Below are 55,781 nucleotides of genomic sequence, written 5' to 3'. Positions count from 1 at the left end.
TGCTGGTGACAGATGTGACAGACCCAGACCCTGCTGCAGCTCCACCAAAATTAATCTACAGTTTGCACCAAGAGAAATTACTGATGGGCTCGCAAAAAGGTTGGGCAGTGTAGAACTGGTGGGACATGGCAACATGGCACTGGAAGTGAATGGGTCTTATGGAATGAGATACATGAATACATCTCCTATATTCATACTGTCCCCCAAAAAGTATTCATACTTTTCCCCAAAAAACTGGAGAAACCTGAAGATCCCTTCTTGCACATCTCAAAGAGCAGATGTGCTTCCTGACTTACGGGGGATGCACCTCCCTGCCTCCCAACACCTGGAGGAGGCCAAAAGCAGAATGTCGAGAAGGAAAAGGACCCGAGAGATTTAGATCACCGTCACTATTTTCAGACATGAAAACAGCTACAGGGAAACACTGAAGCCCATGTACAACAAACCCTACAGATGCGCAGCAGGGACTGGAGTCCTTCATGGCTGAACAGCTCTGAGTAAATAAAAAATCAAATATCTAAGACAACATAGAAAACTTTCCTTCCTTTTTTATGAATTCCAGACTTGCGTAGGCTCCCTCTTCCCATAGACATCCCTTGAGAAGCAATTTGACTTTGCTGGAGTTGTCAGATTTCTAAAATAAGAAATTTCATTTTTACACCTCACTCAATATTTTTTATCAAATCTTCCTTCTTTTTAAAAAACATTTTCAAACCCCCCTCATGACTGATGGATTTTTTTCTTTTATTGTCGCAACTTCCTTAATGACATAAACCCCTAAATTTGAAGAGTAAGCAGGGATTTCTAAAAGGATAGGGTTTGTATTTACTGCAGTGGTGTCTAGGAGGCTGCTGCTAGACAATATTTCCTTGCATCTTAAAAATCTACATGTCAGCCACGAGGCATGAACCTCTACAGGAAACCAGCCAATGCATTGCCATTTTCAGATCTGGTACTGAAAAATACATTCTCTGTTTATTTGTTGTACCACTTAAAGAGAGTCACAGAAAGACTAAAACAAGCCCCCCACAATTAAAGAACAAACCACACGAGAAAACCCACACTGCCACCACGCAAAGGGCTCCAAGGCTTTCATGTCTGAGGTGTAGTAATGCAAAATATTGTTATAAATAATAAACTCCAACTTAGGCAGGATACAAAACTGCTCTTCAAGGAAATGTGGATCCTAATAACCTTTTCTGGTTCCCTGGAGCCTGACCTCCACCGTGTATTATTAAGCTTCCTCTCTGCAAGGCTCCTCTTTAATCCCAGGCATAGGAAGACCTGGGTCTCTTTAAAGACAGAGGTGGTTTTTATCTGAGTTAGGGATGTTTGTTATTGATTTTATTTATTCATGGGAAATCAGCAGCGCTGTGTTACCGCAATTTGCTGTGAGAAAGAAAAGGCAATGGATTAACAACTCAAGAGCAAGAAGGCCACCAAGCAGCCATCAATGCAGCGACTGTTTTTCCTCACAAAGTTGTCAAACAAAGGTGACAACATTTACACATGCAATTTTTGAGGGCCGATGCTGCTGCACCCAGGCACGTGACAAGCACCAAGCAGTCTCGTCCTAGCTGCGCTCAGCATCTCCACAGGGTCTCAGTTAAATGTGCTTTGCATCAGGCTCCTCTGACTCCCACCAAGATTCACCTCCCAGCTTGGCCACTGAGATGCTTTTCAGGGGGTTTGCCACGGCACCCCTGGGTCCCTCTCTTGCTCTGTACCCAACGAGGCAAGGCTAAGGATTTCAGTGCTCCTGTCTGGGAGCTGGGGCATGTGGCTGGGGTGGCTGCCCTGGGAGGGAAAGAGAGTGGGGGGCAGGACAGAACTACTCCTGTCATGAGCTGTAGAGGGCTCAGCGTGGGCAAGGTTGCTGGTTTTCACATTTCCTCAGCCACGATAAGCAGCAAATATTCCCTCTAGAGCCCCTTTGCCAAAGCAGAGCTTCCCAGGGTCATTTAAAGGGCCTGAAACATTAGGCCCTACAGTGGCTTTAACATTTTCAAAGCCATTATGCATCTCCAAGGATGGAAATCTCTATTTTATGAAACATGAAAGCTTTAGAGAGCTCTGTCCCTCCTCTCACACAGATCAAGTGAGACACTGGGGCCAGATTATCCTGGGAGAAGGATACATAGAGGCTGTCTTCTTTGGGGGATCAGGCTGGAAATTCTGGAAGCTGCCAGCCAGGTACACTTTCTGCTGAGATTCCACAAATTATGAAGCAGAACAATAAAGCTGAACCTCACCTTGGCTGGCAATGATGGGAGCTCTCCTGCCCAGCTCCTCTAGCACTCCACACTTAAGGGGTATGTGGAAAACCCAATGGGGCAATTCATCCCTTGACACAGACAGGACAGGTCTTTGATTGAAAAGATGCTGTATCACCCACGCAAACCAGCCTCTCCACCAAGTGCTGCCTTCCTGCCACATCCTGACCAAGCCCACCGTATATTTGCTGTGGTTGCTGGCTGGTAGCTCAAGGTGGGTTTGATGAGCTGAGAAAGACCATCAGTCCCATATAAAAGCTGGGGCTGCGTTAGATCTTCATTTGCTTTCAGAGGAAACAGCTGCTGCAAAACGGAGCTGTTTCCCATCAGGTAGACAAAGCTAAGGGTCTCTTCCGAGTTCGCCAGGAGTTTGTTTCATCTGCGAGTTTGTCTCTTTTCAGGGGAGGCAGAATAGCTCTTAATAGGATTTCAGGACCAGTTTATCTATCAAGGACAAAATCCCACAATGAGACAACATCACGGAGAGATTATCCTGTGTTCTCAGAAGAAGAGCTCACAAGATTATCCCAAAATGCTGCTTGTTTATGTTGAGCTAATGACAGATAATTGGTAACCCCCTTTGCATAGCTGGGTGACCCAGTGAGCGCTCAGAAAGTAGAAAAGCAGCAACATTTCCAAAGGGAAGGAATCCAAGGTCTGATATGGACTTGATCTGAAAGCAAAACTTCTGGAAAGGATCAGGGCAAGGCCATGAATTTATGAAGTAGTTGTTCGGCTGACTCTAATTTTTAAAGCATTATTATCCTTTTAGCGGGGCTGTCGGGTAGATGGAAGCCAGAGCTGGCGTGATGAAGAGCAGCTGAATAGCAATTCGCAGCAATTCCTGCCTTCCACATTTCTTTTTTGCAGAGTGGCAAGCCAAATTGCTTGTAAACAGCTTACTGCAGCCCAAAATGCTGCAAAAGGGAAATTTCTGGGCTCGTGGTGTCAGGAATGAAGAGGAGGAATGAAAAAGGAAGAGAAACACTAATGACAAGTCCTGAGATCCACTGATGTTTGAAAGCCCAAAGCTAGACAGGAACATTCAAATCTTCAAATCCTTGGAGATTCCTGCTAGATTGACCCAAACAGGGCAAAACCAAAGAGCCATTTCTGCAGATTTAAATGCACTCCATGTGCCCTTGCAGCAAATCCTCACCTTGCTCACAACATTGTGATCTGCATTTCTCCTGCACTACGTACGTGCAAAAGCATCTCTGCCAGATGCTGCATCTCTCTAACCTGCCAGGCGCTCATATGCCACCTTCCAAGTAATGCAATCAAAACAATCCAGCTAAAAGCATTTCATCTGGCCTAGACTGACATGAATTGTTTCTAATAAAACTAAAGCTCTGTGGGACAACTAATGGGTGCTTATTAGTACAGGCAATGGACTATTCAATCAACCATATAGGGAAAGTAATGGGGATTGATGGCCAAAATACAAGATGAGGACTTATCTCTTTAAATAAATAGCTGATGGGCTGGTGATTGAATTAATCTTAGGTTTCTATGGAGAAAGTTTATACCTAGCTAATAAAGAGAAAAACAAAACGTGTGGAAAGTAGCATCAATGGGTCCCTGGAGGTTTTAATATCATTGCTTTTGCAGCCATGGCAGCAGGTGGGTTTCCAGAGATGCCCATCTTTCCAACCAGCACTGGTTTGTGAGAGGGTTGGCAGGTGGTGTAACCCAGACGTTGCAAGAAAGCAGCTGGAAAACCTCTCCTAACTATTTTAGGACTCTGACTGTTCTTTTCGTTTTCACTTGCAACTGTCCTGGGAGTCACTACCACAACTTTTGCATGGGAATCATGAGCAGAAGGCTCTGGAGACTCGCTGGCACGCAGCGTGCTGCAAGGGCAGCCTGGGGAAGGCAAGCTTTAACTTTGCTTCATTTCAGAAGTCAAAGTCTGATATGTGCAGTCTGGGAGTGGGGCAATATGCCCTTCGCAGGCAGCACTTCTAACTTGCTTTCTGTGCTGCAGTGGTTTGCACAAGACTTCAGACCTTGGTCGATTCCCTTCAACTCAGATATCTCACATCTAACGTGGACCAGTCCCTGAGCACAACGGAGGCTGCAGAGCACACCAGGAACATTCTGCAAGCTTCTCTATTGATTTACTCTTCTCTGAGCATCACCATCATCTTCCTCTGGGGAGAGGGTTCAGGTCTGGATGAACCTTTGCACTCACTCAGCATGGCCCTTTTTTTTAACCACCTTGCAGACAATCTTACCTTTCCCTGCTTCATCTCCTCCTTTCAGCAAAAGCTTCCCAAGATTTTTCCAAAACCCAACAATTTTCTACCTTTGTCCTCAAGCTCATGGAAAAATGGAGTGATTTGCAGAGTTGAAGGAAGGGCACATGCACCTCCAGGGCTCCCAAGTCATTCTTCCCTGCAGCAAACTATTCCTTGATCTCCACCCTCCCATTTCCTTCCCTTTGAAAGGCCTCCGGCCGGATCACAGATGGCAATTCCTATGTGACAGATCCTAATGTCATTATTGATGACAGACCAGATGTCCAGGAAGGCATATTGCTCCTTTGAATCCAAAATTTATCAAGAGCCTCACCTTTGTAGTTTAGGGTGAGTGTAAAGATATCTTCATGGGAAGGGGAGGGTGGGACACATTTTTTTTCCCCTCTTGCCTTATTTTTTTCTTTTCCTTTGAGGAGGGGGAGAGCTTCACACAGCATGGCTGGGAGCAACTGAACCCAACACCAAACGGGTCCTGTTCTGAACCAGCAGCATCATTTAAATGCTACAAAAATCTCTCCTGAACTTTACAAGGACGTGGGAAAAGATGCGCTTTATGCGATAAGATATGTATGAGCCTCGAGCCGTTACAGCATGCTGCCCCTGCTCATTGCTACATCTTAGGTACCTAATTCCTAGTCAAGAAGAAGAAATAATTCCTATTTTGGGTTACAGAACAATTCTGACTCCTAATGTATCAGTCTGTCTCCCAGTACTTGACAATACCTGGCTGCTCTCAGTTGGATGTAAATCAGATCTAATACTCACTTGCAGACATTGATTATGCCAGTGCAAAGCTGCTCAGAGAGAGACTCAACCTACATAATCACCCAGCATCTTCTTTCTTCTTTAAATCACACATATGCAGTTGTTGTGAAGGTGCAGGCTACTGACCTGGCTCATTTTGTCTTTGCCTGTCAGCTAAATACAGCATATTTTTCCTATAGATTAAGTGCCATATAGCTCTCCTGCTATAGGGCATGGCAGTCAGATAAAAAGGAAACTACGTGGGATCAGCCATAAGTGGGAGATACGGTACAGACCGCAGCTAGTTAGCACCAGATAAAAAAAAACCACAGGTGACTTGTTTCCACTAACATTTTAAAGTGAGAGCTCTCATGCTCGTTATCTCTCTTGGAGACAGGGAAAAAAAATCCCAACAGCCTTTGTGGCAGTGAAGACAAAGCTTTGCTCGGTGGGAGATGTCCTATATGGCATAATGTATGCCGGGAGCAATCCTGTTGTTTTATGGGCCCGGTTAGTGTGAAGTGCAAAACAGGCTTGGGGCTGAAGCTGCATTATTCATAGGGGAGCTTATATATTTCAGTGTGAGGCTGAGGTAGGGAACAACATAACAATAGCGTACATCCCCTTTCTTCCCCTAAAATCATTGTTTGTGTTCAAGGCAGCAAGTGGGGAATATTCTTTTCCTTTAAATGTAGTGCCATGCACTGACAGATCCCAGGGAAAAGCAGGATTACAGCCAGGCAAACCCAACGGTCCCTCAGAGGGAGAGGGAATCGCCTCATCACCTCCCAGCTCCCAAGGAGATATCAGTCCTGTCTTCAGAAAAGGAACAACTCAGCACCTGGCATCTATTTTCAGAGGCAAGTCATCAGTTCTGTTGTGCTTGAAGAGGACAAATCAGCAGGTGGGCACACAGACAAGGAAAGTTTCTTGCAGTTTTTCCCCTCTGAAGCAGCAGACTTATTTCCACGCCACTCTCCAGTAACACTCCAGTGTATGACTGACTTGATGGCAGGCAACGGCCAGTTTGCAGCAGGGCAGTGGGAAGCTGCCTTACAACCCTAAGCTGCAATATCTGGGGCAATGCGGCCAGCGCAGCCAAGGGAAGAGGCAGGTGAGCAGGCAGAGCTGCCTGCCCCAGCCCTGCCCGCCTGGCCCAGCCGCCTGGTCCCTCTGTGCAGATGCACTGCTGCCATCAGCCGGCAACTGGAAACCAGCACAGGGCACGATCCGCTCCCTGGAACAGGGAGAGCTAAAACAGGCACAACACATGCCGCTTACGCCAAACCCTCCTTTTGCTGTTTTCACTCCACAGAGGCATCCTTCGGCGCAAAAAAGGGCAACGCAGCAGATGGGATGCTCAGACGCAGAGGAAGGCTGGACCTCTCCAAGCAAAACTTGCCTTTAAGTGCTACTTTATCCTCTCCAACACCATGGAGCCAAGCATCGCAGAAGCTTAGGTCAGGCCTCTCTGGGTCCCAGGCTGGTTATTTTGGAGCTCAGCAGAAGTGGGATTCCTCAGGCAGCTCCCTACATACTGTTCATGCGGTGCTGAAATTGCACACCCCATTCGATACACAGAGCACACAGTCCTGAGAAGCAAGAAGGCTCATCCATCATCACCAGTTCATGAATCTTTCTTTCAGACTTTTTTTGAGTCATTCACATTCTGATCTCCAGTTCCCCTCCTCTGCCACTTCCTGACAAGGCCCCCAGGACCCCGCTGCCCCCAGGAGCTGGTGGCACTGAGTTGCCTCTTGCACAGGTTGTGCCAAGTGAAATTGTGTCTGTGCAGCGGTTCCCTGACCTCCTGCTGGGCACATTGCCGCCAATCTCACAGCTCATTGCCTGCCCTCACCTCTAAAGCAAAAGGTGTCGTAGCCTTCCTGCAATACACATCTGTCATACCCTGGTTTGAATCATGAAAAAATGTATAAAAGAAGATGACAGGTGGTTTAAAAGGGAAGGAAAAACTGACTGCAAAAATGCTATGGGCAGAGCCTTAATGTTCCCCAAGTTAGAGCGCAGTCATTTCTAGGTAGCGGTGTGTGACTGGCTCCATCTCCAAATCCCACTCTGTCCCTGAAGGGGCTCTGGGCACATTCAGGTGGGAGGTGCAGAGGGGAGGACTGGGAGCTTCAGCCCATCTGCCCACTGTGCCAGCCCACTGCCCAGCGCAGGCTGGCACCTCCAGATGATGGTGCTCCCTGTGCTGACTGGCCGGCAGACGAGCACATGTCCCACCACTGACTGCACTGAGACCTTCAGCTCCGAATGGAGGCAGTCCAGACTGCCCTTCTGGGCTCAAGCCCCCATTTCTTAGGTGTGCGGTCCCCTAGCAGACAGCCTGGGTCTTGTGATTTCTCCCTACAGCTCTAGTCTGGTGTTGAGAGTCTCGTGCAGAGCAAGGTTTGGCCGAACTTCAGATAACCAGTTATTTTAAATAACATGAGTTCAGCCAGAGCTACGTGAGATTCCAGACCTTTCTCACTTCTGTTTCCCTTCCTGCAAAACACCCCACAAAGATAATCTTGGCAGATATCTCTTGTATGAGATAAAGCAGAACCAGCTCCCCAGAGCTGACACAGCTGAAGTGCAATAAAACCCCCATTTCTGCTCTTTTGGGAACCGTCAGAAAGAAACTCAAGTGACTTCCCCAGTAGTGAGAAACCACAAGTTTTTCAGTTCTCATGTTTAATTTCTGTTTCTCTCATGTTCCTTCTCAGCTCAGATCGAGGTTCGTATCCAGAAATTCAGATTTCATAGCCAGAAAACCTTATGATAGTCCACTGTAAGTGCTTGCTGTGAGCTCAGTTTATTTGCGACCCGTTATATGAGCTATGTCTCCTAACCGGAGTCACTTGCATTCAGCCACTTCCAAAACAAAGCTGTACTTTCCTTTGGAATCAGGCCTCTGAAGTAGGGGACACACAGGGCCTCAAATATTTCTGAGATAACAGCTCTTTCTGATTTGTGTCAGGGTCATTGAAAAACAATACTTGGATAAAAATACCCTGGGGTGGTCTGCAACACCCCCTGTTTGGGGCGCTGGGCAGCATCACACTTAGAGGACAGGCAGGGTGGCCGTAAGCCCCCTTTCCAACCCCCAGCCCTGGAGCTGCAAAGCTGTGTTTCCCATATGGGCACCTGCAGCACGCAGGGTCTCCTGGGCATAGACAAGTCCTTGCCACGTCTCTTTGCCTCGGTTGCAAGCAGGAGCAGGTGAAGGAACAGCATTTAGAGTTGTCCCCATGTTGCCAAGAGTAGGCTGGAGGGGCAAGTTAGGCAAGCTTCAAAAGCACCTTTGTGTCACTGTATACCACAAGCCATTTTTATGGGATGAGGAAATCTGGCCCATAACGCTGCCACCTCATGCCATAGTGTGACGATACTAAAGAGCGATGTATGGAGCTACCTGTCTCTGGCCAATGAAGCAGTCAGAACAGCACTTTACCAGGAGACATTGCTGCCTCCAGGACAATTGTTGCACATCCACAGGTCCCTTCCCACAGGATTGATACAACTACTGGAAGACCTTTTGTTTAGATTGCCTGCTAAGTAGCAGGCACAGCTCATCTTGCATTTCTGAAAGACGGAGAACGCACTACAGTGCAGGGCTGGGCACGAACTGCACGTGTCCCATCCCAGAGCACTCAGCTTCCTCCAGCAAGAGCATTCCCAAAAGCCACATTGTGATGCAGCCCCTGTGCTGCCCTGGGTATGCCAATACTGGCCAGCTAGCTACCAGATCATATTATTTATCTCCTTGGAAAAGTTGCAAAGCCCTCATTTGCGAACAAGAGAAGAAGCAATAGGTTCCTCCTTTGCTGCAGGGGTTTGGTGGTGGGTGACAGCAGCTGGGCAGCCCTGCAGACCCGCATTCTCCCTGTGCTCAGCACACAGGTGCAGCGCAGACATCAAGGTGCTGCCATCCCCAACTCCAGCCAAAGCTGACCCAGAGGCTTGCTCCTGACCTGGCTTGGATTGAAGCTTGTGACCTAGAGGTGAACTGCTCTACATCCCATATCCAGTCTCCCACTGAGTTTATTTTCTAGTGTGGCAGATCAAAGACTGCCGTAAGGAGCAAATCTATCAAAGGCTCAGCACCCTAAGATAGATCCAGCTTGCTTTCATGTTTACTTTTAACAAGCATATTCCTTCCTATTGTTCAGCAATTGCTTTAAAATGGATAATTACCAGATTTCCCTATTAATGGAAAAAAATCAGGCAATCCTAAATCTTAAAACTTGCTACTATCTGTGCACTGCATGTATCATATTGGGGAAAAAACTGTATGGAGCAAAGTTATTACACAGTGACCATGTCTCGGCTCAGCAGCTGGTTTTAATTTCAGCAGAAGATCCCCTCTGCTTCCCAGCAATGCCACCAGCCCTGCTCTTCCCACTTCTCTGTAAGCACTGCAAAGCTCCAGCATCAGCCTAACACATCACACTTGCTTTAGTGGAGTTGTTCCTGAATTCCACTTGAATAATTGAAAAGGGCTTTTCTGTCTGCTTGATCATAGATAGACACAAGCCATCAGAAACCTCTGGGAAATCTAGTAAGAATTAATTGACAGCACTTTGTATCCTCCAACATGTTTGGAAGTGAAAACTTCCTTCACTTCCCCTATATAGTGACCTGCACAAAGCTGAACATGGACTCAAATGACTGATGGACATGCCACTTTTCAAGTCCTGATACCTTCCTTGCTGCACAAAGAGCAATAGAATAAGGCAACATGGGCCAAAAGGTAAGACTCAGTCCTGTGGTTAAAGCAGCACTGGCACTCAGGAAATCTGGGGTGAGATTCTGGCCCTTTCCCCCAGAATGGGTTGGAATCAACCATAGCCTTGAGGACTAATCTGAGTTTTGTTACAGCCTATGAATGGCTCTGGGTAAATTGCTTAACCAACCTCATTTCCCACTCCCTATGCTAGCTCGGATACTCGTGCCCGTTTTTCTGGGTTGTTGCATGAATTATTTGGTATTTGGGAAGCTCTTACATCCATGTAACTGGCATGTAACAATTAAATGTGCTCCTGCTTTTGGATTAGAACTCCAACAATTCAGAGCTGAGCACATTTTGTTTTGATTTTCTTATGACTATATGAATTCACTGAGACAAGTGACAGAGAAATATGATTCATCGTATTCATATGACTTATTTCCAGAGCAGTTCTTACTTTTATCTGAGCAATTGGAAAAATGTTAAAGGCAAGACTATTTTAGCCACCTGACTTAAGAAGGTTGCTTTATTCCACATTTCTGTTTTCAATAAATATCTCACGACAAAAACATCCCCTGCAGCATATATACGCAAAGGACAAAAAGGCGTTAAATCCTAAGGGGGGGTGGCAGGAAGAGATAAATAGTTTACTTCTATTATCTTTACCATATGTTCTATTCCAACTGGATACACATAAACAGCATGTAATCTTCAAGCTCAGCTTTAGACTCTTTGAAGTGACCTGACCATACTACTGATTTATTTCAAACTAACCTTTCTCTTTGAACCCTAGGTCAAGGTTAATTCTATAATAAAACATACCTTATACAGCTGGCTTTTCCAGTAGGGCTAGCAAGTAACGAAGCCCTCAGTCACAAGCATTTGTTTCACTGAGTGTAGTATTGTATTTCTATTTTCCCTTCCCTGTATTAATTTCCTTCACAGACCCTAGTTAAGGGGGGAAAAAAAATCTCTTTTCCGGTCCATGAGATCAATTTTAAATACACTGGAATTAAATGAAGACATTTAAGCCACATTTCTTTGCTGAAATGCATTCACTAACACCATAAACTATTTTTATTACAGTCTATGTTAAATAGTCAGATCTTCAATTTCATAAGAAGTCGTATAGCTACGTTATTCAAACTCCTCCACCAGCAATGACCCTTTCAGAACCTTTTACAAAACCATCTTTGTATCAAATCGTAGCAAACCACCAAGGACAGCTTTTCTATCTAGGAAAATAAAATTGGAAAAAAGAAATACATTTGAAGGGCACTTCTCAAAAAAACAAGAGAGCTCTTTCTAAGTGCCCCCAGCCAGTCTTGCCTGCCTGTAGGTATCACAGAGTAGAAGCACTCCAAGCAGGAGTGCAAAAGTGTGCAAACTAGTTTGGCACTGTGGGATGCAGTCGTTAAGAGACCCTGAGGTGCACAACATATTGTTCAAAGACTGCTCATCGGGTCATTTTTAAGAGGACTGGAAAGCTGCTTTTGAATCTCAGCCTCCAGCCCACGGCACATACTCACAGCACTTAATTAAAAAGCAGCAATGCACAAGCTAAAACAGCAGCTGTTACATATTTCTTCTGGCTCCAAAGCCTTGCCAACATGGTGCCTGTTAGAGCTGTAGGGAGAGGGATGAGATGAGAACTTCTGGGTTTGGGGCTTCCACAAGGCACAGGCTGGAAGACCTTATCTGCTGTAGCTAACACCAGGGGGGAATTGTGCTTCCCCTCCAAATGAATGATGACTTTATCCTGGCTTATCCTCACACATTTTGCAGGACTGAGTCTACAGAGGGTTGGTGTTCAGCATCGCCAGCACAGAAAGGTGCAGCTCCCTTAAAACCGTCACCAAAAGCCCTCAGTACTTCATCTCTGGCTCAGGGGCCGCTTTGTAAAACAGGGCTTTAGTCTAGTGTCAGATGAGTTTGACCAGAGAGCACTCTCAGTCAGCCCTGATACAGCAAACTTGTTAGCTCATCAATATCTGTCATTGCCTAACGCAGCTGAGCTTGCCATAATGGGAGCACCATCCATTTGAAATCCCAACGGTAGGCATCATTTTTGGATCAATGCTTTTAGAATCTCCATTAACTATTATGATGCCAGCGATGTTTTAGACCTATTTTGGGTTAATTTCTTTATGCCAGGACAAGTCCACAAATGGTCCTCACTTCACTTGGAGAGACAGACTCTCCTACAGTAATATAAAAAGTGGCAGCACAGTGAGCCCAGCATCTCCAGGACTGACATGGTTCCAAGGAAACCCGTTTCCCTCCAGCTCTCCTGTCACATTTCACCATGCTGTCTTTCTCTTTTAGCTTCTCCTCAGAGAGTATTGCCTGTCCCCACTCCGTAAATCACATGCCAGGAAGCCCCACTCCCCACAGCGGAGCCCGCAGCTGGCAGTGCCGTACACGTCCTGCCCATACTCTGCCACAAAATCACAGCACCAGGCATGCTGTGAGAGAAACGATACAGCATGCTGCCTGTTACCTAACAGTCCTGAACAGGAGACCAACACACCTTTTGCTACACAAATTGTCTTTGCCCGTCCCAGGGACATCAGAGGTAATACTCTTCCTCTCTTTACCACAGTAAGTGGTACTTTAAATGAGGGCACTGAAATTAGAGCAATTCAGAAGCTCAACATAGCAATGTAAAATTCCACCCAAATGCATTGAAAGAGATATCTCTACCATTTTCTAATATTGTTCTTTAACAGATGCCAAAAATTATTACATCTAATGATTTATTAGTGAATGAAATCAGCCAATTAGCCAAGGACTGATTTTCAAAGGGATCGCACAGAACAATTTAATATAATGCAAGATAATAAACATGTCCTGAGCTGAATCACTGAATGATGTTGCTAACAGCCTGTCAGAGATATCAGATATTTACAGCTGAACAAGGCACCACATCAGATAAAGTAAAATACATCCTCTCAAGGATACAGAAATATGGAAAGGAATCTCTCCGGCTGCATTTCAAGTCTGGGTAATTTCCATAACTCCTGAGAAAAAGCTTTGTGTGATGTTAGACCTCTTCTTAAAAGTCACCCATCTATGCTGCTGGCATGCAGGAGACCCTCTGGACCACATGCAGCATGGCTCTTACCTGGTCTAAGAAAGCCAACAGCACAAAACACAGTGGGGAATTGGAACGTGCTGGTTGTGACACTCAGACAAATCTATCAGTATGCGAAGTTCCACAAAGAACTGACAAATCTAGATTTCAAGGTTTCATCCAAAACCTGCACAATAATAAAACACTACCAATATGTCAAAAAGGACCTCCCAGGCTGGATTACATTTTAAAGATAAAAACATGTATAGGTACCTAGTAAATTGGGTTACATAAACCAAAGGTACCTTCAAAATAGTTTTGTCTACATGTTGCCATTAAATCTGTCAGACCCAAGCAAGTGCTAGAATTGATGGCTTCATATTGCAGGCTTGTTCATGCAGCTGTTATTGAAAGATGCTTTTCTGATAAAACAGCAAGGAAACAAACCTACAACTCAATTTGATTTATGAACGTCATTGTGAAATCATTTTCAATTTCATGTAACTGCACAGCCTGGGATCTATCTGGTTCTATCCAGAATTAAAAAACCTCTTCATACTCCCAAGCCATTCAAGTGGGTGAATACGAATATGAACTCTGCACTTGGGAATGAAGTTCACATTTTGTTTGCTTTGGTACCAGTTTGCTCTTAGTATTTAATAAGGCTAGTGCTCCTGTTTGCTTAAGTAATGCTGCAGATTGCATCCCCAGCAGCATCTAGACATCCAGTTGCGAGATAAGAGCCCAGTAACAGGTATCCACAAGTGACCTTAACATTTTTCTGACCATCTGCAACAGTCTACATGTGCGGCACCCGCATCAGTTACTCCATGGATACATGCAATATCCCCCCAAACGAAGAAACCAAGAAAGGTGTTAGAAGACATCTAGTATGGCTATACATTTCCAAAACTGATCAGTCTAAGTAACTTGCACTCAGGAGACCAAGAGAGCTTGAGTTGAAGAGACCTCCACCCTGCCAATGGTGACATCTAACACATCTTGGAACTTGAGAGAGGCTTCAGAGCACTAATGCTGTGCCAGTATTGCAGAGATGAAGACTGAGCTCATTCTCAGGCAACATAGTGAATGCAACATGGTGAAACCACTGGTAAGAGGCTCAACTAAAAAGTAAACTCTCCCTTAGTTCTGCAACACCAGCCTGTGAGAGATGACTGAAACAAACCTGGATGCATTCTTCAAGGCTACCAGCTTGGATGATAAAGGGAACCGCTAAAGAGTAACGACACCTACATGCTTTTGACTTGCTATCGCGTAAGTCTGTTATAGTCAGAGCTACACAAAACCAGATTTTACACAAAAAGTAGGTGCCCTGAATGACTGTTTTGGCTAATCAGCATTGCTGTTTCACATGAATGCAATGACCAAGCCATGAGTTTGCATCTGCCATGCCCCAGCAGCTGAGGGGGCACAAGCCGTCTAACAGGACCACAGGGCAACTCACATTCCAGCACATTGCCACCGTCCTCGGCGCCGCTGTCCCCTGCCTCGGGGTCACATACGTTGTGGGCACGAAGAGCTGGGCTCCCCTTCCATGTTCTCCCTGCCTCATGGTTCCTGTTCTCCTGCTGAGGGGATGGCGCCATTTCCCTCCCCTGGACCCCTAATCTCCAGGTCTGCACCTGAGGGGGAAGGCACCATTTCCCCCCTGTACCCCTCTCCAGGTCTCCACCTGAGGGGAAGGCGCCATTTCCCTCCCCTGGACCCCTAATCTCCAGGTCTCCACCTGAGGGGGAAGGCACCATTTCCCCCCTGTACCCCTCTCCAGGTCTCCACCTGAGGGGAAGGCGCCATTTCCCTCCCCTGGACCCCTAATCTCCAGGTCTCCACCTGAGGGGGAAGGCACCACTTCCCCCCTGTACCCCTCTCCAGGTCTCTACCTGAGGGCAAGGCGCCATTTCCCCACTGTACCCCCCTCCCGGTTTCCACCCGAGGAGAAGGCGCCATTCTCCCCCAGCCTCCCACGTCCCCGAGGACCGGGCACCGCCGCTCGGCCCCGCCGTGCCGGGCAGGAGCGCGGCGGAGCAGAACGGCGCGGGGCGGGCGGAGGCGGCCGCCCGGCGGCGGGGCGGAGCGGCGGGGCCAGGCCGCGGCCCCGCCGGCGAGGCGGAAGGGACGACGCTGCCCGGGCGGCAGCTCTCGCCTTCTCAGAGCGGCCGCCGCTCGGCAGGCCCCGCCGGGCATGCCATCGCCCGGCCCCGGCGAGGCGGCCGCCCGCCTTAGGGAGACGGCGGGGAGGGACCCGCTGGCCGCCGACCTGCGGTGCAGCCTCTTCGCCGCCGCGCTGCAGAGCTACAAGCGCGACTCGGCGCTCAGGCCCTTCCCGGGCCGCTACGCGGGCGCCGACAGCAAGGACTTCGAGGGGCTGGTGAGTGCCGCTGCCCCGGCCCGGCGCGCACAGCCGAACCGGGAACACGCCGCTCTGGCTCCGGCGTGCCACAGCAGCCTGGCGAGAGGGCTAGTGAGCGGGGCGAGCGCAGGCCCAGCGCGCCCGGGCCGCGCCGCGGGGTCGGCAGGCGAGGCCGCCCGCTGAGGGGAGGGCAGCGGCCCCTCGGCGCGGCCAGTAAAGCAGGGCGGGTTGTATATCCAGTCCGCGAACCCGGGTTTTAAAGTACATGTGGGATTCAGACCTGACAAACCCCTGCTCAGAAACTTACAGATCCCGCGTTGGGGATGTGAAGCGTTGGAAATGCCTGCCTGATGTGAAACTCAAATTTTGAAGGGTTTGTACTTTACACGGCCTCTGTGTCTATTCCACTGCAGATACTGCACTGTGGTGGCCTGTTTTCCTTCAGAGATTTGATTATTCTTCTATGTACCTTACAGATATTATTGGTAAATAGAACTATTTTATAAGCGGTCTGGCATTTACTTTTAGAACAAGTGACAAACTTTCCTGCAAACCAGTTACAAACATTTATATTTTAGAACAGAAACTGATTTTCAGTTTACAACCTCTCAGGGTGAAATATTGTTTTGTTTTCACTAGAGGTCTCTGTTTAATCATAATGAAAAGAAGGACCTTGTACTAAATGCCTGTCTTGTTAGCTTGCAGATACCAATGCTCTGCCAAGCCTGAAAGAACTTCTGGAGTCTGTTCCAAACACAGAGAAGAGGACCTGGGATTTGTTTAGTTGGATTTTATCATCTAAGGTCTTCATGATACATAGTACTAAGAAACAGGAGGTGAGCTTTGAATTCTGAAAATCTTGATTAGAGTTTGACTTTTAAGTCAAACTTGCACTTCAGAGAGTATTTTCTCCTGCAAGAAGTTAGCTGGTTATCGTAAGAGCTTGACAGTTCAACGTGAATGCTTTTTTTCCCTGTATATAGAGAGGGTTGTTTGTTTTGGGTTTTAAATAAAATTTTCAGGAACACTGGCAGGAAGAAATAGTTATCACTGCCAGTAGTTGATGATGGGCAGCCCCTGTAATTGGTTACCTCCATTAATATAGCATGTACTTGCATGTTCTGGACCACAATAGTGCAACCTGGGTGTTGTGGAGCTAGGATGTGCTTCTCACCAAGAAAGACAACTTTGTACTTTTGCATACCACCCCAAAAATGGAAAGATTGAGAGCCACTGAGCTACTTCTGTAATAGGGATCAAAATAGTTGTAGAGATTAGTATCAAGATGAAAACAACTTCTGTTTTCACTTTTTTATCTCTTCTAAGATCAGCTGATGGATATATTGTCTTAGTGGCCAAAGTAGAATTGTGGTATTGTCCTTACATCATCAATTAATTCATTATCACAGTTCAGGGGTGGTATTTTTCCAGAAAGAATTAGGATTTAGCTTTGATAGCAAGAAACTGAGAATTTTTACTGTCCATTTACTCCTTCTGAATTGTGACAGTGTTGATTTCTAATGCAGAAAGCATAATCAAAATACATAAAGCAATATGAGAGACTAAGGGGCAGTAAGCAGGATTTCCAGTGGCTAATCTAACCCCATAAACTGACACATATTCCTTCCTGATTTTAAGTACGAGAAGATCCAAGAACTCACAGGGATGTCTGGGGCTGCGGTTCCTGCTCCGGACTACCTCTTTGAGATCGTGTATTGCGATCAGATGAATACCAAGTTTGCTGAGACCAAGGGAGAGCGGGACCTCATCTATGCCTTCCATGGGAGTCGCCTCGAAAACTTCCATTCCATACTGCACAACGGCCTGCACTGCCATTTGAACAGGGTGAGGCTCCTGGTATTGGCACCATCTTGTTCACTTGCAGCTAGTGACACTTTTTAAAAATAGGCCCAAATTCCTGTAGGGGTATGAAATGTGCCGATGATCTTATACTGCTGTTCTGACTTGTAGGCCTTTGTGGACGGTTATGTTGGATTTTCTAGTGCAGCCTGAGGGTAAAAACTGGAAGTGGCATGAAACCCTTTTCTCCAGTGTGACGAATTACAGCTATCCTTTGCTTCTTTGTAAGGAAGTGTAATGCCTCTGAAACTACTGGCCTGTCTGACAAGCACCTGTGCGCAGAGGAGGAAGATAGTGGACGTCCTGCTGAGATTCTTTCTGCCTGGCCTCAAGCTTAGATCAACTAAGTTTTAGGTGCTGCTTGCAAATGGAGCCTTCTTTAAATAGCCTGGTTAAGAGAGAGACATCCTGTAGGCTTGCATCTCTTCCAATTTCAATGGAAAAACAGGTGGAACTCCTGGCTTTGTGTGTCATCTGTAAAGCAGTTTTGACACAGCAGCAGCTTAACCATCCAGTCAACTTGAACTATGTTTTTCCATGTTCTTTACGAGTAACAGCTTATCGGGTACAGTGGACTTTCTGGATTAATAATTTTAGCCAGTGTGGCAAATCCTCTGATTCAGAGTTATTAAAAGTTACATTTGAAAGGAATTCACAATTGGAAAGTACTTCTTTTCTAGTAAAGCATGGATTTAAATGGAAGTAAAGCCTTGCCTTGTTTGTGGAGGTTGGATTTGAATGATGGCAGTCTTAAATCAGTGAAATGCCTCTAACAGCAGTGCAGTCATGTTGATATAAAATACTTAGGCTGGCAAACTAAATCCAAATCCGGGAAGGCATGAATCTGTCCACACCAAAGGCTGTGCCAAGCAGCTAATTTGAGGGATGGGAGAGGGCAGCTGCCCCACCCCAAGGAAGCTGTGCCAGGACAAAAACAGTGTGTGGACCAGGACCAACACAGGTCAGAAAAGCCTTTCATAGTTTACCTTCAGAAACAGAACTGCCAGTCTGAAAGTAAAGAACACTTGTATGTTGTTTATAGTTTGTTCTACAGGATTTTAAGATACATTTCTCTGTTTCAGACGTCCTTGTTTGGTGAAGGTACCTATCTTACCAGTGACCTGAGCCTGGCTCTCCTTTATAGCCCTCATGGTCTTGGTTGGCAGCGAAGTGCATTGGGCTCTATCCTTAGCTGTGTAGCTGTTTGTGAGATCATTGACCACCCAGATGTAAAGTGTCAGGTGAAAAAGAAAGGTGAGACTACTGCAATAATAATTACTACAGGCAGTTCATCTTCTACTTAGCACTTCTCATATTTGTACATATATGCTATTGTATAAGCAGTGCAGTGTATGGAGTGTGGATACCCTTCGGTAGAAACTGGTGGCAGTCTCCTTTTCTGATTGACCCCTCAACAAATTGTCTGTGAAGCTTCTCTCAAAATAGTCTATTTCAGAGGTAGAAAATATTTTGGTGGCATCAAGGCCATGTTGGATAGGCCTTTGAGCAACCTGGTGTAATGGAAGCTGTCCCTGCCCATGACAGAACAGGTCGTTCCAACCCAAACCATTCTATGATTTGTTTTTTCTGGTTTCAGTAATATGATCAAGTCGTGATCCATAATGCCTGATTGTTTCACCTGTGAGGGTGGAACAGAAGCATCACAAATGTATCAATAACAAGCTTTACTAGATGTCTAGGAAGCCTCTGCTCGGATTGTCCTTCTTTGACTGCTTCCTTCTGGCAGGGCTCAGTCAGTCCGTTGATGTTGTTTTTCTTTCCCTGTTAATATTAGCAGCTCCTGAAGCACTGCTGTGGGACACCAGCCTCCTTATCATCCTGGTCTGGGCCATAATGCCATCCATACCAAGGATGACTGGGAGTGGTATAGCCTCAAGCAAACTTTTCAGTCTATTCTTGGATGCTAAGGGATTCAGGGGAATACCAAGACTAGGTCTTTGGTTATCTTATTTCCACTCTTGGGGAGGGGTAGGGGGGGTGGGGTGAGGTGTTGGTTGTTTGCTTTTTTACAGTTACTTGAAGTTGTGCCTCTTTTCTTGCTTTTCTGTTTCCCCAAAGACCTCTTCTTTTCTTTTCCCGTTCAGATTCAGAAGAAATAGACAGAAAAAGAGCAAGAGTGAAAAACAGTGAAGGGGGTGATGTACCGCAGAAATACTTCGTTGTCACAAACAATCAGCTTTTACGAGTTAAATACTTGCTAGTATATTCACAGAAACAGCACAGGAGGTAAGAGTTCAGCTATCTAGAGCTATGAGCATGCTATAACAGCCAGATGAACACATCTCGTATTTGAAAAACAACAGAAAACAAGCAGGAAAGATACACTGAACTGCCAGAATTTGGTTTTAGCCAGTTTCCTGTGGAAATAAGGCTTACACCATCACGTTGCCTCTGTCTCACTCTTGCACATTCCCAGGCTCAGCTAAATGTGCTTTTTCACCAGACCTGTAAGCACTTACTGTCTTTGAGAGCTCTAGTAATCTGTGGCAGGAAACAAAGAGTAAAACTAGGGCAGTTTTAACTCTGCACTTATCTAACCCAAGTGGCAGCATTCACCCAGCTAATCAACACGTGCGTACAGGCCAGGCACTTATGGCTCCAAACCACAGAGAAAGGTGTGAACATGGGGAGAAAGCACAGGCTCAGCACAGAGACTTAGGGAAAAGGGATGGGGAATCAAGCTTTGGTAGTTACAGTAATCGCGGAACAACTTTCTGTTTTTAATAGATTAGCTTAACCGTTTAAAATAACAAAACCTAAGATACTCTTTGCCAAGGTGTTAGTGCGTCTCTGACAGAATACCTACACTTTTCCTTTTTCAGGCCTCCTAGTCAGTCTTCCTGGATTTATACCCACCGTTTTGCCGTAATGATGATGCTGTACCTACTGCTGCTAATAGTGATAGGGGCCAGCAACTCGCCAACCTTCGTCTACTACTGGCACAGAATGTTCAACTCGGAGAGATGAATTGCCCAAGGTGATAAACTGTTATTTTCACCACGTGCCTTAATAATAGCCAATCTGCAATGCACTGCATCTGTTCCAGAGCTCTGGAAATAAAGGTGTCTGGAGCTTTCCAATATATTATCCTCATGACATCTTTCCATTTATTCTTATTTCTGTGTTCCTGTGATTCATGAGGATGCCCAGTACAGGTGAAAAGGATCACAACGGTGCAGCTTAGCATGAACCAATTGTTAAGGATCCATGGGAAAAAGTTACTTAAAGTTAATGAAAACTAAGTGTGGAAACACTGAGCTGTAACTATTCTCTGCCAAACTGAGGTATGTTTGCATGAGTTGGAAAAGAGGATTTTTCTGTATGTCAGGCAAAGCAACCTGTAGGGGAGTCTTACTAGTTTGGTTTCAGAAACTGAATTTAGCGATGTTTAGCATGTATCGGTGCAGATGAGATCACTTTTAAACATTTAAAACTAACTTTGACTTTGGCCAGGAATTTTTATATTTGAGCATAATGGTTGTAAGAAAACAACAAGAAATAAAACATTCACCAAAATGGAAGAAGTTAAATGGTTTTAGTATGTTTCCACCCCCTGTAAAACATTATCGTGGTTTAACCCCAGCCAGCAACTAAGCACAAATCCAAAACATAGCCCCATACTAGCTACTGTGAATAAAATTACCTCTATTCCAGCCAAAACCGGCACAAACATCTGCAAGGCTTGTGCTCTCAGTCATGATCTATCTTGTCCTTGGTTAGTGTGCAGGTCAGAAAAACTGAAGCCTTTCAACACCAGTACTGAATAAGGATCATTCCTATCAAACAGCCTTCCGCTTGTCTTTTCTGCGCCAAGAAGAGGGAGGGTGAAGGGTTCCACTTACACTGCCACCTGACAGGCTTTGGGGGCTTGGGACTGCCTGGATTTTGGGATCTGGTTCAACATTTTTGCCTGTATTGAATTGTTTTCAGCCTTCCTTTACAAAGAAATGGACTAACTAGCAGTAACATGCCAACTATTTCCTGAGGCATTTGTAAGAAATTGAGTAAAATGGCAGCAGAGCTGGTAGGGTTGTACTTGTATGTCTGTGAACATCTGTAGTACAGGTAACTTCCTGTAGACTTCACTTAAACCTCCACGTGACAACTTGTACACGATACTGTATGTTCACAGGACTGTCCACGCTACGTTCTCACAGAGAGGTTGAGTCTTCTATGGTCAGAATTACAGCAGTTCAGCTGTTTGCAAAGCGCATCGGCTTAATGCTGGTGTGCAAAAACCTCAGTATCTCTCAGATCCATCTTTTCTGACCTTGAAGAAGGGCATTTTGGGGATTGCTTTGAAAACACACATACAGGTATGTGCAAGTTAATCGTGTGATGTAAACAGGGCAACCTTCTCCCTCTCCTGTCCAAGTCCTCTGTGTTTGCTGTTGTTACAAAGCAACCTACAACTACCTGAAACTGAAAAAGGAGCAAAGGACTGTCCTCTGACTAGGGACTGGGCACGAGATAAACCTGATGAAGAGCCCAGGGATTCTAGGCAAAGAAAAGCTAGACATGTGCCACAGTTCAAGTTTCAAGCAGTCTAGCTTTCAGTAGTAGACTTGATAAGCGCAGGTTTTTATTGCACAGCGAACCCGAATCACAAAAAAAAAAAATCTCATCACATATTTCCAGCAAATGAGTCCATGATTACTACTTTACTCATTAAATATTTCAAAGAAAAGCTCTTCTTTCTCTGATGTTGTTCTGGTACCTAATTGCCAGAAATAATGACCTGATAATCAGGTTTTCTAACTCGAGGCTGAGAACAAGTTCATTTACAGCAACCCCTCTTCTTGGTGGATGGAGCTAGAAGCATTTATTCCAGTTAATTTTGCTGCCAGAACAAATTTATTTATTCACCATACAGCTTGCAAAACAAGAACATTATAATCCAATTCCCCATTGCCTTTTACAGTCCGTTAATAATGCTCACTGTTAAAGCACATTGCATTGCCTCAGCCCAGGAAATGTGCTAATTATAGTGTTGATTTGCAATTAAAATATACATAAACTAACAATTTATTGCACAACAGATTCAACTACTTTGTAGTGGTTTACTCCTTGATATTTCAATGCAGAAATTCGGGGTTTGAGGCACGCATGGGGTTCCTGGAAATACTTGCCTATTTTTGGTCCACCTCAGCATGTTCTATATATAATGTTGTGCCACATATATGTCAGTCTAGGGCAGATAACGTGCCAGGCAGAAAACCCGGAGTATTTGATGCTATCTAAAGGTTACCGTGTTGTTAAAAGGCTTGTACATCTGCAAACGAAACACCTTTTGGAACAGACGGGCTATGGGAGGCCCTTTGGAAAGGGAGAAGGTTAGGCAGCAGTTGTGGGACGGCTAGATGCTTGTACTGCAGGGAAAGGCACAAACCTGGGAATTCACAAGTCAGACAAAAGGAACAGATGGGGAGGAGCACAGCAGGGTTTTGAGGCTCTCTTCTCAGGCTTGCTTTGCATAGGAAAGTTTCTGAAGAGTAAGCAAAAGGAATGAGTGCACAGCAGCCGTTCAGCACTATCTCCTAATGCCTGTCTGGCCTTTGATTTGGCTTTAAGCCAGTCAGCTGAGATCTCTTCCCAAGCGTGGGGCAATCGCATCCGTGTAGGGAGCTAGTTCCCAAGCTGATCTTCTGCACCAGCTGCTCCATACTATATCCCCAAAGAGAAAACTATTGCAAGGGCTCTCATGGCAGACACACACAGCCCAGCACTGCAATTAAATCAGCAGGTATCAAAGGAAAAAACCAGCTTTTTCTGCTTTGAACAGTTTGAATAGACCCAGAAGAAAGAGGTAGCTGCAGGTAGGGGCTGAGTCCTGATGGACGTGTCTCGAGTGCCTCTCGGAGGGCTCATAGCCCCGTCCCTCATGCTCCTAGGCCTGCAGGGGTGCTGAGCCCGGCCTCCTCAGTGCTTCAGCTCCACATCTGCTGAGCGAGGCAACTCGTGTCTTCAAAGGCAGTGGGAAAATAAATACATTTAAGGTGCCCAGATTCTACCTTAGCAGGCCAGCAAAATACTTAATATCCTACTCCCACGCTTGTTTTCTGTGCTCCCTGCTGATTTCAGCATGTGTTGCCCAACGTGGTGAGATGCAGTCAGCTGAATTAATGAGAGTATTGTGCCGAGTATCTAACAATATTATGAATTAACCCAAGGTTCGCATTAACCTCTTAAGCCACTTGCGTGGCTCTTTGAACATGCACAGTACTATAAAAATGCTAATGGGGAATGAATCAGAATTTTCTCCCGAACAAAGGACTGCTGTGTCTGAAGCAGGCAGCCCAGGGTGAGGTCGAGGAGTTGTAAAATATAGAGCTACCTGTGCTTATTAATATGTTCATTACATTACTGTGGTGAATATTAAGGAACTGTAACTGAGTCAGACAAGTCTGATCCTGGTGTGACTGCAAGGAAAAGCATGGCAGCTAGTGTTTTCCAGGGGAAACAGGAATATTTTGGGGAAGTGGGAGAATTTTCCTCCCATATGGGGAAATATATATCTACAAAAAAATAATTAAATCTATCTACTTATAATCTATGTATTCAGAGATCTCAGGAACCAGCTGAGGAGGAAGGCAGGTGCTGTTGGAGACCCAGGCTTTGAGGCAAGGTAGGGAGAGGGAACTACTGCAGAAAGCAAGACCACCCCTGGGTTGGGGAGCAGCAAGGCTCTGTGTTTCATGCTCCTGATGAGTGATGCAAAAATTTTTTGCTTTCTAAAATACAAACAGATTTAAGAAACACAGAATCAGAAATTCAGAGATGTTCAAACCAGGCCTGGGCTTTGGTCCGCCTCTGGCAGGACCCAGACCTGGGTCAATCCCCAGTGACTCAGAAAATACCCGCCCTGGCTCCCCTGGGGAGGTGCTGCCCACCTGCTCGCCCCCCCTTCCTGCATACGTTGGGCACACGGCTTGGCAGCATGTTCTTCTAGTGACATTTTCCTTCCATCGTGAAAGCTGTCACTTTGGGCACCTTGCCCACGCTCTGGGCTTCCCAAAATGCCAGCCTCGAGCACCAGCAGCAGGAGGGAAGGTACCTAGAGGCAGGCAGAAAGAGCAGCGCTGAGAGTGCCTGCGGGCATCCTGAGGGATGTGCCGTGCTTCCCCCAAGGACCAAGGTACATATCCTTGCCAGCATCTCAGTTTTCCTACTCTTCACCTAAAGCCAAAGCTGCTTCTGTCCTCTCACTGTACCTGTGGGGTGTAAAGGTGGTGGGTCCCTCCCACAAGGGAAAAAGTACTTCTTGCTCCTCAGAGAAGGTCTCCGAGCTCTCCCGCTGCTGTGCGAGGAAGGACAAATGGCCTTAAGCGTACAAGCAATGCCAGACCTGTTCTCTCTCACTCAGCAGAAAGCAGATGAAGAATGTTTTCAGGAGATTAAAGACACTTTCCTGCTTCTTTGAGGCTTGCCAGAAAACCAACACACCTTCAAGGTCTGCCCCCCATTAGCGATCATCAGTAATACAAACAGAGAAACCAAATGAGAGTCTGATGAATAAATTAGCTTCTCCTACCACAAGTCATTCCCATCACCTCACAAGAAACTCTTTTACACAGGTCAAGCCAAGCCAGCCTGGCAGCAGCAAGCCCTGCTGCCATTAGCATTGCGTAATTAACCTTGAGCAGAACAAGCCCAGGAAAGCCAAACGGTGATTACGCATCTCATTGGAGCTTGGATGCTTCCTAAAGGACTCATGCTAATCCCCACTAGCCTGCCTGGGCTCCTGCAGCTCTAATTGAATTTTTTTCTCCTTGGTCAGCGTGTTTAGCATAAATGATAGCTAGCGTGGGGAAAGGCATGTGCTCAATACCTGCCTACAGCTCTGCATCACCCTGAGCACCACGGCTTCCCATACCGTCATCATCCAGCCTCAGCCAACGTGCAAGGACTGCTCTCCCACCCCTCTAATTTGTTAGCTGGGGCACTGGGAGACCAGTGCAGATCCCTTCTGACCAGCAGGGATCCATTCCCTCTTAAAGACAGGGTTGAGAACGCCCCCTTGGCGACCAAAGGAAATTTGCTTGCTTGGGAGGAGACATCTCCCAGCTTCCCTACACATGCAACCACAGCAAGTCAAGATTTGTTTTTAAAACACAGCTCTTTCATCCTGATAAAGTCCAGATGCTCATTCAAAGCTGCAGTAGCCACAGAAATGCCCAGGGAGCCACCTCCTGCCAAGTCCACACTCCTGAGCTGCCCAAAGATTTCACAAAACCAAAAAAAAACCCACAACGCACCTGGCTCAAAACTAGATTTCTCTTCAAAAGCAAAAAACACATTTCATAACAATCAGCAGAGAACAAACAAAGAAACAGTTCACTATTTCTAGTCACACAGAAAGGAACAACACAGTTGAATAAACCCATCTCTTCAACCCACACCCAGAGAAGAGGCTTCCATCTTTACAAGCAACTTGTAACACACTAGTGAAAAGCAAAAAAAAAAAAAAAAAAAAAATTCATTCATCACAGCTCAGCTGATCCCTCCCACAGCCTCCCTTACCTCCACAGCGCAGCCAAAGACCACCAGCACCCTGCTGGCATTTATGAGTGCTGATGGGCCCCATCTACCTACAGGTGCTTCCCATCACCTTCCTCATTGGGACACCTCAGGCATCTCCTGTGGGGTGGCTGCACCCATCCTGCTGGGGACAGAGATGAGGTGCTGCTGTCGGGTCAAGCCCTTAGGGCAAAGCACATATGGGGAGCCCAGGACATGGTCTGCAACCTGCCAGCTCGTACCCTAGGACATGGGGCAGGGGCAGGCAGGGGGGGCTGGGCAGTGTTGGGTCTGGTTTTCACTCTCTGCTTACACCAAGTAGTCTCCTGGTCAGCCCTGCGTCCCAGAGAGCTACTGTGTAAGGATGTGTCCGTACCACCCCCTGCATGCCAGAACAATGCAGCAAGGACTCTCTTTCCTTATGGCTGTCTCCAGAAGGGAGAAGAAACCCCATTCCATCCCCATCCGATCCCATCCCGCTGTGGTTCTTTGAACCCCTCTTGCCTGAGCCCCTCCATCCCTGCAGCACTTCCTCCCTCCCCACCATGCCCATGGGGACTAATGCCCCTGCATCAGTCACTCCCCAAAGATTTAGATCCTCCCCAAGGCTTGACGCAGCTGTGGGAGGACCGAACAGGCTCTGTGCCTGGAGATCCAAAACTTCCAGAGAGCTTTTCCTAGAGTGGCTGGAGAAAAGGGAGTAAAAGCTTCTGATGGCACCTTTGCAGCTTCTCAGGGTGACACCACTTAGCAGCTCCGCACCCAGGTGTAGGTGCAAAGGGCCATCCCAGATGGACATGGCCCTGGACCACAGAGGAGACGGCATGTCTCCTCCAAAGGGTTGATGCTGGAAGTGTGGCAGATGCTTGATTCCAGAATCAGGGCTAGAGCATGCACAGGGCACAAAAAGGACAGCTTCCTTGTTGTCACAGGGCTGCAAGAACGGAAGAGTGACCGTGAATACCACCAGATGTTTTTCACCCTGAGTTCAGGCAGGAGATGCATTCCCAGTTTCTGGCCAGAGACCCTCACCCACCAAAGCTGAGTGACAAACTTCCTCATGACAGTCTCCAGAACGATCCTATGGGACAAAAGCAGCCCCCAAAGCTGTGTCTCCCGTGTCCTTGTGGATACATCTCTTCAGCAGATTGTGTTAACAGTCGTCCCATTGGAGCCCCCTGATGCCACCCCACCATTTACAGCACCATCTTTTATGTTCTTCTCTGAGACTGAGACAGGTTTGTGTCTCTTGTGCCTGGTAATGGCTGTTTCAACGCCCCTGAGACACAACTGCACGTCCTCCCGAAAGGAGGGGGTGTACAGTCCATAAATGACAGGGTCGGTGCAGGTGTGCAGCAGGCCAAAGAGAAAGAAGCTGTGGTTGACATATTCCGGCATCTTCTGGATCATGGCTGGCTGGAACCAGTACCACAAGCCCAGGAGGTAGTATGGGGTCCAGCAAATGATGAAGGTGGCAACAATGACTATGGTCATCTTGAGAGTCTTCATGCGTGCCTTGGAAATGTGGTCATTTTGACTTCTTACCAAACCTGCCAGGGAGAGTCAGAAGAATAGCTGGAAATGGGTGAAAAAGTGGAGAACATAACCATCCATGACTGTGCTTCTGCCAGAGAGGGGAGACCATCTCGTGTGGGTCCATGACCCACAGTAAGCAGAAGACAGCAAGGAAGGGGGGGTCAAGAAGTTTGTGTGAATATTCTTAGTTGGATTACCCTTCAAAGGGTGTTGGGACAGACCCAACAACACTCCAAGCTGGAGCAGGTTCTATCATAGAGCCATGGTGGACACTGAAGGGCTGGGACCTGCTTACCTTTATTGTTCTTTAGCTGCTTACTGATCTCCCAAATGATCCGGATGTAGCAAACGATCATGACGCTCAGGGGGGTGATGTAGAGGGTGGTGAAGGTGAACATGTTGTAGGCGGTTTCCTCCCAGTGTGCTCGGAAGCTCCCATGAGTGACGCACTGGGTGAAGTTCCCTCCTGGGATCGTGTGCAAGTGGAAGAGGAAAAGCTGAAAAGGAGAACCAAATGATAACTCAGAGAGGGTTTGGAAGAGGGTACCATGTCCTGCAGATGCTCCTGGCTGTGCATGGAGAGCACTTCTCTGCCGCTATTGGACTGGGAGAGGTGCTCTGGGCACCTAATTCATGGCTATGGCCAGGAGCAGGGGGATGTGACAGCTGCAAACCCCTTTTTTCTGGCCATACCGAATGTTATTTTGATCAGGAACTGCTCAGATTTTTCTTGGTCTGCTCCAACATGTTTTGCAGGGGTGCAGTGATGTATATTTTAGGAGAAGATAACCATGTGCATGAGGAATAAAAAACAGCAGACTCAATTTTTACCCAGCCCTTAGCATAACACCCCGATGGTGTTGGTGCTATAAGGAAGGTGCAGAGCAGTGCTGAGCACCCAACGCAGCGACCACACCGCTTTGCTCAGCAAAGCCAATCTGATGGTGGGGAAGCCTGTGGATGGGGATGAATTCGTTGGGGCTTCCAGGATGGGGAAGCCCTTCTCCAAAACCACCCCAGCCTGGGCAAACCACACAGGGAGGGCGCTGAGCCCTACCTGAGGTAAAGCCAGGAGCACGCTGCCGGCCCAGGCGGTGCGGAGCAGCAACCCGTTGCGGCGGCGAGCATGGGAGAAGGGATGGAGGATGGCCGCGTGTCGGTCCAGGCTGATGACCACCAGCACCAGGGCAGCTGCATACATGGCAAAGAGCTTGAGGAAGTTGAGGAGCTTGCAGGAGGTATCTCCTCCGTACCACTGCACCGTCACATTCCACACTGCATCCAGAGGCATCACTGTTAACGTCACCAGCAGGTCAGCCAGTGCCAGGCTGAGGATCAGCGGCCGCACGTGGGATTTCCTCCTCTTCCTCAGCAGGCTGCCAAGCACCGCCACGTTGCTGCCCACCGCCAGCAAGAAGAAGATGGCCGTGAAGATCACGCGGACCCTCGCTGCTTGCGTGAACCGGGGCTCAACCCAGTGCTCAGGGCAGCCAGAGACTGAGATGTTGGTATCCCTCTCCACGGCAGGGCAGCGGGGAGCTGTGGGGAGCTGCTCGTCACTCATCCCCTGCCAAAAAGTGAACCCCCTCTTAGCGGCTGTGTAGTGTGCTACAGCTTCAATATAAGGAGAAAAGGGGGGATAGTGGGATCTATACTGGAGGCACTGGCAGCAACCTGCCAGCCCCACCCTGTCCCTGCCTGCCCACTCTGTGTTGCCCGTTTTGCCAAGCCACCACAGCTCCCGGTTGTAGTGACACTGCCTAGCTGCCCTCCTTGGCTTACCCCTGCTGTAGCTATAGCGATTGCTCACATAGACATATATTTTTAGCTCTTTGCTAGGTGGTTGAGCAGCTGGGAAGTGGGAGAGGTGGCCAGGACCACAGGATGAGCTGCTGCCCACCAGTGCCTGGCTGGGAATGGGGCACACCGAAGCTGGCTGAGCCTGTACCAAGGCAGCTGTGCTCGGTTCAAGGACTCATCCTTCCAAAGGGGCTTTGCAAACAAAGCTAAGCTTTTTAGAAACCCCATGGTGCTTCCCATTAGAGTGTTAAACCTTAATGGTCCGCCTCCATCTCCAGCGCCAGATCTGGGGCCATACGCGAGAGCACCTTGGGGTGGCCAGAAGGGGAGAACGGGGATCCCACGCTGCCTGAGGACTGACAGCAGTTCTCAGGAGAGGATCATGGTGGTATTTAGGAGCCTTGCTGGGACCCAGGCAGCACCAGCTCAACACCTCTATCCCTTTGCCTTCAGGAGGCAAAGCAGGAAAGAGGAGGAGGTGAAGACGGGAACACACCCACGTGCAGGGTGACTAGGGGGTCATGAGCAGCGTGGTGGTCCCACATGGCTTGATTTAATTGCCCTTTTTGCCAGAGCACAACCAGCTTGGGGACAACTCACATTTCAAGGGCAAATACTTCCAACTCCTGGGGACATGAGCTGTTTACCAGTCCCAGCAGCAGGCAGGGAATGTCTTCTACCATTTCAAGCACTTCTGGTTTGCTGATACCAAAATAAAGCTTTCCCCACCTTTGCACAAAGAATATGAGCAGCTGAGATCAAATCTGCCTCCCCGGCTCTGCAGGATGGAAATGCTGACACCTTGCAGCAAGCTGTCCTCCTCCAGCCCCGCCACCTGCACCCCAAGCCCCTGAGAGCAAGCCCTCTTGCTGCCTTTGCCCTCTCCCTCCCCAAAGACCAACCCAGCAAGCAAGTAGCAAAAAGAAAAAGCAGTCAAAAAGTACCAAGCTTCTTGCTGACTGTCTGAAAGAAACAAGGGGAAACCCATGTCCAGGTCTCGATTTGTCCCTGGTGAGAACGTACCTGGCATACGTATGCCCTGATGCTGAGAGAAGATGCTCCTTGTCTTTCCCCACGGGTCTCCCACCACGGCGGTGACAAGTCAGGATGCTCCAGCGCGTCTTTGCATCACATCCCTGCAACAAACCCCTTGAAGCAGCAAAATTTCCCCTTGCCGGTGGCCGAGCTGGGAGTATGCTGTTTTTAGCACAGGCAGCAGGAGATGGCAACGCTGATGCAAACATCCCCTGCACTGGCAAACCAGGAGCGGGGCACGCGAAGGTGGGCGCCCACAGGCAGCTCGCCTAAGGCAGCTGCCAGTGTTTCACCCCCAGGTCGGGGCTGGCACCCCTTGCCCTTGCGGGCGTAACTAGCTGCCCGCTTTCAGGCTTAATGAGCAGGCAGCGGGGATGATGACAAAGCCACCGTATTGCAAGGAATGGCCAAAATTCAAGATGTTGTCGCCAAATGTGGCCCCATCAGGGCTAAGTGCCAACATTCCCTGCATCCGTTTTCTATAAATACAGAAAAATGAGTTAATTATCTCTGGAGTTAGTGATGAACATCCCGTTGCTCAGACAACCAGAAAACTCTCACCACACACAGACACACGCCCCAGCGATGCTCCTGGACCACACAGGTCCGTGGGAGCATCACAAATGAACACAGGTACATGCCTGGACTGGAAATGCTGTCAGGAGGGAATTAATAAAGAGAAACAGGTTATGTTGCTATTTTAATCAATATACATTTTTTTCTGCACTCTATCAGTTCCTGCCTTGTTCTTTTTGTATTTCTTTCAGCATAATGCAGTGAGAACTTGATGTGTGGTGTGAAACCTTGGGAAAGACAAAGAGCTCACAGGAGCCTAAAAAATATGATGTGCAATGCGAGGGCAAGGAGGGAAACCAAGGACACTCTGCTCCTCTGGCCTGCAAAAGTAAAAGAGCTGTGGGGATGCCAGAGGGCCAGCCCCAAGCCCTGCTGGGGCCAGCACAGGCAAACATGCTCCCGGGGACATCCCGGGGACTGTAATTACAGACCTTCACACCTCCTGGTCTATTAAATTAAGAAGTACCCAGTGTACAGCCAGACGGCAGGACCCAGGCTGGTGGCAGTGGCTCTGCATTATTCCCTGAAAGAAGGAAGTTCACCTCCTGGGATAGGAAGTTTTCCATCATTAAACCTATTCCCACTTATTTTCGGGAGTAAATGCCTGAGCTCTGAGGAGGGGTTGCACCATATCTGAGGCTGGAGTGCTCCCTGCCACAAGCAACAAAGGACTTCTCCCCTTTGTGGGTTTAAAAGTCAAATTCTGTGGTGGAGAGACCAGCTCCTGAGACCCAGGAGACGCTGTAGGCGCTGGACATCAGCCCTTGAGGCATCACCATCCGAGTTCCCTAAACCCTTCGTCACTTCTGCATTTAACCACCAAACGGGATCAGGCTGGAGATTCTGCTCAGGGCCACAGAGGGCAATTTATGCACTCAAAGTGCTTTACACTCGAGGGGAAAGAGACAAGCAGACCCAGCGGCGGCACTGCCAGCGGGCAGTGTGGGAGGGCAGGCACCCAGCAAGCACCAGCCACCCCTGCCCCATGGGAGGGGACTGTCCCCATCACCTTACCTGGCAGGGCCATCACCCACCAGCACCGCAGGAATGAGCCTAGTCCCTGGAGGGAAAAAGCACAAAACCCACCAAGAAGTTGGGTGAAAGCCTGTTTATTGCAGCAGCCACATCCTTCTGGTGCTGGACTCCTGCTTAAAGCTGAGATTGACTTGGCCCCACATGCTCATCCTTATTTTTCCTTTCATTTAGTTCTTTGCACCTGCACGAAAGCAATTAAATAGCGAGTCAGGAATGTATTCCCTGTTTGTCCTCCTTCCTGGCTGGCTGCCTTTTTGTCTAGAAATGTCCTCTCCATCCACGACTGTATGATGCAAGAGAGGGACAGGATTTTTCTTGGGAATCGTAAGTCTTGCTCATGCCGCAACAAAGCCTTTGGTCCCCATTCAGAGAGGATTTTTTTAGCATGCCATCACACAGAAATGTCCTGGGCATGTATTAGCAATAAGTCTTATTTTAAGGGTGGGGTCCGTTATTAATATGGCTATTTTTCTCTGGCGTTTGCACAGTAACCCCCTTGTGTTTTCTTTTTTTTTTGGCTCATCTCCTCAAAGGTCAGCTTGGATGTTGTCTGCTCAGCAGCCTTCAGCTGAGTCTCTGAACACTGGTTTAACAATCAGAGGTTTCTGGTCCCCAGGATTAGGAAACAGTGCTGGCAGGCAGGGCTTGTTTCCATACACCCCGGCTCAGCTTTTTCCGAAATCCCCTCCTTTTGGGATGCTGCCCCAGTACATCCCCAGAGCTGCAGCCCAGCACTGGGTCACGGGGAGCCAGAGCTTCTCCAGGCATCCCCAAATAGAACTTTCCTCCCTGAAGCCATACGGATCATTCTGGGATGCTGGAGAAAACAAAAATCAGAAAGCCACACCAGGTAATACGGCCCTAGTGGCAATTTTTGCATGAGCAGACCTCAAACAAAAATGCAAGTGCTGTGTTTTTCCATTGGACACTCCACATAAATCGGGATCTCATGCAGGCAAAGCAGCACAGGATATAATTTCCATTAACCTCATGCAAATAAGGGGCAGGGAACCTGCTGCTGTTCAACCTAATAAATCATCGTTGGCATCTTATCTATGCAAAAGAGAGAAAAATCACCTCTGAGGGAAACTCCTGCTGCTGGGCGTTATGGGGGGGTAACAATTGCTCTCCTTCAAGCAGAGCTATCCCATGGCAGCACCCATCACCTGCACCCTCACCCCAGGCAGGTGCTTCTGCTGGGGTGGCTGTTCAAAAATCGCCCTTTGCTCAGAAAAACCTCATGTTTTCAGAGTTTTTAATGCTGATTTTTTTTTTTTCTCTCCAATTCTTCTTCTCCTCCAAACCTTGAATTGTCTTAGGAGCAGCTCGTCCAAGGAAATTTTTGTCTCATACTGGACTCGAAACAGAAAGTCTAGTCAGGGACATCTGACATGCAATGTTTTTGTGAGTAAATACCAGCGTCCATGAAGTCATTTCCCGGGGTTAGAAATGAGCTCACCTCTGGAATGGCTTCTCTGGAATGGCTTCTCTTCTTACCCAAAGTTCACAAGTCAAGCAGTTGTGAAGCTCCCAGTTTTCACCCTTATTAAAAACCAGCACTGGGGCTGCGTGTGGTGCTGTGCTGCCTCCAGCTGTACGCTACGGATGGGTCTGTAGCAGGGCACCACCCTGCACTCCCCGAAACCTTTGCAACAAAAGGCAGAGGACCAAAGCTCAGTGGTTACTGGGGATAAACCAGCATCTCATTCTGCCTGCTCACCCGGCCCTGGCCGCTCTGCTGAGCCTGCCAAGAGGGACAATAATTGCCATCCCTCATGGGGATAATCTGGGTCATCCCATCCCCCTCCTAAAAGCCCTTGTTTAAAACAGAGGGAGGGATCTCTTCTGCCCACAGGCTCAGTGTCTTGCTAAACTGTGCCTTTGGAGCATTTCTTGGTGAAATAGCATGCTGTTTCTGATTTGGTGTCGTATATCGAAGCCTCACTGGAGACCTTACCAGTAAAAGCCCTTCTCCAGGGGGTATCATGGCATTGGACAGCAGCACTGAGAAAAACATGCTCTTGATGCTCAAATCTGCTGCCATTCCCATCTTTTAACACCCTGGCTGGTGCTCCTGGTGTTGCTGAGCCCAGCACTTCACACTGGACATCCAAGTCATGGACCCAGCCAGAATGGCGTACAGGACAAGGACTCTGCTGGCAGGGGAGCCCAGATATCCAGAGTATCATTCCCAGAGGTTCCCCAGATTTACGTCTTCCCATATGGAGCAGCATCGCTCAGTGTTTTTCCTCAGTCTTCCACCAGGACCAGAGCAAAACTCCCTTTCCCCATCCCTAAACTAGACAAGAGAGAAGAGTGAGCTTATCACCCTAGACCAAACCCTGAGGTCAAGCTCCAGAAAGCATGGTGGGCTTTGGTGCTGAGCCCTATCCGCTCACCACAGCACAATAAAACCTGGATGCGTGCATGCACTGCCGCTCCACCCACAGGTCCTCTTTCCCACAGCAGCAGCATTGCTTCCTTGCCCAGACAGGAACCTGAGACAGGGGCATTGCTTTGGGAAGTCTCAGCCAGCACCCCAGTCCCGTGATGCTCCTGTCCCCAGTAAACCAGGAAAATCACCCATGGGATCGATGGAGGGGCCGTGGGTCCCCTTCGGCTCCAGCACGCACTGACCCAGCCAGGGCTTTCTCTGCCCTAACTGGGTATTTTTCTTGAGCTGGAAGAAGTTATGAAATCCCAGTGTTTTCATTGTGACTAACGCATGGAAATGAACAATTTTGCCCTTGTTTTTGGATGGGTTTTAGTTGCTGTCCTTGTCTTTGCCTTCCGTGCCCTCTTTCATCCTCCAGCTTTTTTACTCCCTGTGGGACCTGACCATCGTGTTGCTCCAAACATCAAACACCCTCCTCTCTCCATGCTCCTGAACTGGATTGCATGTCCCAAGGCCGTTATTTCAGCACTCCTTTTGGATGCTCCTTCCCAAACACGGGCCAGGTTCAAGGGTTGGTTTTCCCCATTTCACTGGGGGAGAGGTGAGATGTGGGGAAAGCTGAAAGCCCCACCGGACCCTCAGCAGCTTTACTGGCAGCTTGCAGGACTGAGAAGAAGGGAAAACCTCCCCTGGCACCTCTTTCCCCCACGCTTCATATCTCCAAGCAGTTTTCAAGGCTTAAAAACACCGCTGGGTGAACTTTATGTGGGGACGTGACTGCTTTTAGGAAGGGATCAGTGGTTCAGTGAGGAGAGATGCCATTAATACTGAATTAAGTGAGATGGAGGAATATAGTTTCTGCTCCCCCACCCTATTTTTCCCCTCCTGCAAGAAACCTACTCTGAGCCAAGCCCTAGGACTGCGAGATCCTGGTATCCCTTGGGATGAGCATCAGTGCTGACATCTCCTTCTAGCCGGATTTGGCCTCCCGGGGAGGTGTTTCTAGGAGGCAGTGCTCAAACTGATGCTGGAAGCGTTGCGCTGTTTCTCTCAGGAAGGGCTTTTGTCCCATGCTGACTTCCCAGCCTGCTCCCGGCAGTTTTCCTCTCAGCTGGTCCAAGGTGCTCACACCAGGAGGCTACCAGCCCTTCCCTTCGGCAGCGCTTGGACCTCACCAAACACCTCTGCCTGCTGTGCCAGCAAATGCACTTACCCTGCAGCGAAAGCTGATACGGCCACAACTGCCCAGGGGGAATCCCAGCAGTGCTGGAATTAGCTCGGCAGAGACTGGCTTTTCCAAACATGCCCTGGGCACGATGTATGAAGTCATGAGATGTTTTACAGCTCTGGTTGCCCCCATGACCACAGGTGCTCTGGGAAGGGGAGGCATTTCCATGCCCTCCTTTGCCAGTGCGGCTGCTGGCAAACTCTTTCAGAGCTGAAACTCAGAAGTGGATCGGCACTGATTATCCCAGCCCAGGCTCAGCTCCACATTGCTCAGTGCAATAATTAACCTGAAATAAATTCACCCATGGTTCAACGAGTGCTCACCACCTGCCCAGCTCCATCGCATGCACAGTTTCTGTCCACCCCAAGTAGAGGCTCATCAGCACACCAAAAAAGCACCTTTTAACCTGATGCTCCACCTCCATCGCCATCACCATTGCCTCCGGTCCAGCTTACACAGCCTACACCTCTCCCATGCCCTGCCAGCGCGATCCCTGCAGAGCAGGAGAGACACAAACCAGATATGCTGGAAGACCCAAACCCTCCCCTGCACGCTGACAGGTCATGCAGGATTTTGCTGGTTTTTAGGAAAAACTGGCTGCTGCTTTGCTGGTGTAAATCAGCTGCAAACCTGCCCACTTCGACCTGGTTTATAGCAAGAAAATCACACAGGAAAAGGCACAGATGAGACCAGGGACTGCCATCGCATGGGTGGGAGGCTGCCCTCCCCACCAGCACGGGTGCACAGCCTGGAGTACATCCAAGCCCGAAGCTAATGCCCGTAAATAAGAGCAATAAATTAAGGATTTCTTCAGAAGTGATTAATTGCCCAGAGAAACATGTGCTTTGACACAGGATGGTCTTTGTCCACCAAAGCCTGTCCAAAGCTAAAGCAAACAGCCGTCAGGCTGTGGGTTGGAGCTCTGCTCCTGCTCTTCCTCTGCAGTTTGTATGTCCTCATTGAGGTGCAGACCTGGTGCGGACCTGGCTGCATTCCCATCGTGCCTGTTCGCATCCTGTGACTGCATTCCCATCACCAACCCGAGTTGTGCAATAGTGCAGGCCCTGCCACAAGCCCACATCTGCTGGCAGGATGTTCCCAGCAAACGTTAGTGTCGTAGTGGCACGTGGCACCGTGATGCTGCCCTGCGAGTGTCCCTGAGGAGTTAATGCTCCAGGTGCAGTGGAGGGAGAGGCTGGGACGTGCATTACTTATGGAGGGCTTGAAAATAATGGCCTTCTCCATCTCGCAGAGAGTTCCTAAATGAGCCAGACTACTTATCTTAATTTCGCCAGCTCAGCAGCGTAATTAAAAAGGGATTCACTATTCAGACACTTCTGGTGCTCTCATAGCATCTCCCATCCCTGCTCTTCCAAGCTGTGATGGGGAAGGAGAGATGGCAGGGATGGACATAGCATCCAAGAGGGAAACCCCAGCAGGATCCTTGAGCAGTCAGGGATATGACAGAGACCAGCAAACCCCTCAACAGGCGGTGTGGGTCTGGAAACGGGGCTCTATGTGTGCAGCAGGGATGCAGGTAACAGTCCCTGGGCACTCAGATTACAGCTGTGCCCTGCAAAAGCACTAAAAAAGCCCTTTTCCTTGAAGATGTGACCACAGAGTAGGGGACACTCCCCGTTTTTCATGCTGGAGGTGTGTTTGTGTGTGTCACTTGTGTTATGCTGATGCCAGCAGACATTTGGGGGCTCACCCCATGACCAGACCCCACTAGCAGCTCGGCCACAGCTGATTGCTCGCCCCAACTCCTGGCTCTTGCAGTGCTTCAGAAAAAGCTTTCTCGACCTCCAGAGCTAAAATCAGTCTTTCCCTGGCTCTTGGCTTTCATGGCATCCCCCCTCTGCAGTGCTTTTTGCATCTGTTTCATAAATGATGCACGTGGAGCTGAGCACTGCTGAGCCACAGTCGAGGCTTTAGCCCCTAAGCAAATCCTTCCAGGGGGGAAAGGTCCTTTTACTCTTTTTCTCCCGGCCACAGCCTGTAAATCCTCATCTGCACAATAAAAACAAACTCCAGTAGTTCATTTTTTGGGCTCTTTTCCAAAGCTTTTAGGCAGCTGGAGTGTGATTTTGTGCTGATGAAGCGGTGGAGAAGGGCTTAAGTGAAACAATATTGCGGTGGCTGCAAGGTTTGCTGGTGGTTCAGAGCTCAGAGTGAACCCCGGGGACCCGCTACATCTCCAAGTTCTCCTACAAACCATGGAAATCACCAGTCCAGCTCCTGGGATAGCAAAACAGGATTTAAAAAACAACATTAGCCACCCCTGGAGCATGGCTGGAGAAGTGCTGGGAGCCAAGTGCTTAATGAAATCCCAGCTCCCAGCTCACCCTCCTAAACCACGCAAGCTTCCCCAAAGTGTTTGGGATGGAACAAAGTCATCAATCAGTTATTTTAACTCCCAGCTCCGTAAACAGAAGCGAGCCCAGAAACACGCAGCAGGGGAAAATAACCGTCAGCTCCCTTTGGTGGAGCGAAGAGGGTGCGGGGAGGGAGGACGGGGGCAGCTGGCGGGTAATGGAGCACGGCCTTGGTCCCAAAGGGCATTTCATGGGCCCACAGGGTATTCCGTGCACCCCACAGCCTGTAAATCTTATGTGCAGACCTGAGAGCAGCCCCACCATCCCTGCTGCCCTCCCGGCATCACCAGCTTTTGGTGACGGTGACTCTGCCAATGCCGTATTGGAAAGGGTGGGTGGGAGGCACAAATAGCCGGGATGAGCATCACTAGCTGATTTTCCTCTGGGTTTATTAGAGGGACACAAGAAGAACAACAGAGACAAGCACGAATGAGCATGGAGAGGGAGATGCTGTTGCACCATCCACTGTCACACTTCTCTGACACTGCCCCAGCCTCGGCACTGGTGGCCCAGGAAGCACTAAGCATGGCAGTGTTCACATAAATACATTACAACTTTGTAATTACACATGGGTGATGAAACCTTGCAAAAAAAATCCATGCGAGTCAGGCAGGGTCCAAATGTTAATCTGGGAGGGGTTCTGAGGGGCTGATGCTTTGGTTGGGAAGCACCAGGTGAACCCACAGGTGATGGCCAGAAAGGTAAAAGCAGTTTGGTCTGGGATGCATCCTTCCCCATTGGCCACAGGTGCTACAGCCCTGCAGAGCAACCACCCCCAGCACAGAGCAGCACCCCGCTTGTCCCCTCTCCAGGCACTGTCCACCTCGGGTGGATGGAAAGTGGCGAGCATCTCCCAGAGCTGTGGTGCAGCTGGTGGTGTTCAGCGCTAAAAACATCTGGGGCTCTGCTCACACTGCTCCATCCGACATCAGCCACATGCCGGAGCTACAGCAAGGGATGGCCAAGCCAAGAGAGATTGCGCAACCAGACTTTTCTAGAGACTTGGTTTTTGCATGAACTCACACGTCCCAGACCCACTCCTGAAGCTGCACAAGTGTCTCCTGAGCCTGTCTTGTAGGAGCCATGCTGGAGAGGAGACACCCACACCAAGAAGCAGACACCTGTGCCAAGGAGGATGCAAAATTCCATGCAGAAACACCTGCAGCTGCCCCGGGCTAGAGCTAGCACTTTGTTTCCATAACCTAAAGAACGCTTTTTTCCTTTTGCAGAACAGTATGTTTCCTTACCCCGCAGTGCAGCCCCTGGAAATCAATGCCAGGTCGGGCCAAGCGGCTGGTTGGACCGGAGCCACCTGCTGAGGAATCGGTGCTGTGCTAGGGATGGGCTGGCTGTGGCGGGACATAGGTGCCATCCAAGGGAAGATGAATTCCTTGTTCTCAGTCTCGGCACCTTTCCCACATCTTGTCCTCATCACAGCGGGGAAACGCAGCTGAGCTCCATGTTTATCTCGCAGGTCTGGGGCCTCCAGCTCACCAGGCGCTACTTCCCCACCGGATAAACATTCTACCACTTTCTGGCACATTTCAGGTGTTTTTTCCTTTTTGCTTGTAAACACAAACAGGAGCCGGTGCAGTCCACTACCAATTATTTTTTATGTGACACCTTGATCTATGTTCCTCTTGCACCGCTCCCTCTGGCAGCTGGGCCGGCAAGGATTACTAAGAGGCAGCCTAGGACACCGCTGGCACACCCCGCACACCACTGGCTGCTCCAGCACCCATCCCCAGCCTTCAGGGATGCTCCCACCACGTAAAGCACACGCTTTCGCACCCGACCCCTGCAGCAAACCAGCAGCATGACCCCACAGCGCTGGGGCTGCGTGCGTGGGTGATACTCACTTGGACATGGCCACACGCTCTTTGCAATGCCCGGGATCCTTGAGCCAGGACCAGCTGCCATGAGTTAGATGGGAAAACATGATTGCAGAGGAAGGAAGGATCTGAGGGGGCTGAAGCCAGCCCAGGGCAGTGGGGAGCTCTCATTGGGGTCATTGCTAGGTCTCCCCATGGCTCAAGTGAGATGCAGTCACATTTATTTGCAAGGATGGTCCTGACTCTGCAGCTCTGTGCTACCCCAGGGTGTCCAAACCACCAATCCATCTGACTTTGTCCCACATCCTTGCATCCTCATTTGGTCCCTGCCAGAGCCAACGTGGGGGCAGAGGTGAGCAGGCAGCATGGGCAGGCAGCAGTGGGGAATGCCTGCAAGACATGGGAGGCCCATGGGCAGCACCGGCTGGGCACTGTGTGTGTCCCAGACCAGGCAAGAGCCAAAAAAGCATCCCCAAAACTCATTGCACCATGTACCTGGCTGCTGTATCTCCATCTTCAATGCTCAGTGGCATCTCTTTTGGATCCAGACCCAGGGTGAACCCCTAACACCGACAGTGCTGTGCCAGGCTGTGGTGCCCACACCGTACTCTGCCCCAGTGCCAACAGCACCCTGCCATGCCATGGCATCGCCGCCAGCCCCAGCAGTTGCTGTTTCGCTGAGGGTTTGTGTTTACCATCACCTTATTAAGGGATTATTCAGCCTGTGGTTTCCTTGCTCGTCCGATCTGTTTTTGCTCGGCAGCCGGTGGCTCGCTGCCATCCCCTAAGCTACACGCGGGGCTATATAAGCAACCTCACTGCCTTGGCTGCGGGGAGGCTCGCACACAGCCCAGCTCGGCAGCAGCGCAGGGAAGGTTTCGGTAAGCTGCAACTTTCTCTCTTCTTCCCAACTGGCTGCAAATCCCTTAACCCACAGCTGACAAACCCTCGCCTTGTCCCTAGACCGCAGCTCAGCTGGGGGCTCTGAGGCAAGAGGGCAAGACTCTTAATTGGGGGTTTTATGGCTTTTGTAGGTAAGAGAAAAAAAAAACCAAACCCAACCCCGCTAAGTTTTTCTCCTTCATCGCAGCTAGCGGTTAGGCAATTTTGTTATGTTATTAAGGCAGCATAATTAAGCGTGGCTGTGATTGAGGGTGAGGTGGAAATTAATTGATGAGCAGATGAAGGCACAGAGGCTGTGGGCTGGAAAACATCAATGGGGACACAGTTCCTGGTGTTCTACTTCTCCCTTCCACAGCCCAGCTAATGGATTTGGGGCAGGGTTATGGGGACAGCTGGAGCGGGGGCTTCGAGGGGGGGATGGTGCCTTGCTCACGCAGGGCTGTTTGATCTCCCGCGGCTCTGTCCCACGCCAGAGAGGGGACACAGGCAATGCGAGCGCTCCCTGCTGCCAGGATCCAGCTGCTTGAACCCCCCCTTTCTTAGCATCGTGTGTCCCGGGGACGGGACAGTATCCTGTCCCAAACCCAGCACTGAACAAGTCACAGCCAGTTCCCAAAATAGCTGTCCAGTGGGAAACAGGCTTTCAGCCTGGATTAATTTTTCCTGGTTATTGTCTGGCTGCGAGTTCACGACCGCGCCGTAAGCCCACAAACCACCGCTCATGTGTTGCTTGTTATTTTTGCTTGACTGGGATTTGCTGAGCCATAATCAAAGTATTTCCTAGTCCCACATTCCCCAGCCTTGGATGGTTAATACCGCTTACAAATAACAGGGTGTTCTCACTGCCGGCTGCTCTTTGTCAGCCTCATTTTATGGGTAAACTGAGGCACTGAAAGGCTGAGCCAACATTTCCCCCCCCCCCAAGTTCATTAATTTTAAGTGCATAAAATAAAGCACCTGGAATTCCAGCTGGTGTCGCTCAGGATAACACCAGCTCCATGGGTACCTTTAGAAACTAAATACCCAAATGCTTGATGCCATTGGGCTAAGGGACTCAACCCAAAATCTGAAGTCGCTGAGCTGAGGAAGAGCAACACAAAGCCTCAGTCCCTCATCTCTGCGTGCAGAAAAAGGAAAACATTTAGCTTCTTGCTCGCATTTGCAGCAAAGGCTTGGCTTGTGGATGGGGTTTTCTGCTTTTGGAGGTGCCCAGGAGCCTTCCCCTTCCCCACGCTCCTGGGATGTTCTAGGATAAGATGCCATCCTTGAACTAAGCCCAGTTTGCAGGTGGGGGGTGGAGGCGTGGAGACGTCCCTGCTCATGTGGGGGGCAGAGGGGGGTGCTGGGGGGCCCATGGAGCCGCCTGGGCTGTGAGAGCATCCCTGCAGAAGTATTTAAGCTGTTAAAAGGCACTTTCAGGAGATGCGATCACAAAGCAGCACTCTGCAGAATAGATTTAGTCTCAGATATGACGACAAGAAGCAGAGGGGATGGGAGCACAGACATGGAGCCCCTGCTGCTCCCCCCGTCAGGGGCTAAGTGGGGGCTTTCTGCGGGGAGTGAGGGGGCAGGGGGTACAAGCAGCCCCACGGCGTGTTTTGGACTGGTTCAACATGGGAGAAGCTTTCTGAAAGCAGCAAGACCCCGGGTAAGCCTCGACATGGGTCTCTGCAGGTCTGGAGAAGGTGTGGGACAGCTGCGGATACTCCAGAAAGCCCCTGATCACCCTCTGGAGACAACGATGGTCACTGCAAAAGGATGGATCATCCTCCTCCTCCTGGGGGCAACATCTGTTTTAGGTGAAAGTTAAATGTTTCTATTCCCATCACGGTGCTGTCCTCTACCCGCAAGCCCGCCAGTGTGAAGGCATGTCTGTCGGCGGCCGCTGAGCCAGCAGACATCGATGGCTGGGCACTGCTCTGGGTCAGCGTGGCATTTGCCCGGCTGGCACCCATCCTGTCCCCGGAGCAAGGGCAAAGCCTGTCTGTGAGTCAGCCAGGCTCTGGCTGACAAGGAATGAGCCACCCTGCCCATCGGCTGTGCTGGCACCATCCCTGCCTGCCACCCCTGAGACCCCCTGGCGTCCAGCCTGCACCCCAGCTCCCATCCCAGCTCCCCTCTGCTCCGAGCACACCCACCCTAGCCAGTGCCTTATCCATCGCCCAAGTGCAAAACCATCCCAGCCTCTGAGCTGAGCCCTCGGGAAGCAGCAGCAACATGGCTCTTCTCCAGGACAAGATGCTTGGGAGCAGCAGGGTCTGCCCACTGCTGCTCTGGTGGGTCACGCACACCAAAGTGCCGAGCGATAAGCAACCTGCCCCTTTGCTCCGGCAGGTCTCGCAGAGAAAACATGTTCACAGACTCTCTGGATTTGTTTTCCAAGGCTATAGAGGAATTTTGCCCTGAAGTGCTCTGGCCAGACGCCCAGGGATAAGAACAGGGAGAGTCAGTTTGTCCCTGAGGAGGTGCCCAGAAGCCCTGCTGAGCCCCTGGGAGCTCAGCACAGGTGAGAGCTGGTGCTGGGCAGCATCAGGCTTAGCTCCCCAGTTTAAATGGGACTGGTTCCAGCAAGCACCCCAGGAATCAGCCACGACCACTAGCTGCCCTTGGGCACGCAGGCAGCAAGCGAGTGCAGAAATCAGTCCATGTCCCATAGTGACAACCAACTTCACCCACCTTGGGTTAATTTCTCCCTGTGCAGGGAGAGATGGGATATATTTTATATCTCCAGCTATAGAAACACTATTTGATCTGAGCTGCTCCAACACAGAAAGAACAAAGAAGTTTTTCTTGGGTGACAACGGAAATGGCAAATCTGCATCATACCTGAGCCACAGTGATACTGTGGGATATCTCCATCACTCCCTTTGTTTGGCATCTCCAGCACTGCAGCCCACAGGAGCCCTAACTGGCAGCTCTCCCAAAGGAAAATCTGAAAAAGTGAGCCTAAGGATGCCCAATCCCTTGAATCTAATTAATCTAATTTAATCTCCAATTTATTGACCCTTAGGTCAAAGGCTTCTGAAACCAGCCCTTGCCAGGATCCAGATAGGACAGAAAACCTTCAGCCCACTGGTAATGCTCAGCTTGGAGAGTAAGTTATTTCCCAGCTCGAGTGGCTTTCCCTTGCTGGGACAAGGGGTGTTTGCATGTGTATTATTTTTTTCAGTCTTAATTGACAACCAAACAATATTATTTGAGTAGATGAGGACATTCAGGCAATGGAATAAATGTTAATCATTCACAACCTCCTGTAGGGTTTTGGCTATTGCTGACACATGCTGTTGGCTCCTCTCCTGGAAAAGTGAAGGTCAAGTGTGTGACCACAGCCCCAACTCCCACCAGAGGCACGCACGGGCTGGGAGGGTGAGGAGAGCCCAGGGATGGGCAAGCACATGCTCCGACCTGCCTTTCACCTGCCCAGCCTGCCCTCACACCCGGGACAGTTTGCAACACCATTGCTTTAAAATTAAAGCTCACGGGGTGTTCATTACCTGTAGAACTCACTCTGCTCGTTAACCGCCGGGAGAAACGTCGGCCCCTCAAGCTTTACTGCCCAGGGCTCAGGATTTAAATTCCAGTAGGCACTGAAAGGGATGGAGGTGCCGATGCCATAACCAAGGGATTAGGGGATTTTCCCAGCCTTCCATCCTGCTCCCAGCAGCTCTCTTAGCCGCTGTGGAGGATCAAAGCACCGAAAACACACTCAGAGAGAAGTCCCCTCCACCTGCTGACAGGTATTTTTAGGAAAACTACCAGGAAAATTGTTTTCCCCTCAAAGTGATGGTACAAGGCAGTGATACTGAGGCTGGGGCTCGTAGAACAGGGCTGACTCCTACTACTCTAGAAAGCAAAATCTCGAGGTTTTGACCAGTGCAACTGGAAAATAAAGCATCTGCCCTTCACAGCAGTGAGCTATAAAACTGTTTTTGCCTGTAGGAGAGGGTGTGCCAGACCTGGTGGGGTTGAACAGCTGGGCTTGCTGCAGCCAGGCCACCGGGAGGGGATGGTGCTCAGCCAGGGAGAAGGCAAACCCTGCCCAAACCATCCCGCGCGTTCTCTGCCCGCAGGTACGAGGAGCAGCTCTCGCCGGCGAGACCCGATCTTCACCTACGCCAGACGCAGTACGTTCCTGCCGCTGGTGCTGCGGGGTAGCCCTGTCCCTCCCCACATTCCTGCCAGCACTCAACCCCTCAGCTTATCCCTCATCCTCTGCTTTCTGATTTTTCTGCTGTCAAGGTGCTACCCAGAGCCATATAATGCTATTTTCCTCCACAGGACTCTCCTTCTCCTTTCTAATCATCACTGCAGATTAAAGCAGCCGATCCCAAACAAGGTTACGATCTTACCGAGACCCCACTTTAATCTGCTGCATGTTAAATTTTTGCTTGGGGCAAGTACAGACAGGTATTTATCCATGCACCACCTGGGAGGGGACCACATCCCCAAGCTCACCTCCTCCTGCATCCCCCAAATTGCTAAATCAGGTCTATGGATGTGCCACTTGGGATGCAGATTAAAACAGATTAAAAACTCACCCATTAAGCCAAGAGCTCACTCCAAACCAGACATGACGCGCCCGTGGCTGGTCTCATTTAAATGGTGTTTTCCAGCCACCTGCTTTTGTAAGCCAGGGGTTGGTTTTCGCCCATCACTATTGGATCAGTCCAGCTGCGTGCCTGTCTGCCTTTCTAGGAAAAAACACAACCTGGTTTATTACAAATTGGGTGGAAGAGTACGTGTGGGAGATGACACAGCACACGTCTCCAAGAAACCTCATTTTTGGCAATTTTAGTCACAAGTGCATCCTCATAAACATTATTAGAATGTTGTCATTTAACAACAAACCCAAACCACAGGCTTGGAGTGGCTGTCATCCATCCAAAGCAGCTTAAAACAATAGTATCTAGTAGCCCAGTTAAAGAAATTCCTTTAAAAATCTAATCCAATATTAAACTCTCGTGTGTTTTACAAATCAGCAGGCCCCTAACATGCTCAGCCTGCTTGGTAGCGTCTTAGGCTTCTGTTTTACACACAGTAAAACTGGTGCTCATGATAGGACACATGCTCCCCCTATAAAGAACATATGTTGAAGTATGGTTAAAGACAGTCAACACAATCATGCCAACAACTTTACCCTTTTCTTTTGGTGTTGGTTTTTTTTTTCAGTTTAACAACATTTGAAACACAGGCAAGCATTGCCCCTCAGACAGCATTTAAATGACAATGTGTGTTTGATTTCCCTTAAGCCACTGTTATTCAACACTAAGCAAGAGCTGCATGCACTTTGCTCCTCTCAGGTTTATCTTAATCATCCTGAATTTGGTAGCCTGCGGAGAATGAAGTCAGAAGCCTTCACATACCTTCTTGTGCTTTATTTTCCAGCTCCCTAAGCACTGAGTTTGCTTAATCCATGGGGTGCGTAACACCCAAACGCGTAGTCTGAGCTATACAGAAGTTGCTAAGAAAACAACTGCCTGTTTTCAGGCAGCTGTATGTGTAATGTGCGTCTCATTAACACACCACTGATGTTATTCAAGGTCCACCGGTGCAAGATTCAAAAAGGTTTTTGTCTCCATGGTCGAAATGGAGCGAGTGTTCAGCAAAGTGTGGCCAAACCGGTGTGCAGAAGCGTACCAGATCCTGCCTAGCTGAGCGCGTCTGGGGTGTGCACTGTAATGAAGCAACTGAGGAGGGACGGCTCTGCATTGGACATGTTTGCTCAGGTGCTCCTATAACTTCACTTATGGGCGGGGAATGATGTCCTACCTCACCACTGCATAGGTGTTATACCCCCTTCGTGATCATTTTACCATCTTTCTCTCCCTTGCCAGAATTTTGTGATGCCTGTGCCTTTCCCAGCAGGGCTGTGAAGTACTGAGGGAGCAGAGCGTGGGGAGTTTATAGCCAAACAGCAAGATAAGAGGGGTGTCCAGATATGGGGGATCATCAGGGACCCATAAAGATCCTGGTGATACAAGAAAAATCTCATTAGTCTTGTTATCACAGCAGCTCTCAAAGTGGAAGCAGCAAGTGCAGGCAGCTGTCTCCATGCAATCTGCTGGAAGGAGAAGAGTTGGGAATATTGAATTGCCACTGCCCCTGATGAAGGGGCTTGTTACTAATTGTATTATTCTTATAATCCCCTTTTAAACAAATAATTCTGAAAATAGTTGATGTTTTCCCCAGGAATGCTGTTTCAGGTTTTCCCTGATTTCTTCCAGTTATTTCCAGCTTTAAAGAAATTATCAGAGAGCTGCTGTACAGGGATACTCTGTGATTGTAAAAGGAATGACCTGATTAATCCTGTTATTTAGGATTAATTGCTATAGGTAATGAACATGTTTCAGAGTCACTGTTTGGGAGACCATTTGTTAAACCCATCGAGTAGTGCTCATTTTGCAGTTAGCCTGTGTCCTGCCCAAGCCAGGATACCATTGAATAAGGGAGACAGTTTTTAAGATATGCCAAAGTCATGACTTTGGGGCGTGAGTTGGTAATAGAAACCTACAAAGTTTAAGGCATTTGGATTTGTGATTTTGCCAGGGTTGAGCTAAGAGCTTACATGCTGATCTGGATTCAAATTTCCCCAAAATTCAGCCCTTTGGGGAAGGTAAATAACAGTTCCTAGCTGTAATTATATCCACGTGGCTGCTTTCTACTAATTGTCAGGTTCAAAATTACATCGTCTCTGTGTTTCTAATGCACAGCTGTTGATAATCAGTAAAAATATGTTTTGGATACAATTTATTCCTTATGCAGTATCTGCCTTATTGCATCTAAATTAAAAGCAGACATGAGACTGTGCCATGAGTGTTAAGGGACTTGGGGCTGCTTTCTGACATGCCTGCCTCTCCTCCAGCGTGCAACATCACCTGCCTCATGGGCCGTGTCAATGCCGACTGTGATGCCTGCATGTGTGAGGATGCAACCCTGCATGGGAAGGTCTCTCTTGAGGATGGGTCACCTGCTGCAGATGCCCGAGTCTACCTGCAAGCCAAGAAACTCAAGCTGTTGACAATGGCTGATAACAGGGGCATGTTTAGGATCCCAGGGGTTTGTCCCGATGGCAAAACCACCCTGAAAATAAAGAAAGCCAAATATGCAACAGCAACTGTCACTGTGCCTGAGAGCAACAGAAGAAACCTGGCGATCCAAGTGCAGCTGCAACGATCAGGTAGCCCCAAAAAGGGGAGGAATGTAAAGGCTTTACAAAGTAACCAGAAATAAACCATGATTTTAGGAGAGTAAGAGTAACAAGGCCTTTTCCTTCTCCCACAGGCAAACCCTACATTTTCAGGAGCCCCGAGGACAAAGCCAGAAGAGTGGGACAGAGTGTGTCACTCTGCTGTGATGCCTCCGGGACCCCGGTCCCTGACCGCTACCTCTGGTAAGGAACTCAAGTCTGATCAGGCAGAAGCATCAGCTGTCCCACAGATTCAATTTTTATCTCCTTACCATCTCCATAAAGGTGGGAGATTTTTAGCTATAAAACAGCTAAATATGCCGAGAACAGATTGCTGCAAATTATGGTTTCCTCGAGATGTGCCGAGCTGGCATTTCTCACAGGTGCGGTAACATCACCTGCCAAGGAATTTACTGGAAAAACATACAAATAAGAGCGTGACAAACCTCAGCAGTCACAACTAGCAGCTCTGCCTGCCTGCCAGCTGCCCAGCAGCCACATCTCAGTACTTCCAGGGGAAGAGGAATAATTTGTAGGTGACGCTACACAGGCAGACTACAAATGGGGAAACTGAGGCAAGAGGTCTGGCACAATCCACAGAGCCGGGTGCAGGATCAGACCATTGCTCTGCTCCAGCCAGGCGGTCAGCTCTGTCCGCTTAACTGCCTGCCTGTTCCTGGCAGGTACCACAACGGCTCACTGTTGGATCCTTCTTTATACAAATACAAAAACAACCTGATTCTGAAGAACCTGAACAGAGACCAGTCAGGAGAGTATTTCTGCAAGGCCAGCAGCGCCGGGGGGTCAGCGAAGTCCCAACCCGCCAAGCTTGCTGTTATAGGTAAGAAAACGTGCACGATGCTCTCCGAGTGGCTGGGGAGGTGGCAGTGTGCAGAAAACAGAAATTGTGATACATGTGGGAAGTCACAGGAAAAAGTATTTGGGGTTGATTTCATGCATCCGTTAGCATCTATGAGTTAGCAGAGCTGCTTTTGAACCAGATGCTCTCTACAAGCTCTGGACTGCAGGTGACTTGCCAAGCTCAATCTGCTGGTTTCAGCAGATTTCTCCCTGTACTTGCTGCCTGACGTGAATATTTCTGTTTGTATAGCTGGGGTTTTTTTAAACCTTGGGACAAATTTTAGTCTATCCATAGCCAAAAAGCCAGGCAGCTGCAGAACATCTAGCTGAGGGTGGGTTGGATGGCAGTGGTGGGTAAGCAGGAGCTGGGATGCTCCTGCAAACAGCACTGCTCTTCATCAGGTACCTCAAGTTCAACCTGAGCACCTGCCTCACCGAAATGGAGGCTGGATTAATTCAGCCAACCCAAATCCTGCAAAACATCTGGTTTATGGCTACAAAACCCTCACTGTTATTGGAAGCAATGTTTAGCTCTCAGGGTTTCAGACCACATAGCGATGACTGTACAATTATTTCATGCTGCTCATTAAGAAATCCTACTCAACAGGAAGACAAGAGGCAGCCTGCAACTCCCAACCCCAAAGCCACCCCATCCGACTTCCTCACGACTGCTTCCAAAAAGCAACAAACTCTTTCTACTACGACGTGGGCAAGTGCCCAGCAAAGACCTGCGCTGGGAAGCTGGATAAAGGACTTCGATGTAAGGACAATGTTGCCTACTGCTGTGGGGTGTCCAAGATGGAAACCAGAGACATCTCCTGCAACGGGTACACGCTCCCCACTAAAGTCGTCGTAGAATGTGGCTGCAAGAAATGCACTGAGACCAAAATAATGGTTCGAGGCAGAGCCACAGCAGCAGATAATGGTGAGCCCCTGAGGTTTGGCCACATCTACTTGGGGAACAAGAGAGTGAGTATGACTGGATACAAGGGAACCTTCTCTATCCATGTCCCAGCAGACACAGAAAGACTAGTTTTAACTTTTGTCGATCGGCTGCAGAAGTTTGTGAACACAACAAAAGTTCTGCCTTTCAAGGAAAACGGAGGCGCTGTGTTTCATGAGATCAAGCTACTAAGAAAGCAAGCCCCTGTTACGCTGGAATCCACTGAAACCAACGTGATTTCTTTGGGAGAAATGGAAGAAGAGGATCCAATTGCTGAATTAGAAATTCCTTCCAATGCATTTTATAGGAAAAATGGAGAAGCCTACAGAGGCAAAGTGAAAGCCAGTGTGACATTTCTGGACCCAAGAAAAGTCTCAATGGCTGCTGTGACACAAAGTGACCTGAACTTTGTAGATGAGGAAGGGGACATATTTCCACTCCGCACATACGGCATGTTTTCCGTGGACTTCACTGATGAACAGGGCACAGAGTCTCTTAATGCTGAACAGGTGAAGGTTCATTTGGATGCTGCTCAGGTCAAGATGCCAGAGCACCTGCAAGAGATGAAACTTTGGTCCCTGAACCCAGAGACAGGATTATGGGAGGAAGAAGGGGACTTCAACCTTGAAAAAAGCAGACGGCGCAAAAGGGAAGAGAGAACTTTTTTGGTTGGGAATATGGAGATCAAAGAAAGGCGGCTTTTTAACCTGGACGTCCCAGAGAGCAGACGGTGCTACGTCAAAGTTCGAGCCTACAGAAGCGAGAGATTTCTGCAAAGCGAGCAGATCCAAGGGGTTGTGATTTCCATTATAAACACAGAGCCAGAACCAGGGTTCTCCTCCAACCCCAGAGCATGGGGCCGTTTCGACAGTGTGGTCACTGGTCCAAACGGCGCCTGCGTGCCTGCCTTCTGCGATGAGCAAAACCCCAGGGCCTACGCAGCTTATATCTTGGCAAGCCTGGGGGGTGAAGAGCTCGAAGCTGTGTCCTCTGCTCCCAAACTCAACCCTAACGCTGTTGGGGTCCCACAGCCATATCTCAACAAGCTCAACTACAGGAGAACAGACCACGAGGACCCCAAAACTAAGAAAACTGCATTCAGCATTAACATGGCCAAGCCAAGCCCTAACTCCCCAGAAGAAAACAATGGCCCTATTTATGCCTATGAAAACCTTAGAGAATGCGAGGAAGCCCCACACAGCGCTGCTCACTTCAGGTTTTACAGGATAGAGGGAGACCGGTATGACTATAATACTGTTCCCTTCAGTGAAGATGACCTCATGAGCTGGACTGATGACTACCTGGCATGGTGGCCCAAGCCCATGGAATTTAGGGCCTGCTACATTAAAGTAAAAATAAACGGACCCCAAGAGGTGAATATAAGATCTCGTAACATGGGTGGGACACACCCGCGTACCATTGGCAAGCTCTACGGCATCAGGGACGTCCGCAGCATTCGTGACCCTGAGCAGCCAGATGTGTCAGCAGCCTGTCTGGAGTTCAAGTGCAGCGGCATGCTCTTTGACCAAGACCGTGTGGATCGCACACTTGTGAAAGTGGTCCCACAAGGCAGCTGCCGCCGAGACAGCGTCAACAGCATGCTTCACGAGTACCTGGTGAACCACCTCCCCATGGCTACGAACAACGACTCCAGCGAGTACACAATGCTGGCTCCTCTCGACCCACTGGGACACAACTACGGCATCTACACTGTCACCGACCAAGACCCAAGGATTGCCAAGGAAATTGCCCTGGGCAGGTGTTTTGACGGCACATCTGATGGCACCTCCAGAACCATGAAAAGCAACATCGGCGTTGGATTGACTTTCACCTGTTCAGAGAGGAGTGCAGCAGAGCAAAGCATCTTCCAGTCTCAGAGGAACTCAGGCCAACAGTCCATACTGGTTCTGCCAGGGGAGAGCCCTGCGTACCGAAGGCAGCCGGCAAGCCGCCGAACCACCCAAGGCAGGATCCCAACAAGAGGTCAACGTTCTCCCACATACTAGAGCTGTATAGAAGTCTCAGTAAAGTCAATCACACTCGATTAAATGTAATTTGAAAGTAACACCTACCAGCCAATAACCTAACTCAAAGCCAGTAGGTGTCATTATTTTTGAGACATAATTAAGGTGCCTTTTTTTTTTTTCTCCCCCCAGCAGAAAGGAAAGACATAATGCAAAAATTGGGGGCCAGTAGCAGTAGGGAGTTCATGTCTTATTAAATGCATCCATAAAAAAAAATCTTCTTTCTGCCTGACATTAAACAGCTTCACATGATAGCCTAAAGGGAAGACTAAACACATGATTCAATTAAGTCATGTACATAAACCATTCTTCTGTTCTGCATCTGCAGACTTTGCCAGCCCAAGTACCTGTACAGTAGTAACATGAAAAGAAATAAACCTATTTCTTCATATGGAATTCAACTGCAAGGTTTTGTACTTGAAATGTAAGTATTTTATTTATTTCTAGCTTGGTTTAGAATGACTGTATTCAAGCTAAACTACCGGCAGCTGCATTTCTAAGAACTCACACGCTCAATAGGACAGAGAAGCCATGTGGATTTGTAGGCTTCACGTGGATAAAACTACAGTCTTCTCTTGCTTCTTCCATTATTTGACAAGAAAATCCATGCTCTATGATAGGGTAGGTCAATTTAAAAAGTAATTTTGTAACTTTGACAATGCTGCATTGCTTTTTTGTTTGAAATGCCCAAGTAAATAAACCACATGTAGAGCTGGCCAAAGAACAATCTGCAAAATTCCACCTTTCTGTTCATAAACAGGTCACAGCTTTATCAATCTTGGGTATGGGTGAGGGGTTTGGCAGGTAGCTGGTGCTTCCCCAGGCCCAGGGCTTGGCCATGGTATGCTGCAGTCAGGGAATCTGTCCCCACCTTGAGATGTGGAGAGTCAGCAACAGTGCTGGGAGAAGCAGAGCAGCAGGTCTGGGCAAGGAATGAACTAAGGAGGCAGCAGCAGGGCTCCCAGAGTGGAAGAAGATGGGCAGGAAAAAAGGGCTGGGAACATGTGCTTTAAGAATGATAGGAAACCAGGCAACGCAGAGCCCTGCAGACAGGGAGAAGATAGGTTTCCCATCACATTCAGCAACAACGAGCAGGACACTACTGGGCAAGCAGGTGCTCTTAGCTGAAGGTACATACGGCCACCAAAGGGGTCAAACAGACAGTGATCCATCTCCAAGCGAAATACTAAGTTGCCCTATCAAACCCCCACTACTTCTACAGTGGAATCAAGGGCCTCACCAGCACAGAAGACATCCTGTGTTTACACTGAAACACTGGCAATAAATTTTCAGGGTGCAGGCAAGTCAGTAAGCCTCCAACACTGAAATTTCCATCAAAAGAGATCACAAAAAGTTGGGCAGTGCTACTTGATGAAAACTGGAATTGAAACACGTGCTCAAGCATGGATTTCCCTCTCCTATCCAATCCACTCCGATGGGTATGAAGCCAATTCTAGCTCTATGCTGTCTTACCTACAGCCCATCAAGGGCAGGGGGAATCTTTCAACAGCATTTCACAAGCTTCAGAACAGGTTTCTCAGGTCTGACACAGAGCATCCCAGGTGTTAAATGCAGAGCTGTGCAGGACTGAGTGCCTACGCAGCCTGAACTATGCTTAAAAAAAAAAAAAAAAGAGAAAAACCCCACCTTAATAATCCATGTTTTTATGCAAAATGACAGTTATCAAAGAGAAGCAGAAAAGGAAGAGCTGTGGAATACCCTGGCACATCCTCTTCATACCAATGAATTTAGACTCTGTGTTTTCTTTTGTGTTTAGTCTGCTGCAAGGGCTTGGCGCGAGCTGGGGCCAAGGCAGCCAGTGGGGAGCATTAGCTTGGACCTTCCCACAGAGCTCTTGGCTTGTGCTGCAGACTCGCAGAGAAATGTCTCTTCCCTCTGCTCCCCTCCCCCTCTGCAGACAGAGAGCCAAATCCTGAACTTAGTTTTATCACTTTGAGGGTGAAGTAACACAAATGACTTCTACAGACCAACCCAGGAGATACGTGGATGAAAGCAAGCTCAGGATCTGATCCCTGTGCTGCATGTGGACTCGCCAAACACAAGGAAGAGCACTATGCTCTGCTTTGGCGAGAAATGTCTGTTTAACAGCAATGAAATGGGTGCAGCCCTACAGCCTGAAACAGCAAGATGCTCTCCAAGTTTCCCCAAACTGTCCCCCACTGCAGCTTAACTCCGACTTGGAGGAACAAACTAATCTCTGCACGCACCGAGTCCCTGAGCTCTCAGAGGAGGCTGCTGGCAGACTACATTGGATACAGAGCAAGACAGAGAGGTTTCAATCATGGGTGCTTAATCACTATCAACAGAAAACAACCTTGGCCCAACAACCACCACTCACTTCTTCTCACTGCTAACACTTCCTCATTACTGATGAGCCACCATGCCAAATACATTAAGAAAGTTTAAAGAGGAGAAAAGCTACAGCAGGCCCTGGCATCCACCACTCAAAGTGTTCTGTTATAGTTCAATGTCAGTTCTGACTTCTCCAGCTTGCATCTATGGTCAGTGTATGGCAATGTCCTTTCTGCAACCTGAAACCTAACCCACACTCCCACATATTAAAGGAGAGCATCAGCTGGAGGAATGCAGGAAGGCTTCGACTCAGCTCCTCCCTCAGCCTTAGCCTTTGGACCACCAACCTTGAGAAGCAGGCTGAAGTGGGAGACCTGGCTCCTAAACATCATCAGGTTTGCAGCTAATGGCAAAGCATCTTCCATTAAGGTCACTTAGTTTCCAACCCGCAGATAAATCTGGTGACCTATCCCTCCTCCTGCTTTTAAGAAAGGGAAAATATTGCTTCCCAGAAGCTATGAGGCCGTCAGCGGTTAGGATAAACAAAAGGAGATTCTTGTCTAGTCTCAACCTTCAAATTATTCAGGGATTTTGCAATCAACTTTTTAAAGAGACTCAAGTACTCCTGTGATTAGTCACTTATACTTTTTGTTTATTTGTAATTTATTCAGCATAGAACAGGAATTAAGAGGTTTCCTAGGAAGCAGGGGGAGTAGCAAGGTTTCAGATCATGAAACAGATGCATCTAACTATGAGCCATCAGCATCCTAAGAAATATCACTCCCTCTAACGTTTATTTGAAATCCAAGATTAAATCACCCCTATCTAACACCAGAGCCCTTCTGGTGCCCAAACGTTTTGCAGTTCTACCAGTAATTTGGCTCCAGTGATCTTAAACTGAGCCATAGTGGATGCTGGGTCTATGAATACCTCTGCTACCTTCCCTCTTGTCCAAGAGGAGGACAAATGTTTTATTTTGCTACTATAACTTTCCAATTGCTAGGGTGGCTGTACTTGACCTCAGCAGTGGTACTGGGCATTGAATCACCATGTCCATGTTCCAGAGTGAAACCTCACATGCTATTCTACGCCTCATCAGTGAATGCCCCATTTTTGTTTTGTCTGTTCTGCAAAAATAATCAGATTTTCATTACCTACCAAGTTAAATCCCTACAGAGCTAGGTGAAAGCAAAGTTTCCAAAGAGACATTTTGGCTAACAGCTGCCTGGGGAACACCAATTCCCTTTAAAGCTTCTCCACCATGCCAAAAATAGCATGCTGAATATTTCCTCCATAAAAGAAAAAAAATTATCTTGCCCTCCTTTCCTCCATGAAACAACTGGGGTAAAGTCGTGCATATTCAGACCTAGGACATTAACTGTTAAGCAACAAAGAACTGCCTAATCTTTGATAACCTCTTCCCTAGAAAACAATTTCAAGAAGCCTTAAAGCAAACTCTGCACAGACCAAAAGATTAAGTTACAAGTATAGGTATCCTGGTTACAATATGGTTTAGACATTATTTGGTATTAAACAACTAACTGAAGACGTTCTGTACCAGATGTTCCACGCCGACCTTGGTTTTCCCCTGAAAGAGATGCAGCCAGCACCATCTACAGGCTTCCTCAGCACAAGCCACCTTAAATCCCCCCAAAGACGCAGGGAAGCTCTGCCCTGTTGCTTTATCGTTTTGTCTGAACTGAACCTACCACCTGCCAGCAACAACTAACAGCAACAGATCTCACACAAGGCGTCATCTAAAGCTGTCAGCAAAAGACGTACAAATTGCCCTTCAGGTTCTCTCTGATGCTAACATCTAACACAGACACTGCTGGCTGGAAGCTGGTATTCCAACCAGCAGCATTAATGCCACCCAGCAATAACATCGCT

The 55,781-nt window shown here is 48.5% G+C and overlaps 3 protein-coding genes and 1 long non-coding RNA gene across 4 annotated transcripts in view; 2 read left to right on the top strand and 2 right to left on the bottom strand.

Moving 5' to 3' along the window:
• The first annotated feature begins 15,171 nt into the window (after positions 1-15,171).
• On the top strand, positions 15,172-20,862 carry PARP16 (poly(ADP-ribose) polymerase family member 16). Its single transcript, XM_055790465.1, has 6 exons — positions 15,172-15,469; positions 16,150-16,287; positions 17,090-17,296; positions 18,394-18,565; positions 19,417-19,558; positions 20,155-20,862. Exons 1-6 carry the CDS (start codon positions 15,284-15,286, stop codon positions 20,297-20,299), a joined length of 990 nt encoding a protein of 329 aa, XP_055646440.1. The 5' UTR covers positions 15,172-15,283; the 3' UTR covers positions 20,300-20,862.
• A 3,027-nt stretch (positions 20,863-23,889) lies between these two features.
• On the bottom strand, positions 23,890-32,286 carry LOC101920905 (gonadotropin-releasing hormone II receptor-like). The gene is made up of 4 exons (XM_005242473.3): positions 30,209-32,286; positions 28,443-28,952; positions 27,681-27,882; positions 23,890-27,399 (listed from the first exon to the last, which is right to left on the bottom strand). Exons 2-4 carry the CDS (start codon positions 28,947-28,949, stop codon positions 26,990-26,992), a joined length of 1,119 nt encoding a protein of 372 aa, XP_005242530.1. The 5' UTR covers positions 28,950-28,952; positions 30,209-32,286; the 3' UTR covers positions 23,890-26,989.
• A 7,121-nt stretch (positions 32,287-39,407) lies between these two features.
• On the top strand, positions 39,408-51,974 carry CILP (cartilage intermediate layer protein). The gene is made up of 9 exons (XM_013303253.3): positions 39,408-40,542; positions 42,239-42,363; positions 43,575-43,658; positions 44,635-44,688; positions 46,105-46,290; positions 47,427-47,741; positions 47,846-47,954; positions 48,434-48,591; positions 49,219-51,974. The coding sequence occupies exons 2-9, from the start codon at positions 42,306-42,308 to the stop codon at positions 51,558-51,560; spliced, it is 3,306 nt and encodes a 1,101-aa protein (XP_013158707.2). The 5' UTR covers positions 39,408-40,542; positions 42,239-42,305; the 3' UTR covers positions 51,561-51,974.
• The window catches only part of LOC129785240 (uncharacterized), an 11,956-nt gene continuing 877 nt past the window's right edge, over positions 44,703-55,781 (bottom strand). Inside the window, exons 2-3 of the long non-coding RNA XR_008749011.1 lie at positions 53,052-53,192; positions 44,703-45,255 (exon numbers count right to left, since the gene is read on the bottom strand). This is a non-coding gene — a long non-coding RNA (uncharacterized LOC129785240). The remainder of the gene's footprint in view (positions 45,256-53,051; positions 53,193-55,781) is intronic.

This window comes from Falco peregrinus, chromosome 1 (genome assembly GCF_023634155.1).
Source record: "Falco peregrinus isolate bFalPer1 chromosome 1, bFalPer1.pri, whole genome shotgun sequence".
NCBI classification, from domain to species: Eukaryota; Metazoa; Chordata; class Aves; order Falconiformes; family Falconidae; genus Falco; species Falco peregrinus.
This window is presented reverse-complemented; position numbering and strand designations above follow the sequence as displayed.

What these genes read in the sequence shown, in the direction of transcription:
- PARP16 (XM_055790465.1), top strand. Translation starts at nt 15,284, where the DNA reads ATGCCATCGCCCGGCCCCGGCGAGGCGGCCGCCCGCCTTAGGGAGACG. An exon ending in GTGTCAGGTGAAAAAGAAAG is followed by an intron (nt 18,566 to 19,416) that starts GTGAGACTACTG and finishes TTTCCCGTTCAG; the next exon opens with ATTCAGAAGAAATAGACAGA. An exon ending in TCACAGAAACAGCACAGGAG is followed by an intron (nt 19,559 to 20,154) that starts GTAAGAGTTCAG and finishes TTCCTTTTTCAG; the next exon opens with GCCTCCTAGTCAGTCTTCCT.
- LOC101920905 (XM_005242473.3), bottom strand. Translation starts at nt 28,949, where the DNA reads ATGAGTGACGAGCAGCTCCCCACAGCTCCCCGCTGCCCTGCCGTGGAG. An exon ending in TGCTCCTGGCTTTACCTCAG is followed by an intron (nt 27,883 to 28,442) that starts GTAGGGCTCAGC and finishes TCTCCTTTTCAG; the next exon opens with CTTTTCCTCTTCCACTTGCA. An exon ending in GCAGCTAAAGAACAATAAAG is followed by an intron (nt 27,400 to 27,680) that starts GTAAGCAGGTCC and finishes TCTCCCTGGCAG; the next exon opens with GTTTGGTAAGAAGTCAAAAT.
- CILP (XM_013303253.3), top strand. Translation starts at nt 42,306, where the DNA reads ATGGTCACTGCAAAAGGATGGATCATCCTCCTCCTCCTGGGGGCAACA. An exon ending in GTCCCTGACCGCTACCTCTG is followed by an intron (nt 47,955 to 48,433) that starts GTAAGGAACTCA and finishes TGTTCCTGGCAG; the next exon opens with GTACCACAACGGCTCACTGT. An exon ending in CGCCAAGCTTGCTGTTATAG is followed by an intron (nt 48,592 to 49,218) that starts GTAAGAAAACGT and finishes CCTACTCAACAG; the next exon opens with GAAGACAAGAGGCAGCCTGC.